The sequence below is a fragment of the Amblyomma americanum genome, chromosome 6 (assembly GCF_052857255.1).
Source record: "Amblyomma americanum isolate KBUSLIRL-KWMA chromosome 6, ASM5285725v1, whole genome shotgun sequence".
NCBI lineage: Eukaryota > Metazoa > Arthropoda > Arachnida > Ixodida > Ixodidae > Amblyomma > Amblyomma americanum.
The window spans coordinates 74,788,681-74,850,287 of NC_135502.1; the positions used below are offsets into that span (position 1 = coordinate 74,788,681).

Below are 61,607 nucleotides of genomic sequence, written 5' to 3' on the forward strand. Positions count from 1 at the left end.
CTGGGTAGCTGGCCGTGGTGACTTTTGGATCGCGTGATTTGCGTTCTCGCTGCGTTCCCCGCGAGGCTGCTTCCTGTCGCTACTTTTTTAAATCCTTAGACGCGCGTACCAAAAGTGCGAGCCAGATGTCGATTGCAATGCGCACGGTGGCCGAGTATCGAGGGCTCGACGACGGTGTCTTGCATCGGGCGGTAGTCCTTCCCTTGCAGCAGGCTCGAGCGCGCATGGGTTTGAAGGCTAAAGAGAAGTTCCCGGTGGTCACCTTCGTGGTTCAGTAAAACGCCGAGTTGAGCGAGTCGGTACATACTTGAAGAACAAAAGCAGGGACAAGAAAGAAGAAGACGAGACCAGCGCTGTTTCTAGCAACTGAAGGTTTATGGAAAGGAAACACATAAAATAGTCTCTTTACAACCAAGAGCGCATGAGCTGCACCAACAGCACTGATAAGCTGACAACTTCAGTCACGATGATCGAGATACAATAGTTCCCAGTCATGAACGAGGACCTTCGTGGTTGCATGCGCAGTGAAGCATATACGTACGCTGTAAACACGAATACGCCTGCATGGGAGTATGAAGAGGCAGTAAGCTGTCCTGTAGCGCACACCCTTCTGTCAAAGGAGCGTGTTAGAGGACAGGTTCCTTCCTTTTTACTTCTTTCTGCTTAGAGTGTACCTGGGCGTTAAGTGAGGTATTGAAGCAGTATAAAGAAAAGCTAGAAAAAGGAAATAAAACGTTGACAGTTGATCATGCAATGTGAGGCGGTGAAGCTGCGTTAACGTGTTCGCTTTTGACTTTCGTTTTTTGTATTTTATTTTAGCGGCATTATTCCGCAATATGAAGAAGACAATATCCGGAGCGCAGCGCGAGAGGATCGCTTCACAGGCAACAACAACAACAGCTCGCAGTTTAACAAGCTGCGTGAGAGGCTGCGGCGACAAATGGCCAAGTGGTCTAAAGCAGCGGGAAGCGAAGGTGATAGGTTTGTGCCGCCGATCATTCAAATTCCACTCTTTTCTGCTCCCTCCCGTTTCGTGTACTGCTCTGACTCCTTCAATGAGGATTTGGCTTCAAACATACGCCGGGCGGCGGCGTTTTGGCAAATAATACTTCTACCGCTAAAGCATGTAAAAGCGGGTGAAGTGAAAAATGAGTGGCACTTTAGTCTGCTTCGAGTTCAGACATTTTCGGTAGGTTTTTGTTTATTTTGCATGTGTGACATTAAAATTAAAAAAAACAACAACTCATAAACAGATATGAAGTAAGCGGCCTCTTTAGCTTTACCTACTCACTTTCCGCACCGACTGACTTGCCGCAATTTGAGAGTCGCAAGAACTTATTTAATCCCCTAAGAGTGGGGTTTGCTGTAGCATACTACAGTGTAATGCGCAGTTTAGACTTCAGACTATCTGGTCTTATGAAGCGACCTAGTACAAAACAAACACTATAAAACAAGAATATGGTCCAGAGGAACTGCCTTAGGATCGTGGTTAGAATATTGAGGGAGCACCGGTCTTGCTTTCGCTGGTAGCTAAAAGTTGTAGTTTTTGTCTACACTGGTTTATTCAGCTTAAGTGTAACTCTACCAAGAATTTCTTTCACATAAGACTCTAACGTTAAGAACGTTGTTGTCCGAATACCTGAAACGCAAAAAAAATCTGATAGAACAGGTAGACAGCTACTCGCAGTTTACGGCGCAGACCAGAGGAAAGCTTCGAGTTGTCTCTATTGAAAACACGACCGATACCAAAGGCGCCCACAAGTGAATGCAGCGAGCCCAAGGCGCGAGTTCAAATGACCTGACTCGCTCGTTTGGCTGCCGCCCCTGCTATTTCCACTGCGCTACGCCGAAGAGATATACGTGCGACCATGAGGTGGACGTTGTAACAGCGCGCAGAGGCGCTCAAATGTTCAAAAGCGGGCAAACGGTGCTGCCACTCCGGGCACGCGACGCCCGACATGGCACCGCCGCAGCAGAAGGAAAGGGGAGGGGGGGGGGGGGGGACGCTTGCGAGCCAGTGCCTGAATAACGGCGTCGATCACCTTGCCTGCGAAAGCACGAGCCCGTCCGGACACGCGGCGACCGCAGGAAGAGACGGCGTCGCCGACGGCGCGACGGCCGCGCGAACGACCTTGGTGAGGCCGAACAGGATCACCTTGGTGGCAGCGCCAATGCTAGAATCCGGAGCGGCGGCGGAGATGCGCCTGATCCATCTCGGCGGGGCTTCCCACGATCGGCGACCGTGCGCACCGCGAGGGGGGGACTGGACGACGCCGCAATTACGAAATGGACCGGCGAGAAAAAGGGCCCCCTTGGATCGCACGACGGCCACGCCGAGAGATCGTGGTCCGAGGTGACGCAAGGGCTCACGACCCGGCCCGGAACGGGTCCTGCTCTTCGTGCCTCGGCCGGCTGGGAAGGAGAGATCCACGGGTGTACACCGAGGCGTGTACGGCGCTGGGAAGCGTTGCTACCGAGGGTTGGGCGGAGGCGATGCCCGGTCACCACGGTCCAGTTTTTACTGTTCGAGAAAGGGAGAAGACAGGGTGTGCGACTGGTCGGCAGCTGTACATCGTTAATCATTCCTCGCGGAAGATCGATGGCGGATAAACTAAATCACGCATAATACAAACCGTGGTCGCAATGATGCCGCTGTCCGCCCATGGCTAACAGGCCTAGACGAAGTGGAGTAGGGCGTAAAATGCAGCGAGGCGTGCTTTATAAGCCAGCAATTTGTCGACACCGACAGTGCAGGTTCGACATTGCCCGCCACTCGTGCATTATGCGGCGTTCTCAGCGCGTGCCTATATTGATGATATCCTCTAAGCCTGTCCGTAGCTTTGTTAGTTGTCCCGCATGAATGAATACGAAGCTGCTACTCAGTTTTACGGCTGTTAACACTGATTACTATGTGTGCTTGATCGGCGGGGAGGTGGTGATGAACATAAACCGTGGATGGAAGGAGGCTCTTACTTGTAGCACGTTCAAAGACGACCTAAGGGAAGAAAAAAGCGATATGAATTAACGCCGAGTGCATTAGATGATGACAAAAAAAAACACGAAGTGGGAGCGGAAAAAAGTTACCAATATGACATTAAATCACATATAACAAAGAGAGTTCATAGTAGACCTAGAATAACTCTAGCAGGCCAGAGGCATTCGGAGGAAAAAGGTGAGATGAGTCAGTGAACGAGGAAGCTTTATTTTTAATGAAACATTTATAGTCCAGCAGGTCTCTTGCAAGTATATGTCAAGACCTCTTCCGCACGGGACGACACCCGCAGCTGCACAGTCGTATCTCTTCTTTCTTAAAGCGCGCACTTCCGCAAGACACCCATGTTGCGAGTGCAGCAGCGAACGACGCATGCGTTTACAATTCATACGACGTACACACAATAAACACACGTTAGGGCGTGCCACAACACACATGCACGCACCTTCTACGACCCACAGCCTTCAAGTACAATTGTTTTGATTGTTTCGCGCGTCAGTGTGTGAGCAAGGGTCAAACGATTTAGCAGGTATGTTTCTTGTTGCAAGACACAGTGATATTCTGGCGAAGGGACGGTGGAAACATGTTACATTCGTTAGCCAGGATGCCGACGCTCGGGTGAGCTGTTTATGCATATTCAAGCTTGCTCGGTGCCGCGTGCCTCGTCCGGTTAACAGACCATCATGATTGCGACACTTGCAGCGAGTAGTTTGCACATTCGTTTTCATAAGGGCCATTGTGAACTGGGGAGCGCGTATAAAAGCTAGAATTTCTAATAGCGGATGTATGCCAGTCCTGTGTGATGGAGAAGGTATAGTGATACTATATTATTGGAAGTTCCGCTTGTGCTTCTGGGGACAAAAAAGAGGACGTGGTGGCAGGCAGTTTTTTGAGTCGGAGGTTTCCGTAGAAGGGGACGCTTGCTTCGTTATAAAGCCCGTTCGTAATCCGCATGGCCCGAATGAAGTCGAAAATACTCCAGGAGTAAAGAAACATGGAGAGGCAATGGCATAGTTACATGTGCGTTGAATGCGTTTTGTGTAGCTTCTTGTTACCGGAATGATGCAACTAGTTAGCTGTGTCCCGCGATCTGAATTTGCAGAGAGCTTGCAGAGAGAATTTCCAGGGAGTAGAGAGTTATACAGAAGTAGTAGAGAGAACTGGCAGATAAGTTGCACGAGGTATGGCTGGCTGATGTCGAGGGGAAGTGTCTTCCGTTTGAAAGCGTATATTGCTCAGCAGCATTGTCTCCGAAGAGATTATGATGCCTTCTTATTCGCAGGCCACGTATGGCTAAAAGTGCTGCGTGATTGGTTGGTGCAAGAGCACTGGCTGATCGTGATAGCTTTGCGAATATCTCACATGATGTTTAGGCACCAAACGGGGTGATGGTCCAGCTCGAGGATATTAGCTAATGCCAGTTGCTAGTCAACGGCGTTACTGCAACACTGTGGTGGCTAGAAGGGCAGACTGAAGCATACAGTACAGCCTCAACAGACCAGTCTTTCTAATGCATGGCCTACGTTAAACAAAAGTAAAATAACATCGCTTTACAAGAACGGCAACCGACCGAAAAATAAAAGATTTCGTTTCGTTATGCGACGAACTACCGCCACAGATGCACAAGTAGCTGAATATTGCCCATTAATCTGCCGGTCAAAAAGCATTACCTTGGTCAAAGAGCGTGTGGCTTCTATAATACCGGTAATGCCTACAGGTCAGTGCTTTGGGCTTAGGGTGTATTCTACGTGTTGATAAATGACGAAAGGTGCCCCCGGGTGCAGTGAAATCTTCAGCATCTCTTTAATTCTCCTGATTCGAGCTTGAGGTTCACACAACCGATAAGGGCTGTTTACAAAAACAGGTTCCACCACGTCCGAGAAGCCTTTGGCCGTGAAAAAGGAAAAAAATATACTGTTGAATATTCGCCACCCTCCGATAACACTGGCCGCGCGTGGAGTTCCGAAGTGCGTAAGCTTACAATGGCGCCGGTTGTAAGACAATACGGCGCAGATTCCAGCGATGGGATCTGCCGGGCGCCAGCCGCTCCCGGCCAAGAGCACGACGCGAACAATAGGGCGTCCCGAGTCCTCTCACCTTTGCACTCTCCGGTGCGTTGCTTATTTTTTCGCCGCTTCGTGCACCGAGCGAGAGTGGCCAACAGCAACAACAGCAACTAGTTGCGTGGAATGCCATAGCCGGTGCACAGCCTCGGCCACGGCGGCGCATCGCTTGTCCGTGCGCGCCGAGATGATGCTCGCGCGGCGGTGAGGGCCGGGGCAGATGCGGCGGCGTCATTAGAAAGAGTAAGGAGAGAGGTAGGTAGGTGATGCGACTCGCCGCGTTTCGCATTCCGACCGCGCGGCTTGCTTGCTCTCGGGGCCCCAACCTTGACCCAGTATCTCCGCCGGTCCCCAACAGCGTCTCGGCGGCGTTGGCGGTGCCACGTATCACCTCTACACGTTCTCTACGTATGGCGCGGCCCGGGCAACAATGAGTCGTCCCGGCGAGTCGTCCTCCCATGCGTGGCGGCTGCAGGGCGAACGCTTTGTCCGCTTGTGATTACAGCGCGCCCAGGTCCCGAGGAAGAGCGTGCGGTCCCGCCGCTTACTCTAATTGCGACCGGCTGCTAGCTAGACCTTCTCCTTCGCGACTTTCTCAGCAGACCGACGCTGCGCGCGCCCTCTGGGCTGTCCAGGGCAGCTGCAACATGCAGCCGGAAGCAGCAGCAGCAGTAAACGGGTGTACCACTCTTCTGACGCCATTATACGCGAGGGACGCCGCCGGACGCTACACACCCGAACGCATACACTGCCGTCCGGCGTCGGCAGTGCCAGGCGTTGTCTCTGCAACTGTGGGCGAGCGCTCCGCGCATGCGGCGTATATGCGGGGCAGGAAGGGCGGATACCGCGTCTAGCGAGCGGCGGGCCGCCAAGGTGACGCCGCCGACACCTCCGACTCGAGGATGTTGTTGTCGGCGCGTTTTTGACGTCGCCCTAGACCATGAGTACACAACAGAGTATGCGGCGCAAGTCATGTTACATTCCTGCCGCTAACAGGGCCCTACCTTTCTAACACTGAGCACCTTCCTCCCTCGCGGTAGACGTCCGATTGTGCGCGTCTGAAATGTGAAGCGCGACCTAGGAAGTGGAAAGAAGCGGGTCGGAATACATTTCAAGTGAGGTCGCGCTTCTGTTTCAGGCGGCGCTGAAAGGTGAAATGCGGAAGGGTCTGCGACGCGCAGAAGAGAAGGAGCGAGCCACAGCTGCCTGGTGTTCTTTAGGCAGGCACGATCTCAGCCGCGTCGGGCAACGCGGCAGCACTAGCTGCTTATTACGGCGGAGGAGGCGCGAAATAAAAGAGAAACGCGTGTATACGTCGCTCTAAGAGCAGTTCGTGCGACTAACCTTGTTTTCTCTCGCTGCGTATGTATGAGTTTCCGCATGGTCGCATCCAGAGGGGAGCGATGGCTGCGCGGGAGTCGTCAGCGCCCGTCAGCGCCTCTGAGGTCGCAGAGTGCAACTTCGGGAGTAGGCAAACACCTCGTTGTTGGCCTGATAGATGAGGTCGCCACACAATTCGCTCCGGTCTCGGTAACGCTCCTCAAGCGGCCTGGCCACGCAGACACTCATCTTGTCTCCTGGCCCTCTTCTGTGTACTGAGACAGGTTTGCATACATGAAAGCCTTTTGACGAGCACTTGCAAACAACGAGGATTTTCCGAGCAACTACCTCAGGGCGCTTGCTGATAAAAAAAAGAGAATGTCTATATAGCGTGGGTGAGATCCATCTTCCACGTCGCGCTCTCGGCCTTAGGTAAATATTGGTTTTTGGAATATGGAGTGCCTTAGTCGAATAAAGCATCGACTTAGGCTTATGCAGAATACTCCGCAGGATAGGTGAATACGAAGCAAGGTCGAATTATTAATTCCATTCCATAGGTTTTGTGTCTCTGTGCTTGCGTGTGTGTGTGTGTGTTTGTTGCGTCTACTTCGTATACTTCTTCATGGAGTGGGATTAACCGTCAAAAGATTTGCATGTTCAAAGGACTCACTGCTGGATCATTGCGAAAATTGTTGGTTTCGTTAACTCAGGCGTTGTATACGCTATGCCACGCTGCCTCACTTCGTAGTTAGTCCAAAGAAAAACGAAAAAAATCGTTTTCTTTTTCTGGGACCAGGAGATTAGGTGCCCCGCTCTTAAGCGACGTTCCCTTCGAATTAATGAATTGGAGACGCAAAGAGTGGGGCATTGAGGTCGTAGTTCTCATTCTTTATGCTAAGCAGAACTAATGAAAACCTTTTTTTTTCCTCCACAGAAAGCTTTGCATTCATCGTTAAGAGTTTGAGCGATTAGCATTGGCGCCTGGTGGAAGGAAAGCAATCTACTAATTAAAGTGTCTACAGGCTGGTGTCTTCGCCACAGTTCAATAAAAGGCAGTCAGCGACAACAGAAAAAAAAATGCAGTCTCTCTCGTCGTCGAGACTACATACTTGTAAGCAGTGCTTAAAGTCTGGCCATATAGGAGGGGGGTCTCTAATGATTTGAACACAGGTGGATATGGAAAAAAAAGTGAGAGAGAGAAAGCAGCTGGCAGCCTGTATCACACATTGTTTTATACAGAGAATAAATCATTTTTAAAGGTCGTTGTTTGCTCCATTTAAGAAACAGTCCTGAAACGAAGGATACCCGCTGCCTACCAATGTGCTCTTTGTAGTGATTTATTATTGTGTAGCCCTGGGGCTCAGTGGTGATCAGCTCTATACTGAGTTGTGGTATGAGGGCACATGTTTTCTTTTTCCTTCCAGCCTTTGCGTAGCGCTGCCATTTTGTCATCTTTCTCGGCCTCTGGTTAACAAAAAAAAAATTAGCGATTCTCACTAAAAATCACAGTGAAATTTTCGAAACGATAGAGAAAAAATCGGATTCAAACAGCCTCTACATTCTAGCAGGGGGAGGGGGGGGGGGGGGGGGGCTGGTCTTTCTGGAGGGCAGCTGGCTTTCACACTGCGTCCTTGAATTCGAGTTCACCGTCGTTTTTTTTCTTTTTCCCTTGCTGCGTGCGCTTCTAGTGGGTGGAGACCTTGTGGGGGGTTGCAGGTAGGTGGGTTGGTGGTGGGTGACGCAGAGTAGAGTCTTCACTTGCTGAAACTTCACGCAGACGACGCCGGCATTTTCACTGTCGCTCTAAAAGGTCCACCTAAAATGTAAAGAAAACAATTATGATTTCTCATCATGCTCGACAAAATTTATATTGAAAATCGTGCTCTAAAATTACGATGTTAAAGTTAACTGTTTAATGTTTGCTAATTGCCTCACCAGAAGCATTTAAAAATGTGCTGGCCTCTTCAACAAGACCGCCTACAGCATTGAACTAAGCAAAATTTCTTTAATCGTGCTGCAAAATCTCGGGAGAGTTTTATGAAACACCTTTACACTGACATATTCGTACGTACCGCCTCCGTACAGTTCTTGTTCGCGAAAAACTAATGGTTTGATTACATCTATAGGCTTAAGTTACATTTAGCACTACTCCTTAGAAACTGTAATCGATTGTTAATGTATTCACTTATTTAGCGCCACTTTATGAAGTCCGCTCTTTTCAGAATGATCACGTCAATTTCAGTCCAGTTCGTGCTCTTCAGCCAGGCAGGAGCTTTATGCTCACCGTCACAACTCCAGTTTTGCGTGCCGCGTGCGTTTTTCTAATTCGTTTTACAGTAATCCTGATGATGACAGATTTTTATGGCGCAAGGGCATCTATGGCCAAAGAGCGCATTGGCACAAGGTATTTTTCGATTACTCAAGGTGGGGTCAAATGCCAGTTTCCCAGTCATTTAACCCCAAAATAAGCCGAGCACCAGGCCAGGGGAAAGGTTGTACCCATTATATCACCGGCGGGTACCGGGCGGCACTGGGGATCGAACCCCGCACCTCCCGTATGCGAGGCGTACAGTAATCTTACTGTAATCTTCGCCCATCATTTTCTACATTAGTCGTGAATACGCGCGTCACCCTTCGTCACGTGCCGTTGCGTCAGCGCCTAAAGATCCCATGTCCGCGGTTGTTGCCATCTTTTTTCTTCCCCTTCACGATCGTGTCGGCAGGACCGGCCTCTCCCACGCGCACGGCCCGTTACACGAGTGTGCGAGCTTACGGGGAACACGATCACGTTTTCTTGTGCAAGACTCCCGGGAGGGCGCTCGCGGCACTCCGATGCCGGCGTCGGCCGGCGCAGCCAATAATTTGGAACACAGTGAGAGACGTGCGGTCGACACTCTTGTTTCACAAACCCCCACCGTGCCAAGGTTCTGGTTATCGAGTCACGCGTAATCCGGATGGGGTGCTGGTTGGAGAGCCGGCGGGGGGGAGGGGGGGGGGGGGGGGGAGGGGGGGGGGGCGGACAAGTGGCACGTGCCCGCACTGAGGAAAGCAAACAGACGTCGTCGGAGAGGATATGGAGGAGGAGAGGGCAGGAGGCGATGGGCCCCGTTTTTTCCATGACGCCGCGGCTCGCGTGAGTTTTTCCGGAAAAGGTCAGTGGAGAGCCCCGACGAGGGAGGAAGGATGGGCCCGCTCAGTCAGCGCTGAGCCACGCACGCGGCAGCGTCGACGCCAGCGGCGTGCACGGGAATATCGTGGCGACTGAATCGACCCTTCACGCGCAGTCCCGTGTCAGAGTGGGGCCCGCATGAGCCGACGGTGGCGTACGAGCTCGTGCAGTCACGCCGACTTGCTGGTGCTGGCGGGGGTGGTGGTGGACGGAGATTGAGAGAAGAGCTCGTACTCGGAGGCCCCGTCGGGCACCACACAATGCACGTACACGGAGACACCCCGGTCGTTAATCGCGTGCCCCTTTGTACAGAGTGCAAGGGGGGAAAACGATGGTTCTTGACCCCAGCGGGTATGCTCTTATACGTGTGTTGCGGGGGCTCGCGAAGGCTTCGTGGTCGTGACAGCCGGACAGCTGGGAACTAGTTGTATGACCGGAGGGCACGGCAATGTCAGGAAAGGGTTTAACAGGAAGACCCCGATGCAGCTTATGACCCGGGCTGAGGGTGAACCCGACGGGGATCTTTATATAAAGGAATGGCTAGAGGCTGCAGGAGATGTCTCCCGACCGGGCAGCCAGGGGAAATTCCAGTCGCGTGAACCGGGAAGCGGGGAGGCGAAACCTGGCAGCAGCTGACTCTCTAGACCTGTCCCTTATTCCCGGCAGTAATTCGTTCACTTTGAAATTTAGTGCGCTAGCCCCATGAATTTAGCAGTTTGACACCGTGTAATTAGAGCTCTTCGTTTTTGGGTAAAACCCAACTTTACCTGATTCTTGCACCCCGAACACATTTCTTGAACGTCGGATTAAACCTGATTTCTTTCCCTAAATGCGCCTCCTCGCACACAAGTACGAGGGGATGAGCTGCTCGTTAAGGTATACGTATATACGAAAGGGCGTCCAGTACGTACGTTTTCATGAACAAAGCTAATGACACCACACAGAAACTAGAGGATATCCTGTGCTTGTTTCAGAGGAGTATTCGTTCGAGTAGTGATCCTAAAACTCTTTTGACGCTTGTTATTCATGAAGTGTATTAATTTGAGAATATGTCCGAAGGGTAGCTTCCAGAAACGTTCTAAGAGGATTCTGGTGTTGGCTAGTTGGTGCATACTTTCTACGACACAGATCGCACCCGTCTTGTGTTTCGTACATGTTTCATCTAGTCCTCGTTCCGTTGCGCTGTGTCAATCTGTGTTCCAGAAACGCACGGCCAAAGCACGAGTACTCACCAGGAATTTATTTGGCATCATATATCAAGTGCTATCCAAGCTAACGGGGTCCTGCTCCATGACTCTTTAAAATAGCCTCTGTGGTGTTTAATGACTGTTTTCACAGTGTACAAGGAAGGCAGGTCATGCACGCACACGAGCGCTGCGTAGGAACATGATATCTTACGCGACGAAATAACTTTAATAGAGGAGAAAAATCTAATTTGGTGAACAGTTATTTTCTGCTCAATCTGTCATTTCCAGGTTGGTGAAAAATTGAGCAAAAGATAGGGCATTTTGTGTTCTGCAGAAAAACGAGCGATTGCAGTAAATTGTCGTTTGTTGCAAAAAAAAAAAAGAAAATGCACCCGGAAAAATCCAAACTATGAAAATTTTTGCTGAATAACCCAATTTGTACCCGCTTTTGAACTAAAAAAAATATCGCCTAGATGTTACTCCCCGAATTCTGGGAACAATAAAACCCGAAACCGAAAGGCCCTACCTATAGTAATAGGGACCTCCGTTTTCGCGTAAAACCCGGTTTCGCCCGATTGCACATGGAGCTGATTTCTTGAAAACCTGGTTAAAAGCAATTTATACCCGAGAATGTTTGCGAATAAAGTGAAGTTCATCAGTGTAACAGGTTGAAGTCGCCGCACGGAAACTAGCAGATGTGATGTACTTTTTCTAGCGCGGAGTTTTCAGCCAGCTGATGGTGGTTTTAAACGTCTTTTTAGGCTTGTTGGCCATGGCAAGGTTTATTCTGTAGATATCTTAGTAAAATGCGTCTTAGAAGAGAGAAGCCAAAACACAAACACCGGCGGAAAATTTTTGTTGGCATTACTATAGCAAGCGCTCCCGACACTTGCAGCATCCTTTTGTAAGATTGTTAGGCCTTTCAGGTGACCGCTGTGGTGTTGAACGTTTTCGCAATTTGCAAAGGCACGCAAGTCTAGAAAAGACGTGTGAATGACGTACTTGAGGACAGTACGGTTCGTGACGTTGGAGTTAAAACGAAAAAAGAAAATATAAATGCCTGACTTGGAGAGTACTCTTTTGGAGCAAACTGCTCTTTCTAGGCTGTTTGTGAAAGCATTCAGTGGAAATCGACAATTTTGTGCCCAGAATAACAACGTGCGCTAATAGGCACTCATTACCGGTGAAAAAAAAAAAAAAAACCAGAAGAACATTAGGCATGAAAATTTCTCAAAAACACGATTTCCACCCGAATTAGCTCAGTGGTTAGGGCGCTCGACTACTGATCCGGAGTTCCCGGGTTCGAACCCGACCGCGACGACTGCGTTTTTATGGAGGAAAAACGCTAAGACGCCCGTGTGCTGTGCGATGTCAGTGCACGTTAATGATCCTCAGGTGGTCGAAACTATTCCGGAGCCCTCCACTACGGCACCTCTTCCTTTCTTCTTTCACTCCCTCCTTTATCCCATCCCTTACGGCGAGGTTCAGGTGTCCAACGATATATGAGACAGATACTGCGCCATTTCCTTTCCCCAAAAACCAATTATTGTTATTATCACCCAAATTAGAACTAAAAAAATAGCACCTGACATCTAACACCCGAATTCTTCAGAAAAAAAACCCAAAAAACGAAGGGTCTTGCGTATAAAAAAAAAATCAACGAGCATGCACTTTGTCCCAAATAAGAAGCGCCATGGCTTCAATGAGATCACCAGGGCTGCCTATTGAGATCAGTCTGTCTAATCTATGGCACCGACGAGTAAAAATATCTGTCAGAGGCTAACAGCTAAGCGAAAAAAGCGTTACCATGTGAACAAAGAGAGATGTGAGGACTAACTTGCTATAAGAAACTATTTCTGAACATGAATGGGTGTACATTTAAAGACGCGAGCATGGTTTCGAATATTTTGACAAATTTGTGTGCCCAGCATAATGGTATAAATTCCCGAATTGTGAGTAAAGATCAGTACAATTATATGTCCTATATTGATGCCAAATGCATGGTAAAAAGAAATGGTTAGTGAACAAGCTAGCGCAACGATGTAAACGGGATCCTACATTAGCCACGTGAAGAGCCAATTTCGGCAGGATGAGCGTGTCGGTGAAAAGTGAGAGGTACTTCGTCTAAAACAATGTCTGAATTGCGTTTTGACTAGGAGCAAGCTACATACACAGACGATCTCATTCGCAACGAATGGTGGCAAGATATAAGAGATGGCTCGAGCAAAGATTTGCGGTGCTTCGTGCGAGACATTAGGGAGGGATTCATCAGCTTGCCCTGCATGCACTCGGTGCCACTTCCAAGCAATAATGTCGACTGAATTAACGGCTTCCGCACTCCAACAAAAATCTGATAGGAAACGTTTTGGTAAAATGACTATTAGATTCACTGCCATCGCCCGCAAATGTAGAACCTTGCTCTCTGTCGCATACAAAACTGAAACCTGAACACTGCTGATGGACAGCTGCATACACTTGTAAACCTCGTAAAGTGTCACGCCGCAAGATGCTGCGAAGCCCGTTCCGCCCCACAGGGATTGTGCGGAAATGATGGCCGCATTGTGGCCTTCAAGATCTTTACGCACCAAAGAAGATTAATAACAGCGCTTGTGAACTTCACCTCCCCAACCAGCAGTGCGCGCGATTATGGTAGAGCCTACACTTTTAATCTTAAGCAGTGAACAACATGATTCCTCCAGCGCGTATACAAAGCCGACCAACTGCGCTCTCGAATTCAAAGAACGTATGTCATGTAGAACGAAGTTCGCTATGTGGCAGCCGAGGCGGATGCAGCCAAGGATCCTAGTGCGGGGTCGGGGTTACAGTATTTAAGTGTCCACGCTGAAAACTGGCGACATTTATTTCTTTACACAAGGCAACCAGCTTTTACGAAGGCCAACGGATGCGAACGTGGCCAAATAAAAATGAAACTTCGACGAAGAAAGATGCGCATATAAATTTAAGAGACACAAAAGTGAGGCGCGCTGTGTTACGTCACCTGATGGGTATACAGAAGCGGCGAATTTCGTCTTGTTTTTTTGTTTTTTTACGCGGACGTTCAAAGACGCGAGCCTTGGCACGGGGAGCCCGTAATGGCTTCGCGAGACAAAGTGGCCCCCGGCAGCCAGCCTTGGCGTAACAACGAACGCTCCACCGCAGGCAACGTCGCCGGCAGCCAGGGAAAGTCGTAAAGCAAAAACTGCGCGCGCTGTGAGTCTCAAGATTCAAGCGAGGAGAAAAACGGAGGACAAAGGGCTTCTGTCGAACTCTCATAACGGGGTGTTTATTCTGGGTAATCACGTTTTCTCCCCGTGGGCAGAGGCGCTGTATATGTGCGCTGTGGAGCAGTGACCCTGTCGTGTACTGACTCGGCGCGTGTGTAGTCTCTCGGTCGACGAGGAGTCAGGGACCCTGCGCCATCGCCCTTCCTGGCTGCTATGCGCTCACTCACAGCTATGCGCTTACACGAACTGTGGGGGCGAGTAAGGACGAATGCAAATCATAGAAACCGGAAGGTCTAAAAATTAACATGCAGAAAACCAAGGTAATGTTCAACAGCCTAGCAAGGAAACAACAGTTCACAATTGGCAGCGAGAGCCTAGAAATGGTGCCGGAATACGTCTACTTAGGGCAGGTAGTGACAGCTGATCCGGATCATGAGAGGGAGATAACTAGAAGGATAAGAATGGGGTGGAGCGCATATGGCAAATTCTCGCAGATCATGAGTGGCAGTTTACCAATTTCCCTCAAGAGCAAAGTGTACAACAGCATAATCTTACCGGTACTCACCTACGGGGCAGAAACGTGGAGGCTAACGAAAAGAGTTCAGCTTAAGTTAAGGACAACGCAGCGAGCCATGGAAAGAAAAATGATAGGTGTAACGTTAAGAGATCGGAAGCGGGCAGAGTGGGTGAGGAAACAAACACGGGTTAATGACATCCTAGTCGAAATCAAGAGAAAGAAATGGGCTTGGGCAGGGCATGTAATGCGAAGGCAAGATAACCGCTGGTCTTTAAGGGTAACGGAGTGGGTTCTAAGAGAAAGTAAGCGTAGCAGGGGGCGGCAGAAGGTTAGATGGGCGGATGAGATTAAGAAGTTTGCAGGCAAAGGGTGGATGCAGCTGGCAAAGGATAGGGTTAATTGGAGAGACATGGGAGAGGCCTTTGCCCTGCAGTGGGTGTAGTAGGGCTGATGATGATGATGATGATGATGAAAGACCGCAAGTAACTTTCTATTCGGCTAGCAAGAGAGCCCGGGAGTTTTTTGGTATTGACATACCGCGATCGTATCTGACGACCGCCATAAACCCTGGAGAAACTCGTGCTGCAACCAGTGCATTGCGAACTTCGGTTCAAGGAAGCTTTGAATGTACTTTTACCCTACTGTATTTTATTGGGCTGACTAGAGACTAATGTTGGAAATTACTGGTAGTTTAGTGTATGAATAGTATAAACGACTGTTTGTTTGGCGAATTATCATTTGGAGGGCATACGATGTTTACGGTTAAGCGAGGGCGCATGTGGCTAATATGGCAATCTGAAATGAACAGAAAAAAAATAATAATAAGCGGAAGCTCAGAATACAACACACGGCCGAAATCAAGAGTTGCACAGACACCCGTCTGGTTGGAATGGTACATGGTTCGGGTATCTGCGGACAAAAATATTTGCGGTGCACAGGCATGTGTAGTGACACTTAATATGAAGGTAACCAGTTTGTGCCAGCCGACACGTATAAACATCTCCCGGTGTGGCGGTCTCTTTCTCTGCAATGAGCGACTGTGCATGATAGGAGGACCAAGCGTTCAGCTTTACTCGCATATTTTCTCTTGCCTCCTTGCAAAACAAACTTCAAGAGAGCCTTTGGTCTTTCGGGTTATAGCCTATAGTGATCACCTGCATTTCGATTCTGACCGTATCTGCAGTAGCAAGTAACGTTATATTACACATTTATATCGAGTCTTTGTTCGTACCTGTTTGTTCGTAGTCAACAGTGCATATCGTTAATTAATTGTTATTACGAAAATCTCCCATAAGTATAGGCTACACATCTGGGTCCCATCATGCGTCGTGCTTCCAACAGCGCAATCCAGTTTTTCTCTAAAACAAGGTTCCTGCGCTGGAGTTGGAACATTTTACCTTTTCGTCAGCTTTGTATTTAACATCTGTCAAAACACATAGCTAAGGCGTATAGTTCCACGATTAGTTTCTAGAGAGAAGACACATAAGCGCTGGAGAATGCCTTATGTCTATTTTCTTGTCTCCCTCGTCCGGTTTTCGTGCTGACTCCTTCGCATTATGTAGACAAGTTTTTTCTTACGCCGATCGTAGACTATCTATGTATGAGTAATGTCTCTGTTCGCCAAAACTTTCCAAGGTTGGAATAGTTTTATTGCCTGAACAAGCGCACATGAGATCATTCTGAAAAACCAGGTTTATACAAAAATAGAGGCTCATACTGACACGCTTGCAGAGTCGGCCACAATAAATAACCGTAGAGCCTGGCTATGGTGCGAGCGCTGAGAACACGTTGATTCGTTAGAAGCGCATCACAGCGTACGATCTTGTGTTGGCCGCGGTTCAACGCTACTGGCGGAATTTTTTTTATCGAAGAAAATGCTAGCTTCCGCTTGAACTCGCTCAACGTTGTGAGGCGAAAAAGATAAATCATCCATCTCGCCTACGAAACAGAACTGCATCGGAGCCCTCCGGCTTTAAGGCTTGCGCCGTACAGTCGACGTGAGGAGAATACGCAGCGATGAGTGCGTTGAGCTCAGCGAAACTCGAAACACGCCGTGCATTTACCCCGGCATGTAGGCTCAAGGAAGAACTTTTACGCTCTAGAAACTATACGCTATACTATTGCTTTCCAAGAATGCAGTATAGAGCCCACACAGGCCCCCCAACAAGCTTTGCACTTGTGCTACCTAAAGAAGCTATTCTTCTTTAAACCCCTCTATTTAAACTTATTTATACCTGAAATAGACAACGTTGTTGCTTGCGATGTGTTAGTTAAGCAAATAGAATAGAATGGAATTGAAGCATTTCTTATACCTGTTTCTACGACACAGATTGACACAGCGCAACGGAACGCGGACGAATGGGAATGGTATAAATTGTGCTGGTTTTTTTATGACGCAATAAAGGTTGGTAGTCAGCGCCCGTCCTGTGTTTCGTGTTTCTTCTCGTCCTCGTTCCGTTGCGCTGTGTCAATCTGTGTCGTAGAAAGTATGCACCAACTAGCCCACACCAGAATCCACTTAGAATGTATAAGTCCTACTTTGTTAATAACTACGGAAAATAGCACCGCTGCTGATTGAGTGCTGGCGCAACACATGCTATTAACACTTAAGTTGATATAAACTTTAAGCTTGTTATCGATCATGTCAGTTTCGTACTCATTCGTTCTCAAGCCAGGAATGTCTGCGCCGGTACCCGCCGTCGCTTTCATCTCGTTGCGAATCCGTAGGTTCTGCTTTCCTTCGAAATTTGAAGCGTGAATTTACAAGAATGAACAAAAATGTGGCGAACAAACTCCGTTGATTGCTCTTCTCTCGCCCTGTCTATTCGCCTTCTTTTTTTTATTCAACAATGTCGAGATACCAACTAGCACAGCACAAACACATTTGCAGTGAGTATTCATCCACACCTGCGCCAAGTAAGAGAAATTAATGCGGCAGTGACATCAGGAATGCTTCGTTCTTAAAATGAATAAGAGGGATCAAAATTTCCTCGCTACAAACAAATACACAGGAGGAATGCACTGTTTCAAGAAAGCTAAGAAAGTACGGTGTTGTATGGTACGGTACGGTACGATGAAGTATGGTCCGGTGCGCTATGGTCCGGTGCGGTATGGTATGGTATGGTATGGTATGGTACGGTATGGTATGGTATGGTATGGTATGGTACGTGCACGTTAACGTGCAGAAGCAGTGCATGAGTTATGAGGAACACTGTACTAGAGGACTTTAGATTAATTTCTACCACTTGGCGTTTTTAACGTCTACTAGTATCGCAGAGCACAACTGCGTCTCTGCATTTCGCGTCCCCTGAAATGCGGCCTCCACTGCCAGGACTTGTTCTCGCGAACTTGTCAAATGGTGCGTAAGGAATCGTCCATGAATTGCGACGCGTGAGGGGGCTGATTACTAAGTGAGTGCTTTTGGAAAAAAAAAGTGAAAACGTGTTTTCTTTATATGAGAATAGAGTAGAAAAGACGCAGGATCGAATTCATTTTTAATTAGGTGTGAATGAATAATAGATGGGGGCCACCCGGGGGCTTGCTATTATTAATTAATAATAAAAAGCTGGAAACAAATTCCACAGCGCAGATGGCAGCGCCAGATTCTTCAAGGAGACATAGGTCTATCTGGCATTTTTGACGAGATTTCCTGCCACTGGAGCAAAGCAGATGCCGATAACTTACAGAAGAGGATAAGCCGGGGTCATTTAACTCATACAACGATGCGCGCCTCCTGAACGTAACCGAAGTGGCATACGCCCAAGGCGGGGTAAATGCAACCACGAGACCACTCAACCCGGCATACCCTTGTGGTACGGCATTCACTTGGTGGTGAAACGATGACATGTTCTTTGAAGAGCGTTGCGGAAGCGTATCTATGTAAGTGATAAAAAAAAACGGTAAGGACTGTCATTGGCTGGTCCTTCTTTAAGAGCAAGGAGGAGGGCACAATAGCGAACGCATGGTCAAAAAATAAAAGTAAGTATTTGCACTGCAAGCTGTTACGATGCATTTCAAGCGCATATTCGAATAAACCCCGTGGGATGTTTCTCCGCTCTTATCGGAGCAAGGCTGTTACAATGGCAGATCTGGAGCGTGGGACGTGTGTTCGATGGCAGGCCGAGAACGTTTGCCGAGCCAAGGTCACGCCGCGGAGCTGTGCAGGCAGCTCCGACGATCGAAATTGGCGGAGTTGACCTCGGGTCGCGGAAGCATTACGTCTGTCCCGTCACTTTCTCCGGTCCGGTTTTCCTGTTTCGCTATGCGTTTCCCAGTGAGTCATTTATGAACCAATTAGCCCCGTAACCCATCTTCTAAGGCGGCCGGAAGCGCGACATACACTCGAACCTCATTATAACGAAGCAGTTTATAACGAAATAATGAATGCAGTTAAAACTCGTTATAACGAAGTTGAAGGGGCCTGATGATTACTAAATTATAGTCATAGCTTCGTTATAGACCATGCTGACCGAGCTTCCAAAGGGAATCATTATTCCTTCGTTACACCCATTATTTCGTTATAAGCTGTTTAGTTATAACCAGGTTTCAGTGCATAACGAAGGATTGACGACTCCGCTTGGAAGCTCGGTCAACACGGCCTATAACGAAGCTACGGCTATAGCGAAGTAATCACCGGGCCAATTCAGCTTCCCAGGGAGCAACCTGAGAGGAAGGTGGGCCACCTAGGTCACGTGACCCTGCGGCATCATCACAACCTTCGCACCGTATTGTGAGCAAACTGCCCACCGTGGCAGGTGGCATCTAAATTAATGATTGGTCGCTCGGGAAGAGGAACCTGGGCCGCCCAGCGCCTGGAGCACCTGCCATCGCAGGGCAGTGGTGCATCGCTTAATAACTGCGACGGAGGACTGCAAGGGATCTATGAATGTAAACTAGAGAATGAACTTATGCATATATAAGAACTAACCCATTACGTTACCGCGTCATACCGGGCGGAGCTTAAGTATCCCTTGAAAAATTTTTTTTTCACAGTTACTGCTCACAAAAGTCGCTGCTAGTATCCGTGCATAAGTATCGAGCTCGAACAGGGACACACTCGGCGACGGGAAGGGGGGGGGGGGGTGGGAGGGGGGGGGGGGGGGTTTGCCGACGTGCCTTTGAAGATCTCATTCATTTCCAGACGCTTGAACTTCATTGAGGGGGTGCATGTGTCAATGCAATGGATGTCCTGTACATTCACAGGCTTTAGAAGGACAGCACGGAAACACGCGAGCCTCGGTGCACAAGCTTTCTGGTGGACCATTCACTAGGCCTACTCAGCTTGTAGTGCCTATGGAAAGGGATCTCACAACACGGAACCCTCGCACCAAAATGTCAGGCAATGCTTAATTTTGACTATCAGGAAAAATTTAGCATTCACTTAAAAACCAATTTAAGGCCCCCTCCTCCCTCTTTCATTTCGCTTCTTCAAAAGTGCAGCCGGTGACCTGCGGCCAGATATCTCTTGTTCAGCAGCAGAAAGCGCTTCTTGCTCGAGGCACTTGACAGGGGTGCTAGAAGAGTCGACTCGCCAGTGCCACCTTTTCCATACCAAGGAAAAAGAGTGGTACAGAAGAATATACTTTTCTATTCCCACACAAATACAAGCACATGATCACTGCGCAACTTTTGCTGTCTCAGAGAACAGCTAACTTCTTCCTCTACAAAGCTGAACGACGAGGACACGAGGAATGCCACCGTTTTCGTAAGTGTTACGACGTACCGGAAGTTTTTTCCACGACTCGGATTCTTGTTGCGGCCGGTGACATATGCGCATCAAATCGCTACATGCCCCCTGATGCGCGACGAGTATTCAGAAAGCTGCATGCCTGAACTCCTTGCGCACTCTCCCTCAGCCCTTCCCTTCTGCTCGGCGCCTTTGAAAAAGGAAGTTGAAAAAAGAAGAAACAGACAAAACGTGGTCTCGAGATTTTGTCACACAGGTCGTCCCCGGCGGAAACCACGCACACATCGCCAACCGTCAGACTCGTGCAACCTAAAAACACTGATGTCTTTGCTACTCTCTGCAGCATTTTTGTGTGACCAAGCGCAAATGGAGAGCCAAAAAATTTGATATGTACTCTCTTCTTCCGATTCCTTGCGTTTTAACGCTGACTTTCTGAAGCAACAGCGAAGCAAGTTATTTGAAGAAAGTTGCATTCGCCGATGCTTCCCCTTTTCTCGATGCTTTGTGCCTGTCGCCTCAGAACTTGAAACGCTTTTAAAAGAGAGCTATCAAGCATGAAACACCCATCTCTAGCATAAACTGCTTTCCTGACGAATTTCGCTGGAAGCTTTGTCAAATTCCAGTCTCGAAGGACGCCACAGGTATCACTCATGGGCACTGAACAACCCTGAAGGCAGAACACTGAATGAACTGCAGTGTACACAGGAACGCATGTTGAGCAGCATGAAATGCAGCGTGCAAAGGGATGTGCAATTTGCAGATTTGTGCGTTTTTTTTTTTTGCAATCGCATTCGAGCTTCCATCATCTTGAGATTTCAATCGCATTCGAACTTTCACTCTCTCATTTCCCAAGTAGACGCAAAGCGAAGCAAGCTCGCAGCTCTGAGTTCCCCTGTGTGCTGGAGTAAGTAGTAGTGTAGTCGGCCTGTCAGTGCCCGCTATAAAAGTTTTAAGCAAAATTATGCATCCAAACAAAAAAAATAGCTCCAGTTTCCTGTTCTTCCTATCGCCATTCCCTTCTTTTGCATGTTGTCATAAGGGGTCAGAAGAGGTTGTGTGTTTCGTTGTGCTTAGAGAAGCTGATATTCACTTGGTCGACTATGCATGACACAAATACAACGCGTGATACAAGCGAATTTATCACGTCGTTTGCTGGCCGCGATAATCACTAAAACGACGTTTTCCACAGTTAAAGAGTTGGTAATGAATCATGCAGGACGCGAAACAAAAATAAAGGCGCCATTGTTTAATAAACCGCAACAGAGGACAAAGCTAAATATTACCCAAGCTGTGATCATGTGAGCGGTATGTACATCTATTGTATATATATCATCATTCCTTGCTTAATCCTACTCTTGGAATTAAGCTGGATTTTCATTTCTTTCCAGAGATTAACCCCTTAACGCTTACAAACACGTCGCAGCGAAAAACTAGTGTTATTTTCAGCACGACACTATTTAATTTTTTGGAGAAAGAAAGATATGAGTGAAATGGACAAAATGTCTGGATCGCACAGAGCTGAGCTTGAAACTTGATTTTGATAGTCCACAAGTTCTGAAATAAGGGAGCAATTACTCACTGGCAATTACGCACTGGCGTCTTGGTCCGGGGTTCGAACCCGGGACCACCGCTTCACCGGAGAAGTCGCTCTACGAACTGAGCTAGCCGGTACGGCAAGCTTATGGTAGGGCGAGAGCGAATTGATCAATAACTCGAAGTGGGATTAGTGTTGGTCAAATGTTTTAGGGGAATTCCCCAAGGTGGAGTAGATTTGACAATAACCATAAGCTTGCCGTCCCGGTTAGCTCATTTGGTAGAGCGACTGCTCCGGTGAAGCGGTGGTCCCGGGTTCGAACCCCGGACCAAGACGAATTTCTCATTAACTACAAAGCTTCCGAGAAAGCTGTATAGCTTTCCTTTATAGCCGTATGGCTGCGCTTGGGTGGATGTCAGTGAGTAATTACCCCCTTATTTCAAATCTACTCCGCCTTGGGGGATTCCTCTAAAACATTTGACCAATTTGTGAAATATGAAAACGGTTGTAGTTGTGATATACGTATGCGTGCATTCTTGTAAAAAATGAGTTTGTGTTCGACAAGTTGTCTTGCTGCACTGACTATTCCTAATCATATGCATTTTCGTAAAGGACTGTAAGGAAAACTCGAGGCACAACCATATCTCTGCCAACAAGACGAAATTCATTTCTTTATTAGACTTAGGCACGGAGGACACAGATGAGGCCGGAAATATGTGTAACGGTGTGGGTAGCAGTGTTCTAACAAAATGCTTCAGAACTTTTCGCATACCTTTTCTGCCACATAAAATGTTGCTGATCATTACATCATCATGGACAAGTGACATGGTTCATACTGAAAAACAGATATTACATATACTTCAAATTTGAACTAATCTAGAATGATAAAACCTTCATGAATATTATTTAGCGACTCGCACGCATCTCCTCCCTTTAGCGGAGTAAGAAAAGGCCAGCTTACAAAACAAGTTGGCAAGCGGGCACGCCCGATTTCTTCAGAGCTTGCACACAGTCATATTTCTGTGGTAAGAAAATGGTTTCGAAAGCCAAGCTGTGGATTTCGCTAATCCTTGCTTATTCTTTTACATCAATCAGTCAGGAAATGCGAGCTGCGGGAAACGGAGCACGCTATTGCCTCCTAACATTTTTCACGCGTTTTCTAATCCTGAAACTGGGAAGGGCGGTATGTGCAGGCCGGTAAGGGATGCTAGTGTGCTCCCTTATAAACAAACAAATAATATTTCTTCGTGTTCAACAGAAAAGGCATGATTGCACTTAGCAAGCAATAGTGAGCTCCAGCACCCCCCTCACCCCACCGTGGAAGATGGCAGTTTAATTAATGATTGCTCGCTCAGGAAGATCAACCTTTGTCGCACAAGGCCCGCCGGTGGCAGCACCTGCCATCGCAGGGCAGTGGCGCATCGCTTAACCGCTGCACCACGTACTGCGCCAGGAGGGGTATGAGGATTCCCAGGGATCTATGAATGTAAATTCGAGAATGACCTTCTGCATTCATGGGAATTAACCTATCGCGTCATACCCTTAAGGTGGAGCTTAAATGTCCCTTCCGATTCCCCCCCCCTCCCCCCCAAATGTACAGCCAGGCCATAAGAAAGCCAATTCGATACTTTTCCAACGGAAAACACCAATGGTTATTTTTAAATACAGGTACAAAATTTCTTACAGACTGTACAATGTTGCGGAAACTAATATTAAAACACCAATAGTTATGTAAATAACAACCAAGAGGTTGTCAAATAATTACGTGTTTTGAAGACACACGTGACGCAAGAAATTCAGAAAAAAAATTCACATCAATACTGGTAACAAAGACTGTCAGTCAGAAAATGATGGAGCACGTGGTACCGAGCTCACTGCTTCGTGAAACACAATTTGCTGCGTTCGCTTGTTGGCAACTAAAATCACCCCATTTGCAAGGTGAGGGCTGCTAATTTCACCTAGCAGGAATAAATCCTTGCTAGTTAGAGTACACTCTGAGAGAAAACCACGAGTTCGCAATGCACACAACTGTGTACAAAAGCGCCTTATAAGGACCCTGAGGGATGCAATTTTCGTTATCTGTAAAAAATGATTATCTGGCTCTTTCTAAGTTTATTAACGTTTATCCGGCAGAAAAAGGATAACATTTTTTGCTGCGAAAATTGAATTTAAAACTTTTCCCACTACTTGATCAGCAAAATACATTCTTGTTGGAACCTATAATGTTCTTCCCTCCCTTTTTGTCAGTCTATATAATCTGCTCAACGAAATGTTCATCAGCAGTCACATCAAGCTAAAGGAAAGGCCACAGGTGTACAATTCGGCAACCACACTTCTTATATTAGTGTGTTCCTTTCTGGTATACCACACGGCCCTGTTCTATCCCCATTCTGTTCCTTCTGTTTGTAAACGATATTACAAACCACACAGAAACCAAACCTAGGTGCACTTTTAAAACTTTCGTCCACAAGGACACCATACAATCTCTAGAAAGAAAAGTTATAGAAAAAAAAAAACTGCCGGAGTCATTGCACGCGGGCACCTTCGGAACTCTGGAATAGCTGCATTCTGTTTCAGAAGTGACCCGTCCAAAAACGTTATTAGAAAAAGACGTTTTTTTCAGGTGCGGCCTACACACGTGATTGCGAACTCGAATAATTACACTCGCCACAGTCATAATTATCATCACTGGAATTAAGTCTATATGAGGAAAGCGGGCCCCTACGAATGGATGTCCATGAACCACTGTATTGAACCAATCGCGCTCTCCGTACGCCTACAAGTTTCGTAACATCACCACATCGTGTGATGCTTCGCCATTTTAAATTACGGCTATTTTCCTTGATACCCGCGCCGTTCCTACGCATTACATGTCCTCTCCAAGTGCCCACTTACTCTTATTCATTTGAGCTAGAATACCACCGGCTCACGTTTGTTGCATAATCCACGGAGCTCGATTTCTACATCTCGATGTAATGCCTATCGCTTTTCTTTGCATCATTCGTTACGCATCCTCCTGTAGAATGGCGAGGACGTTCTTAACATGCTTCAGAAAAGAATAAGACGCAGGTTCGATCCCGGCCGCGGCGCTCGAATTACGATTGAGGCGAAATTCTAGAGCCCCGTGCACTGTGCGATGTCAGTGCGCGTTGAAGAACCCCAGGCGGTCGAAATTTCCGGAGCCCTTCATTACAGCGTCCCTCATAGTCTGAGTCGCTTTGGAACATTAAATCTCCATAAACCATAAAAAAGAATAAAAGCACCACGACAATGGTTTCTTCAAGTAGCGTTTCTCTAAAGACAGAATGCTCTAGGCCACATATTCGGGCATTCTCGGTTCAGAGGATAATTACCCATCCAAACTTAGACCGCGCCACATCATCAGCATTCCAGTATGCACGTTCCCCGAAACGAACTTCCCCCCAAAAAGCGAATACCGCTAACGAGCGGTCGTGTCATAAAGTTAAAATACAAAGAAATCTGCATGACTGCGATGAGAACCGGTGTGTACGTGCGAAATCGAACCGCCGGCGGCGACACTCTGGGCGAGGCCGGGCGTCGATCGAAAGCAATAGCGGCTGGTGACTTTCGCCGGAGGAAGTGGAAGAAGAAGAGCGTTCCCCCAAAATCGGCGTCCCACGGCACGGGATGACGACGCCGTGCGCGCGTGAAGGCCGACCGCGCGGAGCATCTCGGCCTCCTCCTCTTCCTCCGCCTCCTTCGCCGCGCGGCAGAAGAGAAGGAAAGCGGGGCATAGGGTCACCGCGCGTGCGGAGCCCCATTGGTCCCGCGGCAACCCTTGCCTTCCTTCGCCCCCGTGGAAATATATAAGGAAGATCCGGCCTTGCCAATGGCGGTTCCTGTGTTGTGTTCACTTTCCACTGCTTCGTGTGTCTTCTTCCCGTGCCCGCCGCCAGTCCGTGCAGCCCCCCTCTTCTTCTTCCGTGGCCCACTTCGCTCGCAAAAGGACTTTCTCCGCAGAGCCAGCCCGGACGCAGCTCAGAGAAGGTTGTTACTCCGCCGCGGTCGACACTCCGTGCATCACCCGCCGTCGCAGCAGCCGCCACCTCCGCAGGTGAGGCCGCCGCGTTGACGCCCGACCACCACGGCACGGCCACCGGGGCTCGTCAACCCACCCATCCACCCCTCCCCACCTACATGTCCTACTCGTCCAACCCTGCACCGAGGCCCCTCGTCCTTTGCGTGGTCCCCTCTGAGTGTGTGCTGGATCGTGCTCCGAGCCTTGTCCACGCGGCTTCCCTTGTTGGTCTCGCCTGCACGTTATGCAAAGCGGCCGCCGCTTCTGACAGTCCCCGTGGCCTTTGCCACGGACGGCACGAGCTCTGTAGGGACAGCATCGCGAGGGCCGGCCACTGAGACTGACCATTGTTTCTCGTGCGCGACTGTGGGTCGCAGCGGGAGGGGGCTACGAGTCGGACAGAAACTGCCAGCGGGCGAAAGCGGCTAACCGCAAGTTATGGTTATGTTGTTGCGTGTAAGCGATGGTATCCGGGAAGGCTGAAGCATTGAGAGGGGCTAGATACGAAGAACACTCTAGGGTTCGTGACAGCCTTGTAGTCATGGTTCGTCTCTGTGGAGGCTATAACACCGATGACCTTCTTTGTCTGTTTAAAGAGTGCACTTACGGGGCTCCTTCTCAAGTTTATATCTCGAGAGCCCGTAAAAAATCGCAGCTAGGTTATCACTTCAGGGTGATATTACAATTTTTGAAAGCCGGCCTTCTGCGGATCTGATTTGCTCTTTTGATAAATCAGCCTGTTATTGCCAAACTCTGGAGATAAGCACTCTATGTGTGACGTAACGCTATACGCTTTTGTTTATATTAAGTCATAAGTTTACAACCTCATTTATTTGACTTACAACTAACGTTGAAACTGCAAAGAGAGAGAGAGTGCTTCGTTTATTCGCACTTCACGGCATGGCTTTTACCTATCCGTACATCTTCCTCCATTTATGCTCTGTCGCAGTACTAGAACGCGAATTTATCCACATCATAACATAAACTTCCATGTGTCGCGCTGTGCAGTGTGATATTGTGTTTCGAGCGTGTTGCGAGTAGTTATTGTGTATTTGCAATGTCGAGACTATGTGCCTATACTACGTCAATTATTGATAGGATAGGGGATGAAATTTCAGACTGCTAGAAGCTTGCGCATCCTAGACTTCACAGCTGAATCTCGCTTCCTTATCCTGGTATCCGCAATATTTCTCAAATTTTTCTTCAGTATAACTACTGACTGTAGAAAAATTGCTCACGGGACATAAACGTAACTGAACAAAATTTAAATTGTTGAATTCCTAAGCTTTCATCATAATGCAGAGGTCTCAGTGTTTCAGAAGCCGTCATGACCCTAAGCCCTAGGCCCTAGAGTACAATCATCTCTCTGTACTAAACGCTGTACCAGCCCTAACGACACCTTCATACCTCTTCGAACTCTATTGCTGACTCTTTTCCAGGTTTCTTCCCTTCTGCTTGCGTAACTTAAAATTCGCCACTGTGCACTGCGCACTCCGTTTATTTTTCCCCTCTCTTTAGCAGCTTCCACTACCCGGCGTATTAGCTGCGTGAGGTTCGCTCTAGCTACAGACACGCAAGAAGGGCCATATCGCTTCACCAAGAGGAAACTTTAGAAAAGCGATAGAGTGAAAACTAAATAGACCAAGAAATAACTAGATCATTTTCCTTAAAATGCGCGCGTACCTGATATTGTTCCCCTTGGTAAATTTTGCGAATCCTCTGGATAATCTAACTGCGCCTGCAACTGCGCTTATCTCTTTCCACACAGCCGGTAGTATGAGGCGCCTCGGCTGGTCGCTTCCCTCCTTGCCGCGCAAATAATCCCCGCGTCGCTGTAGCAAGCTGCAAGCAAGCGCTTGCTTGCGTGAGAGATGTATTCCGACGTCCTTCCCTCGAGCGACTGGCGGCCACAGCGAGCTCGCTTTACTGGTTCTTCGCCGCTATCCGCGTGAAAGATGGGAGAAACTGGTTCTTCTTGCCCTTACGTCTCCTGACGGCGTGACAGCTCGGCTATCGCGTCTTTTAAGCCTCAAACCGCCACGAGCCTCCCGAGGTTTCCGGCGGAGCGCACTGTGAGCGATCTTCGCGGTGAAGTAACCACAGTGGGCTTGCTGGCCGGCTGGCTGGCTGGCTTATAGCGCGCGTACCCCATCGTCTTTCACGCAGAGCGCGAGGTTTTTAGCGCCCGCTTCGTACCTGCCCCCCTCATGCCGTCTCCCTGCTCGCCTCGATGAGTGACGAACGCGGAAAGATGGCGGGAGGGGTTTACCGCTGCCGCCCAGACTGCTGTCCGTCATATTAGACAAGACGGTCTAGAGCCTGCTTGTCTGCGCGTTTCTCGAGCGTCGGCGAGGGGGCTTCGAGCGGAACCCGGAGGAGCATTAGAAGCGCAAACATGTGTAGGCTGTAACGTCGTTCCTGCTCCCCCCACCTTCCTTTTACTTTACCTGCAGCGCCTGAAAGTCTGGAGGCCTGTAGGATAGTATTAGAGGGCAGGGCGACAGCCCCGCCACCGCCACATTGGCAAGGGCCGAGAATTCCGAGGCGAGATTGACGTGAGAAAAACGGAGCCGACGACCGAGGTCTAGCTGGGGGTGCGGGAACGCCACGGTACATGGGCGAGCGACGCTGTGGGAGCGTTCGGTTCAAAGGGAGCGGCTCCACTTACTTACGAGAAATTGCGTGGGTACAGAGTAATCAAAAGGAATGCTGGTATTGAAATCCGTTTGAGTAGCCCCCCCCCCCCCCCCCCCCCCACCCCAAGCGGACTTCTGTATCGTCAGTGAAATAGCCCCTGGTGTCGACATGCGGCATTAGAGGGTGCAAACGGAATACGGTTTCCCACGGATTTTTAAGTTTCGTCTTGTGATGAGACGCAGACGGTTTAGTAGACGGTTTAAACTTGAATTCGAGCATTGGGATAGTGCGTAGGTTAAGAGCGTACGTGTGCTGGAAAAAATTATTACAGGCGCTTTGAGTTCGTTTGGTGCTCTACTGCCAGGTGTTAATTATCATTTGGATGCTAGATATTATTTTGTGCTTCTTTGTTGTTGTCTTTTTCTAGGATGGGAGAAAACTTGTAGCTGACTTGAGGGAACTATAAATAAGTGATTTTGCAGTTAAAAAATCGTCGTTATGGACAAGTTCAGCTTAATTTTCACATAGTATTCCTTCCATCGTGACAAATTGCTGACTCCAATTGCCTACTGAGTATGCACCATGATAATGCTCGCAAATAATTGTCATGGCAGCGACCTAATGGCGCTAAGCTCTCGACGTACTTTATGTTTTTTTTATACTTCCTTGATATGTTAACACCAACTGTGATTAGCATTACAACAGTCATGATTTTATTCTACACTAGAGTAAGTTTTTTGCGAGAAACAGTTTATGGGTTAGTTGATGTAACAGCAGTGCCTGTCGCGTACTTCTTCGTCTTCCAAGTTTATAAGAATATTTCTTAAGAAATTTTATATTATCACGTTGCTCATGACGTCATTTCCACTGCGATCGGCAGTGTTATGCACAGCACTGCACTTTTCTTTGATGCGTTGTGCGAAGGTGGCAGAAATAACGAATTAAACAAACCGAAGTCTATTAAAGCGTGCAGCGAAGAAGCATGAAAAGACGGTACCAGAAAAAGTAAGCGCATTCCACCAAGCTACACGTGTTTCCAGATCCTAAATCATTACGTGCAAACTAGCTTCTTTTGGACTTAATCACGGCAATAAAGAGAAGCGCACTGATGACTGCGTAGGCTTCCACATAGCGTTTTCTCGGCACGCAAGCGATAGGAATGAGTTATCCGTATCGCATTACGAAAGCGAGCTGCACCTGAACCCCGAGCTGCACCTGGACCCTGCAACTTTCGCCGCTCACGGTGCGTGGACGTGACGAGAATTGGCGGCCGGCGGATCGGGCACGAACGTTGACCGGAAGCTGTCCCATCTCGCGCCTGCCACTTACCCGGCGCTCCTCCCGAGAAGAGTAGGGGCCTATTTGGTTTTCGTAATCACGGGCTTCTTCCACAGCGCGTGGGCATAGCGGAGGAACAAAATTGCAGCGGCGCTTCTCGCCGCCGCCACAGCTAACTGTTTGCGCACGATGCATACGCGGAGAACGGGTTAATCGCGAGATAGGCGTCCGGATTGCGCGTACCCGGACCGCTGTGAAAACACGTGCACCACAGCATGCTGAGCGCAGAGGCGCGAAGGTTGCCAAGGCTGATTTCGCTTAGATAAAAAGGTAGTGGATGGACGTTCGCTCAAGGCGGGTAGTGTTTCACCGGTATACCGGAGTAGTCGGTATTCCCAGCAACAAGCGCGCGTGGTCGTCACAAACTGAGGATGGAGTGCATTACAATTTCATGTTGTGCCGCCGCAATGCCTGAGCAAACGCGGGCAGAGCAACTTGGCGCGTTTCTCATTCGCCTCATGCGTAGTTTCTGCTTCACTATACGCTCTCTTTAATGAAAAAAAAAGAGTGCAATGAACGTCTCTTCTCAGCGTTAATGCAAGGAAAGTAGTTATTAAGCAACAAAACGAGGGGGGAGGGGACTTTTTTTTGTTAGACTAGTGTTTTGAATTGACCGTATGGGGACTTGATGTCGAACCTTATGATTTCGCGAGACATAAGTCGGCTAAATGAAAGAAGAAATGTGCGAGACTCAGGGATTTACTCTGAACATGAAGTAGAGTGACGAAGACACTAGTATCTTATTTAAGGACATGTTTGAAACGGACTTTTGAGGAAATTGTTTTGTTTTGGTTTATGGGGGCTTAACGTCCCAAAGCAACTCAGGCTATGAGGGCGCCTTAGAGAAGGGCTCCGGAAATTTCGACCACCTGGGGTTCTTTAACGTGCACTGACATCGCACAGTACACGGGCCTCTAGATTTCGCCTCCATCGAAATTCGACCGCCACGGCCGGGATCGAGCCCGCGTCTTTCGGGCCAGCAGCCGAGCTCCATAACCACTGAGCCACCGCGGCGGCTGAGGAAATTGTAAATAAAACAATAACGTTCGAAGAACTTCGTCATAAAAGGCGCTGCCGTCACGTGATTCGCCATTCATTTTTATTCTTTCGATGTGCATTAGTTTCCATAAAGAAATTAAGACCATGGCAGGCCACTTGACTTCGTACAGAGGTCTTCCATCGCTCGGCATAAAATGCGACACGGAGTCTTTTTAATTCTCAGCAAGAAGAGACGGCGATCCACGCCCCCTTTCAGCCAAGAAGCGAAGAAAAGGTATCGAAGGAAGCTATCGATGTTCACGGATTCTCTTTCAGCAGCTCGTTGCCCGCGGGCTTACGCGGGGGAGGTAAAACACAAAGCCACGCAGTAGCTCCGACAAAGGACAAGTTCGAGGCTAGGCAATCGATGGGCGATATCCCACCCTTGAAAGGCCCGCTCGCTGTTCCACGGTCGCGCCCCGTAAACTTCGATGGCTATCGGTTACGGAAGACCGCGCGTGCCTGGCCCGCGACATCGGCGAAGAAAGCCGCCGCCTCGGTAACGTCTTCTTCTTTCTTATCACTCCGGCCAAGCCGGGAGGGTCGCTCTGCTTTTTGCGCTAGCACGCGCGTGCTGTTTCCTCTCACGCTTAGGCGTGCGTTACGCTCGCTTTCCTGTGCCCCATTCATGCGGAAGGAAGGAGGCTGCGTGCTTTGCAACCGGGGATGTTGCGTTTTGCAAACACTCTGGCGTGCTTATACGCTTGCCGTCTCTGCAACCGGCGAGATGTGTGGTCGGCGGCGAAGGAGCGCATTTCGTGGCTGAGCCAAAAATAGAGAAGACAGAGGCACGCGTGGGTTTCTCGTCTCTGGTTAGTTTTAGTTTTTTTTAACGGTCCGTTGTTCAGGCAAACAAGTGCTGCAGCGTAGCCCGCCGCCGTGCAAGGGGAGAATGCTGACAATGTTGATGTGCTGGAAATAGTTGAGTTTCTTTCTGTTTTAGTGCTCCTCAGGGACTCTGCTACGGAGTTTTTTATGAGGGTCGAGAGTTTATTGCAAGGTATTAGATCCAGCTGCGGTGTGCGCTACGAGCTTTCTGCTATTGCGCATGCGCACAAGTCTCGAGAGACCACTCTATCAGCATGCAGTTCTCCCAGGTGCATGTTGAGCGTCATGGCAGCTGAATTGACAGCGTTCTACCTCCATGTTATGTGTTGAACGGTGATGGGCTGGGATGGTACAGTTGGTACGTGTCGTTTGTTGGTACGTCGTTAGTACGAATCTATAGCATAAATCCAACGCGTGGTTGCATTGTTAGCAGTCCGTGTTCTCTTCCTTGCTGCGCTGTAAATAATGCTTTCATCAGCAAGCATGTCATCTCAGAACTGTGACACCATGCTCGCGCTTCACGTCAACTTCAATTCCCCGTACGTAGCGGCAAACTTTTCTCAAGACGTTAACGCCCTTTTACGCTAAAAAACAATCAGGTTTTCATTTCGCGCCAATTTCCCATGTGCAGTAGTCCTTGAAGGGTCTTTGATTTCATATATTGGTATCCTCATAACCTTGCGGCGTTAAAGCAATTAGTTCATGTTTTTCACCAGGCACCGTATGCGAACTGTGTGATTTATATGCCTCTAAAAACATAAGCTATAGAGGCGTGACTGAGTTCGCTGTGCTACTTTAACAAAGCTGGTGGTACAGCTGAGCAAACGGCGCTGAGACTGGAACGACAAAAAGATGCGCTTAACCATAATTTTGCCGCACTGAGGCCCTTTTCGAGTTCCCAGGATCTAGGAAATGACTCCCCCGTTAGCGCACAAAGCAGGCGCATAGTGCATAGACAAACTGGTACCGCAGTCAGCTTACAATTACGGCCTAATCTAGTTCGGTAAACTCTGCGCGCCTGCCTCAAATCCAAAACGCGATTGAAATGAAGGAGAATGGAACAAAAACAAACGCTCTAAACCCCTCGCTCATTAAGCATTCAGGAGACGTCGTCGCCGACTCTCTTTCGCACGAGAGTCGCGCGTAGGAAGACACGGCGCGCAGCGCCAGTGGGGGAAAAAAAACCACGCTTTCCTGTTTTTCTTATCCCCTTGAGGTCGCCGCGCCAGCGCACCAGCTCGATTACGCAATGAGCGCGGGCACAACAACGAGCAAAGTTGTCGTGGATACGATGACACACCTGCGCGGGTGGGCCTCCCTTCCCCCTCTCTTTCCTCTCTCCCACCTAATGGCAGGGTCATACACACACGCCAACACAGGCTCATTGTCAGAACGCCCAGCAGGGCACTACGTAATCGCCGCCGCCGCCGACGACCACACTCGATGCTCTCGCGGTGGTGTCATTTCCGGGTATCAGATTCGCGAGGCGTTTTCTGACTGCTACGGTCGCTTGTGTGCTCATTCCGCTGTTCGCGCGCGAAGTCGTGCATTCTTTCTTCGTATTTTTTTGTTTTTCTTGATTCTGGTTGTAGATCGTGCTGAGCGCTTTGCTCGGACAGGCGGAGCGTACTTACGTTGTCTTTAAAAGGGAGCCAGTCTTTGCTGCCCCTCGCGCTACAAAATGTGCGCACGCTGAGACCGCCTGTCATCTGACGTCACCCCCAGTGTGGTGCTGCTGTTCACAGCCGCTCTGCTAGAAGGTGAAAGGGAGAGGGGGAACGAAAAGACACTTTCAGACAACTCTCATGACGTCACCTTGCTTTTCTGTTAACTGTCAACACGGCACCGAATTAGAGAGCCTCAAAGCGGTTTGGAAACAGTATCTTTAGTATTTATGCTTGCTGCGGAAGAGACGCGATGGGAACTTGAAGATAACCATGCATATATACCACAGCGTGCTCGCCAAGTTGTTCGCTTAGATGCGGAATATGCCACTTTTTTTTTCTAAAATACCTAACCTGTAGGTATAAGGTTCAGGTCACCAGTAATCGTTTTTTTTTCTTTTTTCCTGAGTGCGCCCATGCATACTCAGGAATGCAAATGTACTGCACATCTAACTTGGAGAGCCTGAGCTATGTGTGGCCTTGACAACATCTTCCGATTGCTTCCGTTCGCGTCTGTCTGAGTGTCTGCAATCAGCGTCAAGGCGAGGCGCTAAGAACCTTAGCAGCAGCTGCAGCCAACCGGTGTGCGAAATATTACCTTCACTGCACCTCCTTCTCTCTTTTCCCTCCGAACGTCACTCTGGTCCCCTTCTCTTTTCTCCCTCTCCTTCCAGCCGCTTTGATGTTTTTATTTCCCTAAGTCAAGGATTCTCGGCGCTCCTGACGTTAGAGGAAGTGTGGGGGCCAGTAACCAGAAAGAACCGTTACGGCGTCGGAAGGTCACAGTTATGAATGCGTTTTACGGCCGTGTTTCGTTAGAATGTAACCTTTGCTTTATGGATGACCTCCTCCCTCTCCTTCCCTTTTGCTTCTCCCTTTTCAAGGTTTTATCTTTTTTTTTTTCCATGTAGAAGTTAACTTTTCCCCACGTGTTAGTAGCCTCTGTCAAGGACGAGAATCGAGGTAGCGCCAAGCTTCGTAGTAAAACTGCCGATTTCTAACTGGCTGAAACCGGAGAGTCGTCGTAAAAGCCTAAAAATTTGAACTCGTTTTGCGACATTATAGAATCAAACAACGTGCGTTTTTTTTTTAGTTGCGAGGGAGAGGGCCATAGTGTTTTCCCGCGATCAAAACGAGAGTAGCGACATCCAAAAGCGACGTGGACTTGCGGACTTGCACAGACCCGTTTAATTTATTTTGGACCCTTATTAAATAAGGAAAAGATGAAATCCCATCCTTGAAGTTCCTTTATAGGCCAAGCGCATAGCTGGAAGAATTTCAAACATCGCACCAGCCGTGCCCTGCATTTGAAAGAAGCGTTTGGTGCTCAGACTGGCGAAGGAATGTGACTCGCCTCGGACTTGGCACGGGAACACTAGAATCTTTGCCCAGACGAATGGGGCACGGGAAGTCCAGTTGGGACCAACGGTGAGCCTCCACAGACTTCAATTAAGTTCGGGTCGTTGAACACATCCGGTGCATTCCAGAGGTCCCGTGATGGAGATGGTGGCTTTCGGTAGTTGCAGTATTGTGGACACCTTGTTTTGCGGCCCGGAGTACAAACGGCCGCCGTGGTATACAGCGTCGTGTGTATTCGTGGCAGACAGCGGTGATCGAGTATGTCGCCGTTTATTAGGCGACCCCTTTAATGAGTTCATCGCTCATTAACATTCTGGTCACGCTCATGCCATGAAAGCGGCCGTGTGCGAGGCGTATGAGTGCCCATGTATTACACACACGGTGTTTCATGCAACCTGAAGCAAAACTACAGAAGCAAATTGGCACGTTTAAAAAAAATGAAAGCAGCAGTTTTGAATTTTTTTTCACAGCTAAGCACTCCTTTATCTAAGCGTAGCGTAGCATATTAGGAAAATTTATCACTCTTGTTCATTAGCTGCGAAATTAAAACGCTCAGCAAAATTTTCAGGAGTTTGAAAATACGAGAACAGACTCCATTGCATAGTTGTAGATGTCCGCAAGATAGCTACAACAGAATGTGTATATTTTTCAATTGCTCACTTTAGAAAAAAAGGAATTAAATGTGCACGCTTAGAACCATAGTGAGGCTCAATTCTAGCGTGCGTTCCTGCTTGCGTTTCGGTGTGTAAGTTGACAGAGGAGCGTGGCCACGCAGAAACACCCAGCAGCAACCCCATGCGTGGCAAACAGGGTCGCAGATGGGCTAGACGCGGACTATATCAGCGAGAAGGCCGAAATTGAACCCCGGTTGGGAAGCGCAACACATTTCGTACATTCTTATTGAATGACATCTTATTCACCTTCGTTTCTGAATGACTATAGCTATCCGTATACACTTCCGTCAAACTGTTAACCAGAATACAACGTTAAAAAAAAAACTTAAGAGTTCTTCCCATTTGAAACTGCCTATGGAGTCTATTCGATGAAGCTGTTCGTGTTATTTATTCCCTATTGTGTGTTTCAATTCGTAAGTGACACGCGATGTGGAATGCAAATGCAGCTTGCAATGTTAGAGAGGGACTCTCGCTTAACGGGTTCGCGTGTAGATAAAAAACAAAAAAAGGCAAATGACTTCTCGCGGCACGCATACCCTAGACAGCTCAGAAACAAGCAAGCACGCGAGATGAGAGAAAGAGAGAGAGAGTAAAAGAAGGAAGCCATGCGGGGAATACGCTCCCATCAGTTCAAGGCGGCCTTCTTCCCAGAGGTGCGCGCGCGATGACACCGACCTGGTTCTCGCTATAACAACGGGGGGAAGACCTTGGGGAACAAAGAGTGAAGGGGCGACGTGCGAACACTGCGTCTCTGAACATCTGGTGGGCGTCCGGCCGCCATCTGCCCACGCCTCGTCGCCTCTGCCGCCGCGTGCTTGCATACCGCAATGAGTAGCCCACGGAGCGGGAACGGGCGTTGTCCTTCGTCTCGCACTGTCAGGGCGCTCTTTCGTATCGATGTCTTCGGTAACGAACACGCTGCCGAAGTCGGAAGGCAGGCGCTCTGGCAAAAAGTTAGAATCCTTGGCGGCACTTCAGAAAGCTTCGCTGAAAACGAAGCAAAAAAAAAACGCGACATTACCGCCCCCTACAACGTTTATCATTGAACTCCCAGACGCTGAGAAAAAGCGGTGGCGAAAATGTGGGTTTTGACTTCGCCTAGACGGTACCGATAGGAGGAGACCAAAAAGGAGAAAGTGCTGTATAACAAGGAACTGCGGGTACAGAGTACTCACGCCAGCATATATGCTCAAGGTCTGCTCGTTTTGCATGCGTAGATGTCCGCATCTACGCCGGCCGTGCGAGCGGTGTGCCTCTATAGGTTCATTTTGCAGTCAGCTAAAAGGACACCCACTGGAACGCCTCCCATTCTTACGATTTAAGAAAGTATCAGAAGGATGGGATAGGTAGTATACGCATGTTTTTGCGCCTTTCCGCATATGAGGGCTCATTTTGTTCCAAAGCCTTTACAGAAGGCATTAGCATACGTGGAGCATCAGAAGAGAACGGCCTTGGTTTCTGAACGTCCATACACTCGGCTGCTTTCGAAGTTGCTCTCGTAGAAGCGTTGACTGCGTGAGGAAAACTGATTACATTCCGCACCCTTGCGTGACAAAATAAAACTTAGTATTCGTGGTACCTGCTCAGTGTAGCAAAAGGGCTTCAATCGCTCCCTCGGACAGTACCAACTTCGAAGAAAAAGCACGTGAGGAAAATACAAAGAGATAGTTCGGAAACCTGCATGCTCCTGCCTCGCTCAACATGTGTCCTGTGCCAAATGTCTTCGTGCTTTTGTGCACAAGACGTGCACGATCCCGCGAGCGCCGTCACGAAGTGAAATGGACAAGGAAAACAAAACGTCCGCGTGTCTTCGACAGGACCTGTCGCGTCGCAGCACTACGATGTTTGACAAGCGCGACCTGGTACGCCGCGATACGCAAAACTATACCACGGCGTCAACCTTTGACTTCTTTCCTCGAGCAGCGCCGACCAGCGGCCCAACCGGAACTAATGCATAAACACCCGCTTCGGGACAGCGGCTTCGCCTTTAAGGAAGCGCTGCGCGAGCTACGCGGCAGCGAGCGATTGACTCACGGAAGGAATACCGCATGGAACTGCTGTGCATGCTTATGCACACTAGCTGTCGCAATTGGGTGAAGTCTATAATCTGTAATACGGCGAGCATAGTTGGGCTTACACGTTCTGTTATCAGGCAACGCCCACAAACTATAGCTACTGCCAGCACACTGGCCTTACTCCCTCTCTCCTTTCTTTTAGTACCTTTCGGCTTGAGAGCCATTCAAACAGAGGCATAAACTCATTCACTAATTTTTAGATGGACGATGGCGTTTAGTCGGCACGGGCGCATTGACACTGACGTGTTTTCGCGATCGTTTTCAACACGCAAGAGGTTTAACAAAATATTAAGAATGGCAGAAAACTCCCACAGCACGAAGTTTTGCGTAGGAAACGAAAAATCTGTGAATAAGGTCCTACCACTACCCCATTCGCAGTCGCCCTCTCCAAGAATTTCCCATAGGTCCGCCTCTGGCCAGAAGTTGTGCTGTGATGTGTTTGCCGCCTCTCCGATGTCAAGAGCTGGACGGTGCAGTTACGTAAAGTCTTGCGCACTCGTAGGCATCCACTTAATGCGAAACAGTGATACATGATAATGGCGGCTACCAGCTTAACCACATTTAGTACACGCTTTCTAGATCGCAGTTCCAAACTACAACAAGTACACTAGGCACTTTTTTTTTGTTTTCGTCTGGATAGGAAAAACCGTTTTTCGCAATTTACTCGTCAGCTGCCGTCGCGCCAGCAAAAGCGGGTCGACTTCCGTGATGAGTGTCGCAAAATCAGCACAACGAAGCAGCAAAAAGCAATATAAAATGTCAGCGCTAATTCACACGGCACCAGAGTCCCCAGTGTCGCCTAGCAGCAACATGAAGCAACCATATAGAGTGGCCGTCTTGTCCCCATCACCGCGACATCGCCCCGTCCACCCGAGCCCCGCCCCTCTCAGGACCCGGTAGATGGACAGCTCCTCGCGAGCCTCTGGACAGCGTGTCCTATACCGCGCTACCGCGTCGCGAGATTACTGAACTTGTAATGAGGACAGCTGCGCCGGCGGAAGGACCTGGGCAGAACGGGGAAATGACGGACGATTTTGCTTTTCACGTCCCAGCGGGACGCACTGGCGAAGAAAAATGACCGTAGACGTCAGAAAAAGGAGGGCGGGGGAGTCGGTAGCAGGATGGGAGGATCATCGCGATCGAGGCAAGGGCTCGCCGCGGAAGCGTGGCCACCGAGTCACACGTATCACTGTAGCGGATCGGAGGAGCAACGCGGGGCAGTTGAATCTCTCGGTCGGGGATGACCGGGGTGCTTCTAGGAGTCTTGGAGCGGAGGGGTTTCGTGCGCTGGAGGGCTTTGTGGATGAGCTGACGCGTCGGAACGGCCGAGTCCCGGCGGGAGCCTCTGACCCTGCCGGGGTCGGGAGGTCGCGCCGGCGGCTACCGCGCCGCCATCGACGTGCGGGACGTCGCGTTCGCCCCGCGATAATGTGGCGCCGCAGTGCCGTCGCTGCTGCCCCCTGCTAGTGCGGTTGCCGTGAAGACTGCCCTCGCCTCGTAAACCCACTTGGTTGATCATGTGCGCCCCCGTTCCCTCCGCACACTCGCGGCGCCGGGAGTTGGAAGCTCCTCTTCGCGCGCGGCTACGTTGGTTTCGGTGCGTAGTGAAGCTGCCAGCGTAGGAGACGTGCCTGCACGCCGTTGGCGTCTCTTTCATGCGCTAGAAAATGAGCCGCCGCTAGACTAGTTGCGCGGCAGCGTTACGTCTTAAGGCAAAGAAGAGTCAGTCCCCTTGATGAGCGGCCCCTCATAATGTGCCCAGTTTACCTCTCCCTCCTCCTTTCCCCCTTCGTCATTTCTTCGGGAAAGTCTGTCTCGCCAGCTTTCTTTTCACCTCGATTAAGTGAAGGCGCGAGTGAAGAAGGCAGTGAAGCTGCACTTAATCACGCTTAAGTTGCAAGTGATATTTCACACCGTTAGCAGCACCGAGCTCCTGCGGTGCTTGTGCAACGTTCTTTCCCTGAAAACGTTTCGTCATTCGTCTTAAAAAGAGCACATGAATATGGCTAGCATGCAGTGACTACACAAACGGCTAGGACTGCAACACTGGACTACGATGGTTTACCCTTATTCATTTCGGTTTATCGGCCTCTCGTATGCTTGAACAAGGCTTAATCGATGGAGCGTGGAAGTGTTTGGCGCAGGAGAATCATTAACGGTTAAATCGCTACTAATGCTTCAAGGCCAGCACGCTACGTTTCATAGCCAAATATGCGAACCAAGAAACGTGAAAGGTTGGATAGGGTCTCTTCGTTACCCTCCTTTCTACCTTAATGAGCGATGCGAGAAAGACACTATACTACACACACGTGTATCTCCAGTGTATGTCGAAAACGAGCTAGGCGAACGCTTAGTGCAGATGCGATGAGTCGTGCGGGGAAGCCTCCGCCGTGACGCTCCCCTGTCGCTTAGTGCTAACGTTCTCACATCAGCGCATGCGTTCGGCGGTAGTAGGTGTTATGTAACTCTATCGCGAAGAAACATAAGGGCGGCGGGCCCGAGGACCGCTCATTGCTTTCCGATAATCGTGCGAGCGTCTCTCTCCTTGAGAAAGCGAATCCATTTCCTTCGGCTCGCATGATCCACCGGGAATGCGCGTGTTGCGCAGGCAATTTGCGGTTCTCTCACGTGCCACGCTGATTCGCATTGACCCACATTCTCGATTTCTTTCCTCACAAAAAAAGAAGGGGAAAAGAAAAAAAGAGACGGCTTCCGCGTTCGCGCTCGTCTCTTCATGAAATCGTGATTAAACCTGGCTTCCATCGACCCTCAAAAAACACGCGTATGTCCCAATTTGCGCTCAAATACAATCAGCGACTCTGAGGATGACGACGAGAAGGGAAGAGAGAGAGAAGGAAAGCAGGGGGTAGAGGTGGAGAGGGGGGACGTAATGAGTGTATCGGAAAGAGAGTAGCCGATGGCTCGAGTGCGCGTCTTGTTCCGAGGACGCGGTCCGATGAGGTGCCTCGGTGGTTCGCGCGAGACGATGCCGAGGCCTGCTTGTTTGGCGCCGTGAAGCCTCTACAAAATAGGACCATCGGAGTCACGCCGCTCAGCCTCCGTCAGGGTCAGCGCGCTTCCTCGGCCGATTTGGCTGATAGCCCCCGCCGCTGTCCACCTCACGATAGCGGCCGGCTTTGCTAACGGCGTCGTGAGCACCTTTGTTAGCGGCGGCGTCAAGGTCTTCCAGGTTCTAATTAAGCCCGTCGGCGGCGCCAGTGGGTACGGGCATTCCGCTGTCAGGACCATGTCGCTCTTCTCGCGTTCTAGATCGGCTGGGAACGAGGCAGTAAGTAATGTGGCGGCGGCTAGCGTATGCCAGAAATGTCATCGGCACTGTTGAGATCTCGCCTCCCGGACCGTCCTCTGCTATAGACCTGTCCTGTGCTGCGAGAGCACGTGCGGCCTTGGCCTGCGAACCCCAACATACCGGAGGAGAGCGCTACGCGTCGTTGAGCGCTATGTGATCAACAGAACGTGACTGCGCTAGCGGCCAACTCGCGGGCGAGGATATACACCCTGGTACCTTATTACCACTCGCTACGGTAAAGATAGAAGCTCGGATTAGCAGAGAGCAGGTTTCCGTACACGTCTGCGTTTAGCCCTTTTCTTCTGCGCTAATCAACGCTTAGCGTAGCACTACGGAGCAACAGATGAGATTTTTCTTCAAGTTTCGGTGTATTTAAGAGACGTCGCCTTCCTGTGGAGTACAGTGTTGATGTAGATGAACATGGTGGTTGCGTAGTAATAAAGGTATGAGTGAGGTGGGAATTTTCAAGCGGAAGCCAGAAGAATTGTGGTCATAGACATGCCTTCTTCTACACTAAGCGTTGCACGAAACTTTTTGACTTGAGTACTGTAGTGCGAGAAAGAGGCGTCAGTGTTCCCGTTTACGCACTTTTGATCCTGGTTTTCTTTAGCCGGAGGTCTTGTCAATTATACCTTTATACTGCATAAACAGTGTTGCATTTGACACACATCGACTCTTGTACGGGGTGTTTGAAATACTTGCTGTTTTTCAGTGGTTATAGTTCGCGCGTTATTTACATAATGTAATCTTTTGTTTATGTACAGAAATAGAACTGCTCTTGTGATGTGTAGTTTCCTTCGCTCAAATACCTGGCAGAAGGCTTTAAGTTTTGTGTTCTGAGACCTCTTTTAGAAAGACAATTGCGTACGATCTTCAGGATACCAAACGGATTTGATTATGAATTTCTGATTCTAACAAAAACAGTTTTGGGCAACGTGCGATACCGTTCGCCTGGAGCTCTTTGACAACCAAATAGGACTTGGTTCTAGCTCATGCCTGGCTTACACGAAGGGAAGCAATGTCGCAGAAATAATCACCGGCAAAAATAGTACAAAACACACAAAAAAAATTTCTGGAGTCGTCATGCCAGTCGACGGATTTCATCACACAAATTCAAACAGAGGAATCTTATCGTTATCACTTGGTCAAAAAACTATGAATGAGCTTGCGCAGTTTAGACTATCCTGTCTACGCTTCCTTTGTTATCTCGTATCTGTTTCCCAGCGTAAAAACGGCTGGTCTGGTTAGATCACAAAATATCGCAACGCCTTTTTTATGATCTGGGGCTCACTAATGAAGATAAGAAAAAAAGGAAGATTAACCCCTGCATTTTCTATGCCGCAAGTGTGGTACTATCAAAAATATCAGTTTGTAACCTTCTTTTTATTCTATTCCAGGCTCAACGATGCATCGCAACCTGATCGTTCTGGCCCTCAGCGCTACAGGTGAGAGCCTCGAATCACTCAGATTTATTCTATCTTCCTGTACAGTGGTCAGGAAGCTCCTCCTCCTCAAAACGTGGCAACGAATGAAATAACAAACCAGAAAAAAAATGAAATAAGCATGCGAACTAGCAGTCACACAGTAGTGGTCCTGTTGCGACCAATACTTTGCAGGATATTTCACTTGACGTTATAGTCGGATACAACTCAAGACAGAAGCGGCAGATTGCGCTCATAGGAGACCCTCCAGCCAATGGCGTCGACTGATTCTCGTGACTTCGGCGTCAACCTCCTCAGACCTGCTAGCGTGACATCTCAGGGGGTGGCGGATGAAGGGGGATTATAACCACGGCTTAATTGGATTAACTGCGGCGTCTTGAAAATCGGTCGGCGCCATTGGCTGGAGAACCTCCTCTGAGGGGCATCCGTTGCTTTGTTCTTGAGTTGTATCCGACTATAGAAAATTTTGAATGGCATATTTCCCGAGCTACTCAAGGGTATACTTCTAGAATGCTTAGCCCTAACATAAAAAAAAACGAAACAAAACAAAAACGCCCAGAACGAAGGAATTGAAGTCGAGGGAAGCCAATCGCCAACGTTTCGACAAGATGACTTGTCTGCATGTGACCGTTGAATAGCGGGTTGCGTGTACCCTCCTTGCCTGTTTTTATGTTTTTTGAAGAATTCCATCTTCCCTGCCCTCCCTCTACCATTGCTCCTAACTGTAGGGCGAACTTTATCGATTCCGCGTTATTTTCGTCGCCCACGATGTGCCAGTTTAGGTATGTATATGTTTTTCTTTCTCTTGTAAAAGCCACTACTCCATCACCATTCGCGTATATCGTGGCCGGGCAAGAAGATCGATTTATCACTGCGCCTTGTCGCCCACATCTTTAGTCCATACGTTCGCCAAGTGTAAAACGGGTTTGTCAAGGAGAATGAGACAAATGGCTTAGAGGATCTCCTTTTATGCTCTAGCAGCCATTATACGAAGTGTTGCGCAGTAATGTGCGAGGGCCGTTGAACAATAACGCGGAGCGGGCGCCAAAATGCGAGAACTAGTTCGCACCGTTTATCTGCTTGGACAGTAATTGCCTCTCCGCCTCCGCTGCGCCAAACAATGCTGCCCAACCTTGCACCTTAGCCCGTGGCATGTGCAGATGCTCACGCATCCCATTGTGCGCGCACGCTGTTCTCTGCTTACGGTATGAGGAGTCTGGTCACTGGTGCAAGTAACGCGAGTATAGCTAACCCGAGAAAACGTAACTTTGCCACGGAAAGCAGAATTTAATTCTTCCGACTAGCGAGACCTACGGAACGCCTTCTTAGAGACTTTACACCAAATGTCTCGTAATGTGCAGTCTTTGTAAAAGCTATACAGCCCACGGGGTGCGCTTCTGGACCACGGAGCGTTGCTCCTTTTGCATCGTCATCGTTACAAATCTCTCGGCAATGAGGGGAACTCTCGTCCTCGCCTCCCCGAAGATTAGGACCTTCAGTGGCGCTAGAGAGCACTGTACGGGTTAGAAGCAAACCCCCTGCACTGTATATTTTTGACAAAAGCTGTACTTGGACTGTGGAGAGACGTTGCAGCGGTGCTGCTTGCGACGAAGTCCCCTTTAAAGTCGCTCACGGACACAATACTTATATGCTGCTTGGGAAAATCCTATCCTTGTATATGTGTGGGCGGTACTGTGGTGTGAGTGCGTATCGGCTCAATCTTACCATCCCCATCTGGAGTAGCCAGCTATGTGTATTATAAGGCTCACAACTCTAATTTTTGTCGAACAAGGCCCCTTTTCTTGAAATCCATGTAGAGGAGGTGTGCAGTCGACTGGAATATGCTGTCATGTCGATGACAGCAAAGATGAGAGGAGTATATTTACCCCGCCAAGAAAGGCAGGAAGAATACCCGGTGGCCAGCATTTGCTAAAGTCACATTACGGCCTATCGTCCGGTTCAGGCCCAGCTGCCAATCCTCCGCTAAAGAATCTATATACCATGAGCTGCCACGACTCATTTTACTTTTTAGTGCTCTTTATTCCTTCTTCTTGCGAGCAAATTTTACTAGAGTTACGAGAAACAACAGCGGGCATGGTCGTCTTGTCTATCTGCCTTGACGCGAAACACTTTCTCACGGCGGATAACAAACCTGAACCCTCTTTTTCCAGACACACCTCTCGAGCACCCATTCCCACTGTAAAGCGTAGCAGGCCATAAAAATGCCCCTGCGACTGACCTCTCGGCCTCGCCTGTCATTAGGACTTTGTTTGATTCTCCCTGCGCCTTACTCTCTTCCCCACAGCCTCATTCTCCTTCCTATACTCTGCCCACAAAGCGAAAGAAAACGAAACAAAACAAAAGTGTGGGCGGCTGGCTCCCACGTTTCGGATCACGCGTGTGCATCGATCGGAGAGATCGCGCCCTCAAGCATTACACTTGCACCTGGCCGGCGCGTGAGGAGGCAACGTCGGCACCGGCGCGGAGCTTCCAGCGGTGCGATTTATGCGCGGTGCGCAGTTTGGCGCGAGAATGCTACGCGGGGCTGCAGGTGGCTCGCAGCGCAACTCGCCGCAGCGTCCGAAGAAGCAACGCAATGCAGTCAAAGCTGCGATGTGAAGCTCGCGCCACTAAGAGAACGGAGAGATAGAGTGTGTGCGGCCGTTGCAAAACCTCCGTATAGTCAAGGCCGCGCCAGGCTCTTCTTACTTGCTCCCTCCGGACGATAGCGGTAAATCTTGGGCGCCTTCGGGAACGCCTCCTCGTAGCTTGTGGAGAAGCAAGGCAGAAACAGGTTGCAGCTCTAGCAGAGGATTACTGCTTATTAGGCCGGTCGATCGGCCGCCTCGTCTAGCTTGGCTGAGAAGCGCAACGCGGTGAGCGCGCGGTCGCTCGCCGGAGGTCAGCGACGTTTAATGAGGTTTGGAGCCGCGCGCGCGCTTCGCGTTTTTATGGGCGTAACGTGTTTGCCTTCTGTTCGACGTCGATATGTGTTACCGCGTAAATGATCGCCGCGTAGCCCCGGCCGGCGACGGCGCACTTGGACGAGCGACGCTAATGTCCTGTCGCCGTCGCTTTGATGAGCAGCGCGGACGGAGGACGTCCGACGATACCGCGCGCCGGAACACTGGCGATACTGCTCAGGGATGGCGCGGCCTTAATGATTGTGCGTGCGCGCTATCTTCACTGCAACTGACGCGAGGCCCCTCGATATTCTCGTAAGCGCAATCAGCTGCGCGTCGGCTTATTGAGAATCGCCGAGTGACGTGCACTGTGCGTTCTCTCTCAGACCTTGCGGTAAAAACACTCGATTGAGGTGACTGCGTTGATGTCTCAGGTTTCGAAATGACATCAGCATGAAGGAGAGTGAGGTACACAACGTCATCTCGCCCAGAAAAACCGGAAACCCCTGTTTATAAGCGAAGTTCTCGATACTTCATCTCGGCGACCAAGGAAGTCTTCCATTTAGATACATGTGAGTTACATTCGAGCTTTCTTTTAAAGCCTCTCCCGTCTTTTCCTCTGACAGTTTTATCGATATCATCTGAAATGCCTGAGGATGAATTTACGCTGTCAAGATCCGCCTGCGTGCCGCGTAAACCCTCTCATCGGCATGTCATGCATACAAAAGTTCTAGGCGTTTCCTGTTACTTTGCCTACGAAAGGAATTCGCGGAAGAGACCGCGTTCACATTCTCCGCATCCCGCTCGATGTGAAGCTGACCTATTTCAGTGCAACTTTTAGCCCCCAAACCACCAGCCTCGCGACAGCGTAATGGGGCGAACACATGTCAATTGCAGGCCCCACCATCGATGAAAGACACATGCGAGTTCAAAGAAAGGATAGCTACGTGTGTTGCCCTGCCCGCTGACGTGGGTGACGGTCGAAGCCTCTTCTGAACAGACCGTCTCCCACGTCTGCCGCTTGTGCGATGGTATCACGAAGAGGCTTCGATCCTGTACCTATACGCCTGTCACCACGAACCTCGCGGCGTCCGATTATACTGCGTTCTTGTGGCCGACAGACAGCTCGCCAGACGAAAAGATGATAGATGATGTTCGACTCACGCGCCGCTACGTTCGAGCAGCGGAGCAATTGACTCGACGGCGCGCTCCGTCTGATCCGCCGGAAAGGTTCTCCCCCGCGGGGTCAGCGGCTCGCCGCCAAAGCCCCACGGCGTCAATGAGATGCGGCGGCGGCCTCGTTGAACGCTATCCGCCAGGGGGCAAAGAGCGCCACCAGTTCGTGACGACGCCTAGAGCAGATGCTTTGAGCGCGGGCGGCCGAAATCATCCGGAAAGACGCGTCGTGTGCGCGCGGATCTGCGAAGACCAGAATCCACAGTGAATGGAGGAAGAAGGCACTTCCTCCGCTTTGCATCTTTCTTCGCTTTTTTTTTCTTTCGTTTGTTTCATGCGTGGAATGCCGTGTTTGAGTTGCAGCGCATGAGAGGGGGAGGGGGGGGGAGGGGGGGGGGTCGCGGAACGGAAACTTCGTGTTTCTGGAATGCCGGTTTTCCGGCAGAAACAGGAAAAAAACAAAGCGGAGACTGATAGCGCCTCCTCATTAATTCATGTTTTACTGGTCTTTATGCCAGTCCCGCGCTCTCCTAATGTTTGGTATCAAAAACAAAAAAGATATGTAGTTGCAAACAAATACGTTTCGGAGGAACGAGTCACGCGTTTGCGTTAACACGTCATTAACCTTCTGCCTGCTTTCCCGCAACACCTAGATAGGCCGGCATCTGTGACGCATGTTTACCCGAAGCTGAGAATCGCCGTGCTTTGGGTGGTTACGTGAGGTCAAGCTTACCACCCACAGAGAGCATCTGCTCGTTGACGTAATCGCGGTGCGCGTCACGCTCTAACCCCCGCATTAGCATTAGTGAAAAAAATAGAGAGGATTGCTGAACATGGCAAACTGGCATGCAAAGCTACCAATGATAGCATTCTATTTGAGGCAATGTTAAGTAGGTTAAATGATCGCTGCGGCTTTTTCCTCTCCCCCTCAACAGCAGCTGCAACGTTTAAGTAGCGTTACTTATGCTCAACCTTTATTTTTCGCTTCAAGAAAACTTTGAGCTTAAAATCCGTAAAAAGAAAATAATAGTTCAATAGAGTATTTTTTTGTTCATAAAGTATTACTTGCCCGAAATTTATCATGCTGAGACCCCAGAACTTCTCACTAGTTGCTGAGGGATCTCTATTTCGGGTAAGTTTCCTCGTCATCCATGGTGAAGCCAAAAATATATATACACCATCAAAGCTGCGAATCTGGACGATAAGCCTTGCACAAAAATATTATGCTCTACTACTGAGGATACTTCCAAAATTTGTGTTAAAAATTAATAAATAATAATAATAATAATTGTTTTTTGGGGAAAGGAAAAGCACAGTAACTGTCACATATCGGCGGACACCTGAACCACGCCGTAAGGGAAGGAATAAAGGAGGGAGTGAAAGAAGAAAGGAAGGAAGAGATGTCGTAGTGGAGGGCTCCGGAATAATGTCGATCACCTGGGGATCTAACTTGCGCTGACATCGCACAGCACACGGGCGCCTTCGCGTTTCGCCTCCATCGAAACGCTACCACCGCGGTCGGGTTCGAACCCGGGTACTCCGGATCAGTAGCCGAGCGCACTAACCACTGAGCCACCGCGGAGGGCGTTTATATTTAAAACCTCTTATTTGACAAAAACAATAAGAATGGCTCACAAACTTTATAAATGCACGCACGCCGTACACTTCCACACTCGCGAAATAATAGCTTTATTCTTTTGTCAAACAATTATGCCCAATTATTTTTTTTTCTTATCACCCTAATCTGTTTCCGCAACCAAAAATCAGTCGCAGTGTTTTTTAGTTAAACATTGCACAACGTCCTAGGCGCGCTGTAGAACTTCTCGCCGTCCACCTTCATTTCTTGCTTTGTAAAAGCGATCCTTTTATCCAGACATAAAATGGCCGTGCTGTTCTGTCAGGCAGGGATTTCAAATAGAACCGGCATCACTGTTTCAACATATGAAAATAAATACGAGAGAAAAAAACGCACAAACAAAAATCGGACCTCCTTTAAACGTTCGCATATGGATCCACCTAATCTTGAACGATTGCGGCTACCGGGAGCGCCTTCTATAGTTCCGTTCTCCACAAGTCGACCTTCCAGTCTACTCATTGTTCATCCGTTTGTCGTTGCTGTGACCCTGGAACGAGCGTACTGCGGTCATGTAAACAATGAAAGCGTCCGAATAGCATCGCGTCTACGCGTGCAGAGACCGCGCTTCAGCGTCCCAAATGGATGCGTGCCCTTTCCAAGTGCGGCATTGGCCCGACCGAACACACGCTTCGCGCGCTGCTCTTCTCGATCCTAGCTGCGGCGACCTCCAACGATATTTCATGTCCGGCACGCTGCACGCGGCGACCGTGCTATCAGCGCGGCTACATCGTTCCGAACACTCGGCTCTTTTTTTTTCCTGCTTCGTTTCTTTTCTCTCTTTTTGTTTCTGTCTGTTTTCCCGCTTGCCCGAGTCAGTGGTATTTGGACGCCCTTTGCAGTGCTTGCTTATTTTTATTCCTCGCCGGCGGGAGAGTGGTAGAGAGGAGCGTGGTGGTAGCGAGTAGTTAGTTATTCGCGTGAGGCCTCCTTCTCTGGCGCCCTGACTAACCGTTGAAAAGAAGAGAGGGAGATGTGAGGGACGGGAGGTTCTCGCGCGCAGCCACGCGTCTGGGCTGCGTTGTCTTTTGACTGGGAGCCGGTTCTGTCGCCGTGCGTGCAGCGACCTACATATCCGCGGCGTCGCTGCGTTCTGTTTCGAATCCAATTAGGCGCGGGGAAAGGAGCATTCACGTTGTTTGTTCGCGCGCCACGCTCGACGCTCGGTGTTGGTAGCGCAGTCATAGCGAGGCGAAGGTTTGTAGCATCCAAGACAAAATATGGTTGGTCTTGTAGAAGGTTAATTACGTTCTTGCGCGTTTAATCGCGCTCATTAACGTCCGTGCATTCGCGTTGAACAGCGACATTTTGATTAATAATCGCGTCGACTCAGCGCGTAGGCTTTCTCATATGCAGTGCTTCGTTCGGAAACAGTCACCAGCGCGGGTACGACAGATCGGAACGCTGGATTTTTATCTGTGATGAGGCTTCTGTTTGCGGCGATGCAGGTGGAGAGAGGGAACGGGTGAGAGCTGGCAGATTGCACGTCATGTGTTCTGATGACGTAATAACCGTCTCGACCAATCAGCTAATTTTATGACAGACCACAACGCCGATTTTTTTTTTTCGTGGTGAGGCTTCTAACGCAATCACATTAATATTTGGAAGGCAGTAGCGTGCTTCGTTTACTTTTGCCCTCACCCTTACATTACGGCATTATACGAAGACCTGGCAGCATAAAGGGTCTTGAAGAATTCCGAATGAAATGCATACTGCGCTGACGCCGTATAGGAACTGCTGGGCCACGAAAAGTTGCAAGGGACATTCCTCAATATATAACAGGCCATGGAATAGAGTGCAGAATGTGCAGTGGAGGTATTGACATTCTGCACTATCAAAGGCAAGCTTATGCTAACTGTCATCTCCTTCGAAGACGAATATTTGTTATTTACTCCAATAGGCATATTTCTTGACTACGTGTACACGATGCACCGGACGAAACAGGAACTAGCAAAAAAAAGAGGAAAATATCTCAAGGATTCTTTAGCCATCCTTTGGGTTAGTGTCGGTTTCCTAAAATACAGCAAAAAGAAAAAAGTGGCCGGAAGTCTAACAAGCGTTCGATATATCGACAATATTACCGTGCGGTCACTGTAAGTTGTGTGTTCGCCGAATGAGCGTAGATGGCAGAAAATAAGGCCAGTATTTTCAGCGCAATCATGATGATATGACATTTATACCAATGTTATTTCTCAATCAGGTTCAATAGCAACTGAAAGTTCTCATCAACTGACAACGTGTACATGAATATGTATGACTATCCGTACACGCTTAATGAAGAATTTTGGCCACACGTCAGAAAAAGAGCTCCTTTATTTTAACGAAGGACCTGATGTATGGTTTATCGGGTTTATGCATGATTTATGGGGTTTTAACGTCCCAAAGGGACTCAGGCTATGGTGGACGCCGTAGTGAATATCTCCGAACAATTTCGGCCACCTGGGGTTCTTTAACGTGCACTGACATCGCGCAGTACACAGGCCTCTAGAATTTCGCCTCCATCGAAATTCGACCGCCGCGGCCGGGATCGAACCCGCGTCTTTCGGGTCAGCAGTCGAGCGCCGTAACCACTCAGCCACCGCGGAGGCTTCGGGAAAAAAATGCTAAATTTGTCCTCAATACCTACGCTGATCACGATCTACTATTTTCGTTACAGTTAGCCGTTTCAGGCGCCATGACAGTGCCATTTAAAATGGAGGGCTATCTTTTCATCCACGAATACATACAGTGAAGCTTGCTTGAGATAGTCGTAGCAAGTAAAACTAGTCTTGTAGCCACGAAGAAACCTTTACAAGGAGCAAAAAAACAGGATGTTAATTTTTTTTTAAGACAGAAAAAGTGTATACTCGTTTTTACACGCTAGCCTGCCTTAACTGCTGAGTGTATTCTAGGTCATGCCATCTCCAGAAATCAGCTGATGCATCTCGGCCCAATCTTGAAACAGAAATAAGAATTACGGCCACTGGGCTTGGGGGGCAACTTCGATATCGTTGTGGTTTGAACGAGTGCACTACCTGTGCATAGCATTTGCGCGCGAGCTCCGTAAAACACGAGAAGGTCACCTGTTGCAGCTGATATACGGCCGATTTATGCATTCTGGCTACGTCGTTGCCTGCTGAGACGCTCTTACAACCTTTTTTCATTTTCGTAGGCTGCCTTTACGGCTTTTTTTCTTCCGCTTTTGCATGCCATTGCATCCGTTGAACCAGTATACGAAGGCAGACGTTTTTCCTATGGGCGGCCGCAGCTTAGAAAAATACAAGGAATGCTTGCGAGTTAATGAACAAGGCGAAGTAAACATACAGACCATCGTTCAGCGGAGATTATCAGAGTTTATAGCCTTTTAAACTGACTAATCTGAGCCACTAGTTGGCAAACAGTTTCTATCTTTGCAAAGCAACACATTTTCATATCTAACTTTTATTCAAAGGTCGCATGTGCACTGCCTTGTAAGAGCTGTCTGGGCCGGTTCAAGCTATTTGACTATACCCTAAACAGAAATGTGTAAAAAGGGAAGTAAGCTGTTTTCTAGCGCCCTCGCTTTTATAAAAAAAAAAAGGTCCGCTAGAGGAGGGTTTACCCCCTTTTTTCTCCGATATAGGCGTGTACCTCTTTAGAGTGTACAGCTTGTACAGGTGACCCACCAAAATTTCTGGCAAATAAAGTCCGATATTCAATGAGAAGACAGCTTTCCTGATTAGGGCTGCAGCTTTAGACTCCATTAGTGTTGCAAAATTCATGGTTTCCGGCATGAAAATATGCAGAAACAATGCCCATCTGTCTTGCGTTTTCGATTGTAAACATAGCGCGTACAAAGGTAGTGACTTGTTATTGACCGGAGCCCTCCACTACGGCATCTCTCATAACCCTGTGCAGTTTTGAGACGTTAAACCACGCATAACATACCATAACATTACGCAGTTATTTTTTTTTTCACTTGGATGTGCGCTATAAAGTTGTTGGCCTCCTACTTCGTAGCCAGCTTCTCGTCCTGTAGTTATGAGATAAAATCAGAGCAGAAAATAAGCGGTAAATAAAGTACGGAAGTTTTACTGCTCGTTGTACATGGCAAATGATTAAGGTTCAATTTGACACAACAGGCACGTGGGGGTCATGAATTGTTTGGTTATCGGCATGTCCTCTGATCATTTCTGTTTCTCTCGCGCGATCCTCGAGCTTGCTTCAAAAATCGAGTACCTGCACTCTTCTTTAGTTGTTATATATTTGTCTACTTCCGCATAAAAAAACTCGCCATGAATTAAATTTAGCTCTTCGACTTCTCTCTGCAAGCGTTTAATTTAGCATTTAAAAGCTCAAGCATATAAGCTTGCAGTAGGTCAGCAAATGCCTGCATCAAGTGTACAATACAGAACGTCGTCATAGGAAAGTACAATGAAATTAGACAATATAACAGTGGGGAAAAATGTATAATTTCAAAGGCGATGCATTGACTCGAACTATCTGGCACAAATATATCTTATTAATTACTAGAAACTAGTGACCGCACTTTTTGGTTCCGGGTGAAAAACTCGCGCTATGAGAATATCTTCTTCCTGCTACACTGTGACGTGTTTGAACATCTGTTCTCGCGAGCAGATCTTTTGCACTGCTGTTATACAGTTCTCATCGTAAGCACTGCGGTTGATGTACTGCGCTGAATGTTTTTTTCTTTCTTTTCAGCCCTCTACCTGGTTTGCGGAAAGTCGCTTCACAGGGTGAGTGCACGTTCAGTTTTAAGTGACAAAAAAAAAACACATTTCTTATATCTATGCACTGCAGGTCGCTGCAGGCGCTTAAAAAAGAGCAAGTTGGAGCTTAATTTCAATAAAACCAGTTGAGGGGTTAGTTGTTTCATTCTTAATAAAGTTCAGGTTCTACAGCACTAAAGAAAGACGAATGCACAGAACACAACGTACAGGACAACGCCCATCCCGTCCTTTGTCTTCTGTGTGTTCGTCTTTTTTTAGCCCTATAGAACTTTATTTTTATTGAGAACTTCATTTCACTGCCTGCATTTGTTCAGCCCCGGCGTCTTATGTAATAGAAAGATTGCCTGCGTCTCTGGTTAGGCAAGTTACTACCAGGATTACCGCTGACATTTCGCGGCGACTCCAATGGGCACAAAGAAAAGATGCCTCTGACGCTCTTCATTTTGATTTTCTTTGCGGGGTAGGATTTGGAGGCTGCAGGCACGCCAATACCACGTACACAACTGCTTTCTTACTCGTGGTAAGAAAGTCACCAGCAATCGCTCGACGTAGTTAAACCCTTTCAGAGAGCAAATGCCAGGCAAGATAGCGTAGTTTTTTTTTCTTCTTCTTTCCCGGGGTTCTTCGACAAAGCCGTAAACCAGCAGGAAGGCGTCCGGCCGGTTGCATAAAATTATCGCCAGCCCGTGGCGCGAGGAAATGACGTCCTTGGAACGGTCACGCAAGAGCAAACACATCCTCAGCCCACGGCGGTACGCGGCCCAGGAAGCGCCCGTTCGACTCTCGAGCGCGAACTTGGCAAATACTGCACCACAGCGCCCCCCCCCCCCCCTCGCACCGGTGATTTACGGACACAGGTAGCCATGGCGGCACGTACTCAGCGCCGGTGAGCAGCCAAGCAGCGCGGGCGACCCATCGGGCCAAGCAGCGTGCCAAAGCGCCTTGATACTGACATTGTGTGTGCGAAGCGTCGCCGCTGCAGGCTCCGGGATTAATGGCGGCGTCGCAGCGGGGGGCTCTGATGCGCAACCCGGCCGAGGGACGCAACAGGGTGACGCACTGTGTGTGTGTGTCTCTGCCTCGCGCCGCACGCAACCTTGGCGCTCAATAGAGTGGCCAGAAGCTACCGGCGCTGGCTGGCCGGCCGCTGACGCGCAGGTAAACTGTATACGCATTGTTGGGCGAAACGAACGTCGCAACGGCGAGGATCCCGGCGGCTGCGGCGGAGAGCTCGTTGGCCGCCGAAGAATGGCGAAGCGACCCGCCGACCGAACGGTCCTTTACGCGACGCTCACGCCGTGGCAGCCTTTCGAATTGATGCCCATTGTCGTGCCTTTATGGCGCCGGGAGGCGTCGCGAAATTGATTGTCGTTACTGAGGAAGGCGCGAAGGCGCGATGCGAGCGGTAGATACGAGGTCTTAGCCGAAAACCTTTGCAGGCGTTCATGCTGGTGTACTCGTATGCACGAGCGCGCATTGCAGAATGCCGCAGTATTTGCGATCTGCCGCATTGTTCCGTATTGAGACATAGAAGAGCTGCCCACTACCTGATGCCTTGAATACAATATAGCTTGAGCAACAATCAAATGCTTGGCTGTTACCCCGTAATGATGATTCGATTTTCTTAGAAGTGACTCTTATTTTTCTGGGCCTCGCAAGTTGTGCGGCCCGACGCGGGCCTCAATGCGTTCCTCTCTCCCCCGATGCAGGCGAAGCGATGGGAAGAGTTTCCGGACGTTGAATTCCACTTCGACTGCAGCGACAAGCCGATCGGATTCTACGCCGACATGGAGTTCGACTGCAAGATCTTCCACATGTGCGACGCCTACGGACGCAGGGTGCCGCACATCTGCGCCAACGACACGGCCTTCAACCAGCGGTACCGGGTCTGCGACTGGGAATACAACGTCAACTGCCAGGACTCGCCCAACTACTTCTACCTCAACGACCTGACCTACGAGACCGAGCCCCCAACCAACGCCAAGGCCTAGTCCACATAGATAACGACACTGCGCACCGATTCCACCTCCGACCCTTCCCACACCGTACACCCATGTCCCATAACCCCTTCCCCCTTCCCATTCCCCCGGTTCATTTCCCAAACCACCTTCCCACGAATGGTGTCCAGGCCATCCCTAACGCTCACCCACTTGCATAGGTTTCTGCGCAAATCGGTCTAAAGCAGCAGTTTGCACACTGCGAGCGACGCGTCTTCCCGCTGTTTGAACAGCGTGCCTCGGTTGTTTAATGAGTATCTGTTGAAGTTTCCGCCGGCTTACGCGCAGTCCTAGGCCAAGTTAAAGCCAGACGCTGGTTCAGACCGACCTGCTATGAAATCGAAGTGGCGTTGTACACTCGGTTACCACAAAAAAAAAAAAAAAGCAGTTTGCGAGGAATCGCGAGTGAGCCGATGGGTGCCTTGATTGCCCTTTCGCTACAAGATAGGCGGATATGTTTGACAAAGAGTGCTTGCCAACAAACAAATGGCTGGTGACCCCCAACCAAGACGGAGGCTGAACCCGTGAGCTGCGGCTCCACGTAATAACTGTGCCCCACCACTAATTACCTCCAGTTTCCAGCATGACTGCGCGTGTTGCTTGACTGGGACAGAATATTCGTTCACGCCGGTTGGATGACATTCGTTAGCCACCGTTCGTTATCGTAGTGATCCGGTGTGCAGTGGAGTTAATGACAAGTGCATGACGATACGCGCGTACGGAGCCGCTCCTCTGCTGTTAGCGAAGACACAGAAAGCTTCCGGCTTGTTCACTGATCCCTTCCGGGCGCTCCTCATCGTAGACGCCCGCAGTGCCAACTAACGTCACAACGTCGCCAGAGTATGCCGGGGCAGCGCAGCGAAGAGATGACAACGATGCCGTACGGCGCGCGTCTAGGTCACCGTTAATGGGCTCACTCACGTACACACCGCGTCGTGCCCCTTCTGACGGAGACAGGCGGCGACACATGCCTCGCGAGGCCAACTCATTTCCGGTAAATGTCACTTTCCCCTGATTGCGCGGCGCACGCGAAGATGGCTGTCTTAGCGTCACTCCGGGCTTCGCGTGGGACCGCCATCTCGTGTCGACCGCTAGATGGCGCGGCTGCGCGGACGCGCACGCAAGGACACACTGTGGAAGACTGCAGTCTGGCAAGACTTCGTTAAGCACTCGTTATTGAAGCTCGGAGGGCAGCCATCTTTCGTCTGTTCGGTGGCGTATCGACGCCCGTGACAACGGCCTGTTCTGTTGGGGAAAATGCTGTGCCATTACGCCGATGTTGATGGATGAGGGCCCTGCAAAACACAAGCATGCGTCGGACTAATTCCTCCCCTCCCCCCCCCCCCCCCCCCTCTCCCTTCCTCACCCCCCCTGCTGCGTCTAGAGCAGACAGACAAGGTTCCAGCGCTCTAAATGCTGGCGCTGAAATTTCTTGTAAAATAAAGGGACTGTCTCGGCTTTTCAAGAAATAAGTGCTGACTGCTTCGTCAGCAGATGCCGTGTAAAATAATAAAAAAGAAACATATCGGCAGAAACAGATGTGAAGCTACAGGAATCACGAGGGACTGTTCCAGACTTATCAAGAGCGCACCACTTCGTGAACAAAGACATTTTGCAGTTTTTTATTTCATTAAACCAGTGGTTAATGCTTTGCTGCTATAAAATGTCTTCGGAGCCATTTTTCTTTAAGCATTGAAATATTGCGTGTGGTGCTGTTTTGGAGGAATGGAATTATCTGAAAACCTGGAAAAAAATGTGGATGAAGATGAATTACACTTGTGTGTTCCGTTTCATCTCAACTCATAAATGGTTGTTCTTTTGCACTGTTTTAACACACACGCACACGAACACATATTAAGTTATGTATTTTTGCCTTTGAGAAAAAGACCGAGCAATGTCACCATCAGAAAACGAAAGGAGAGAAGACGTTCGACATTATTAAGGTGTACATAAGTGATTCTGCATGGCCTGCCAAATGCAAAGTTTATGTGTATAAGCTAATAAATGAGCCAGAACAAGTTCAAGAAAGACACACGTGCAGTTTTGTGTTACGCAATAATGATAAAATAAGACATCGTTGTGTGTGTTTTATGTCGTGTACATAAGACAATAAACCAAATGTTATTTGTGCGATACTTCGTCTCACCTTTCTTCTTTCGCAAAAAAAAAAAGAAGTGCTGTGAGGAAAACTGCTTTATTGACTCTGCCTCCAAACTAGCATCTAGTGGAGCGGTAAAAAAAAAAGTATGTTACTTCAGCTTCCCGTGTACAGCTAGCTAAATTCGTTTTTGCGCGACGGCGCCTAAGCTATGGGTTACATTTTATCAACTCAAACTTCACCTTTTTGCTATGCTTGTACTGTAAGCATCTAGTAAGTTGTGACTTCAATCAAAATTCGCGCCACTAGAACAGCTGCTTTCTGGTTACATAGTTGTGTTAAAATGCATGATATAACATTGCTTGTTATAACAAAAGAAACGAACAAACAGCGGCTCCGACAACCTGTAGCACATGCGCGCCAATATTACAAATTAAGCAAACACATTAACGACGCCTCGGCTTCTGAATAAAACCTCACAGAAGAAGCGAATCTTCCCTTTAGGCTCTTCAATTGAAGGCTAGCTGCATGCCGTGACGTTGAGCTGCCGCTGATCAGTACGAGGTGTCATCGCATAATTCATGGCACTGACAGTGTCACGTGACGTGTGATGGGTGAACGACTCCGGTCGGACCACTAGAGAGGAAGGCACCGGCAGCAGAAGCAAATTAAATGCGGCGATAGAAGAGAAATATTAGCAGCGATGGGAAGGGTGGCTGGCCGTCGAAGGCAGCTCAGGCCTAGCCTCAAGCACCGCGTTAGTCAGCAGTCGGCGCACCCTGAACGCCGATATCAAGTTCACTGTTACCCACATTGTGGCAGTCAGCAGGGCACCGTAGTGCTAGTACGTAGGCCACGCAGGCCACTGGAAGCCACGCTGGACACTCTAACCACTCTAAACTGTGCGCTGAAACTGCAAATTCCATGCCACTGCAAACACTGAGACCTTTAGGCTCGACCGTGCTTCACGAGATGAGGCCTCGTTCACGACGCGGAGGCCACTAATATTGTCATCTCATTTTCAAGGGGAGGGGGCATACAGTGCACGGAAGTGCACGACGCAATCGATGTTGCCTTGACCTTTTTTTTTGGGGGGGGGGGGGGGGGGGGGGGAAGAGCGGTTTAAATACATCAGGCCCTGAGCTCTAGATATTAAGCATGGTGACGTATCGTTGGAAATGTCGACCAGCCCCCACCCCGCTTTCTCCTCTTTGGAGACTGCTCTGCCTAGCTCAGACTCTCGATACCAGCAACAGCTGATTGAGCGGACACCGTATAGCGGCAGCTGATGTAGTTCCGGGCTAAGCACACTTGCCGAAGAGGATGGCGACCATCTACCCACCAATTTCAAATTTATTGAACAAAATGTTTTCCTCCTCCTCCGCCACAGTGTTGTACAGCACTGAAACGCAGGAGGGCACAACGACGACGAAAATACCATCGTCATCAACCACACGTCCTTTCATAAAAATATTAAATTCTCATGTCCTCGTTTTTCTCCCCCTCAGTGAAGACGGTAATGAGATCAGTGACACTAAGAGCAGTAACTCTAAGAAGGGTTACAGTTCTAGGAGCTGATGAATAATAATAATAATAATTGTTTTTTTGGGGGGGAAAGGAAATGGCGCAGTATCTGTCTCACATATCGTTGGACACCTGAACCGCGCCATAAGGGAAGGGATAAGGGAGGGAGTGAAAGAAGGAAGGAAGGAAGAAGAGGTGCCGTAGTGGAGGGCTCCGGAATAATTTCGACCACCTGGGGATCTTTAACGTGCACTGACATCGCACAGCACACGGGCGCCTTAGCGTTTTTCCTCCATAAAAGCGCAGCCGCCGCGGTCGGGTTCGAACCCGGGAACTCCGGATCAGTAGTCGAGCGCCCTAACCACTGAGCCACCGCGGCGGGGCGAGCTGATGACGACGATTCCCTCTTAGTGGTGCAAGTTCAGCTTGATTAAAGAGCGCCGTGACTAACGTTGATTTTATTTCGTCTGCTGAAGGCCATGCTAGACATACCCTTTTCTAAGCATATCATCCGAAAGGAACCGAGTACTAGACCATGGTAAGCTTGTACCCATGGTAAAACTGGTGGGAAACTGACGGCACGGTGGGGGGGACCGAACTCCGCACCTTTCACATACGATTACAGCGTTATATAGGAGCATTGATATCCGAGATAAAAAAAAGTGACGGCGATTGCAGTTCACGTTAAAGCAGACCAATTGTCACGCTATTAGAAGGGGCGTATGCACGTTTATATCGGGCACACGCAAATGTAGAAGCAACTGCTGTTTGCACTGTTGCGAAAAGAGTCACAAGGCTCGCGCTAGCGCTTCCACCGCGCATGCGCTGTATGCACGCAACAGTCCTACAAGTGATACGGTGGCACCCATGCAACGCTAATCGTAAATGTCTATATGCATAACACAATTGGTATTAGACGCGCCTGCGTTGCCTTTGCGATAGGAGAAGCTGGAAAGTACCAGTACATGACAAAAGCAGCTAATTGTTTCATTAAGAGGAGTACTGATAGTAGCCCAAGAATCGATAGCAGTTGTAAAGGAATGAGCAGCATGAGAATTAGTCGCGCTAGTAATAGCTTCGATAGCACTGTAGTAGCGGTAGTAATGTAAAGGGCGACACACGTGGTGCTGCTACCACTGCTTTTTCTGCGGCAGCTGTTGGGACAGCGGCGGTGCGTCGGCAGGGTACTTGCACGAAGAGAACCCGAGGAGTGCAGAGCAAAAACCTTGACACTATTTCCACGCGTTCTGGCAAACCAGTGGATGAATGCCGTGACAAGTCCGTGGGAAACTTCGTACTGTGGAATACTTACGGAGTGAGCCTCGTGGAGAGACCGAAGCATACATGTCCATAAAATTCTTGATGTCATAGACCGTTCTTAGTCGGAAAAGAATTGCAATAATAACGACAGTAGACACTGTTTTACCCGAAGAATTGATACAACGAGTATATCGTATTTTTTTTCTCTTCCTGGTAGAAGAGATCGTGTAACAACTGTTACATATTAAGTTAGATAGCAGCCCCGAAACCACGGTAGTAAGGGTCCTATAACTGAAACCAGGCAGAGAATTGAGAGATTTGGTACCCGTTCCTAGTGGAAAATTCAAGCGCTGTGTCCCCCTCCGGGTCGTTGTTCTTGTAGCGCTTGAATTTTTCAGTATGTTCCATACCTAACATTCCTAACGAAGTTTTTGGTCATTTTACATTTTCCACCAGGGTTAGCATTGTCGGCATGGTGAAAAAAAAGTGCTAAATTTTACCTAGCAGGAATATATATACCAGTTGTTGGGCGGTTGGTGTTCACAGTGATCCATAACAACGCGACAGACGGGACAGAGAAGAAGGGACACAACACAGACTGCTCTGTGTTGTGTCCCTTCTTCTCTGTCCTGTCTGTCGCGCTGTTGTGGAAGGAATATATATCAACTGGAAAGCAGTGTCATCGTTGAAAATTGAAAACTGGTTTTTAAGGTAAGGAAATGCGCAGTGTCTGTCTCACATCTCGGCGAACACCTGAACCGCGCCGTAAGGGAAGGGATAAAGGAGAAAGTGAAAGAATAAAGGAAGAAAGAGGTGCCGTAGTGGAGGTCTCGGAATAATTTCGACCAACTGGGGATCTTTAACGCGCACTGACATCGCGCAGTACACGGGCGCCTTCGCGTTTTGCCTCCATAAAAACGCAGCCGCCGCGGTCGGGTTCGAACCCGGGAACTCCAGATCAGTAGCCAAGTGCCCTAACCACTGAGACACCGTGGCGGGTTAAAGAATAATAATATTAATTTTTTGGGGGGGGGGGGGAAAGGAAATGACGCAGTATCTGTCTCATACATCGTTGGACACCTGAACCGCGCCGTAAGGGAAGGGATAAAGGAGGGAGTGAAAGAAGAAAGGAAGAAAGAGGTGCCGTAGTGTAGGGCTCCGGAATAATTTCGACCACCTGGTGATCTTTAACGTGCACTGACATCGCACAACACACGAGCGCCTTTGCGTTTCGCCTCCATTGAAACGTCATCTTTCTGGTATCAAATCCAGAAAGCGCAAAAACTAATAAGAATAGGTTCGCTCCACGTACACAATAGGGTGAAGTAGCTCCGTTTTTTTTTTTTTTTCACAGGTGGGGCCCTGCTCGGTCAAGGTGCGCATCCTACAAGTCAGCACACCTCAGAAGGTAGGCCGAGAGCCACCGCGATGCAAGAGTACCTCCACGCGAAGTGAGCTATTGAGCCGGTGTCGACAGAGCGTGGGGCTCGCGCCACAGGGCTTGCGGTAACGTCGTCACCGCAGTAACAAGGCTGCCACAGGTTTGGCGCCGAGCGCTCGGGGTGGGTGCAGCTATACTCGACGGCTAACTGGACGGGCTTCTTGGCCAACAAAAGAACCGCTAACGTTCCCCGCCATTCAGGCGCAGAACAAAGGACAATCGAGTAAGATTGGAGGTGGCTCGCAGCCGGCATCGCGGGGTCGCCCTCCAGACGATATTTCTTTTCGGATTCGGGCGCTCCTCCAAGATGGCGAAAGCGGTTCGCCAGCGCGCGTTATTGGAGGCGATTGTCTCAACTGCAAGCGCGCAACGGCGAATGCCAGTGGTCACACAGTGTTCGCGGTATTGCGCCATGCTGTACTATTGTTCTTTAAACAATAAACTACTTTTTCCGAATGCAATGTTTCTCTTAACGCCTGTCTTCCTGAGTACCATTATAAAGGCGAACAAACAGCCTAACAGAAACACGGAGCGCATTGACATGAAGCGGTCAACACGGAAGCGGTGCGTCCATGCAGCGCCTGTGCTTCTTTCTCTGAGATTTGAAACGCAGGCAACCTAATAATTAATACAAGAGCACCCTTCGAATTTTGTTACGAACTCTTGTTATTCCGGGATACATCAAGATCGCAGTCCTGAGAGAAAATTTGATATCCAATGCCCAGTCCGCTGCTCTATAGTCAAGTCTACAAACCCCTCTCCCGGCCCGT

The 61,607-nt window shown here is 49.1% G+C and overlaps 1 protein-coding gene across 1 annotated transcript; it reads left to right on the plus strand.

The window, feature by feature from the left end:
- Positions 1-25,633: 25,633 nt before the first annotated feature.
- LOC144093714 (U-scoloptoxin(01)-Er1a-like) lies at positions 25,634-56,650 on the plus strand. Its single transcript, XM_077627323.1, has 4 exons — positions 25,634-25,767; positions 42,052-42,099; positions 52,489-52,523; positions 54,227-56,650. Exons 2-4 carry the CDS (start codon positions 42,060-42,062, stop codon positions 54,506-54,508), a joined length of 357 nt encoding a protein of 118 aa, XP_077483449.1. The 5' UTR covers positions 25,634-25,767; positions 42,052-42,059; the 3' UTR covers positions 54,509-56,650.
- The last annotated feature ends 4,957 nt before the right edge of the window (positions 56,651-61,607 follow it).

Bases quoted from the DNA above. Each gene is read 5' to 3' on its own strand.
- LOC144093714 (XM_077627323.1), top strand. From the start codon at position 42,060: ATGCATCGCAACCTGATCGTTCTGGCCCTCAGCGCTACAG. The intron at 42,100-52,488 runs GTGAGAGCCTCG...CTTTCTTTTCAG, and splicing joins TCTGGCCCTCAGCGCTACAG to CCCTCTACCTGGTTTGCGGA. The intron at 52,524-54,226 runs GTGAGTGCACGT...CCCCCGATGCAG, and splicing joins GCGGAAAGTCGCTTCACAGG to GCGAAGCGATGGGAAGAGTT.